Source organism: Rutidosis leptorrhynchoides, chromosome 7, assembly GCF_046630445.1.
Source record: "Rutidosis leptorrhynchoides isolate AG116_Rl617_1_P2 chromosome 7, CSIRO_AGI_Rlap_v1, whole genome shotgun sequence".
Classification (NCBI taxonomy): domain Eukaryota; kingdom Viridiplantae; phylum Streptophyta; class Magnoliopsida; order Asterales; family Asteraceae; genus Rutidosis; species Rutidosis leptorrhynchoides.
Window position 1 is genome coordinate 363,965,250 of NC_092339.1, and position 72,089 is coordinate 364,037,338.

The following is a 72,089-nucleotide window of genomic DNA, read 5'->3' on the forward strand; positions in this document are numbered from 1 at the left end:
TAAAGTGGACTTTTTAGGTATATAATTCATGAACTTGATTAAATTGATGTAAATGTCATTTGAAACTTGTTTAATTGATAGTAATGGTTATTTTAACATGTTATTTGAGTTGAATGCTTATGAACTTTGTAAACATTTTCACATATGCTTATTTGAAAAAGTGTAGAATTGTAAAAATTGTGAAAATGTGTATAAGTTTAATTTTGATTGAACATGTTATTGTAATTGTTTCAAGTTGTTATTTTGCTAACACTAATGCATATTTGGATGCACAAAATTTGTGTTTAATGTGTTTTGCCGAGATTTACTAATACTGATGGTGCATCATCATCATCTAGACAACCTGCTCCAGAACCTGAACCAGAAATGCAATATGAACCTGAACAGGAGCAACAACAGGAACAACAACAACAACCTGATCAACACGTACCTTATTATGATCCGCAACAAGAATATGTTGATGCCTACATAGTATTTCCGATGCATCCGATAGTGCAACACCCAACGATTCATGAAGAACAGTTGCATCCCAATTTGAGGTTTGATCGAAGTTGGAGAGATTACCTAACATATCAAAGTAACAAATTCAAACTGGTACCGAAAAATGTAGAAGTACCGAGGGTAATCGATTGGGAGCCTTTGGAAAGGGTCCAACTTGCTAACTCAGTTAGACAGCATCTGATCCAAAGGTATGGCAGCTCTTCTTTTCCCGATTGGGAACGTTTATTCACCATTCGTAGACCTGTATATAAGGAATGGTGCGTTGAGCTTATGAGTACTATAGCGTTAAATGCGGATGTAGATAGATTCGATGATAGAAGTTTTCTTAGATTTATACTTGGCCGTAGGATGTACAGGATGTCCATGCTGGACATGGTCAGGGCTTTACAGATATATACGCCCGTTGAATTGCTATTACCCGGTTGTACAAATTTGATTTATCATGGTGAAAGGGTAGATAGGAATTTTGATGCTAACACCGTCTGGAGGCGTATGTCAGATTTTAATGTTTTTGGGCTGGCAGGAACACATACCTACTTACATATTAACAAAGCCGAACTTCGTATAATTCATAGATTTCTGGCTAACTCGATTACACAGAGAGGTCACAACAAGGAGAAAATGACCTTACATGATTTATTTTACCTAAAGTGTATTCGAGACCCAAGAGGCTTTGTTAATATCCGTTACTGTGTTGGTTTTTATTTGTCTAAGATGGTGGAAGGAATACAGGAACGGGGAGTAATAGGAGGAGGTATTTTTGTTACTCTCATTGGAGAGTATTTGGGTGTAGATAGGGATCAAGGGGGTCCACTTTTGGTATGTAGGGAACAGGTTGAGCCTTTAGGATTGAGGGTTTATCAGGGTGCTAAGGTATTAAAGAGCAGACGCAATCAGGCAGTACCCTATGATGGTAATCATCCACAGGTAGAGAGAGGTTCAGATGAGGAAATGGAGGAAGCGGATGACATTAGGGATGTCATTAGGGAGGCTATGACTGACGTCTACCAGCGTGTAGACGAGGTAGAAATGACAAACGAGGAGAGACATAGACGGTACGAGCAGTGGCAAGCCCGGAATGAGTACGAGCATTCCAGGCAACGACAGCATGATAGATGGCACTATCATCAGCATCAGATCATGAGCAGGCTATCACCTCAGGATCACTACGTACTGACCCGACATGCTTACTATCCTCCACACCAGCCCGATATGAGACCACCATATACTCTCTACGACCCTAACCAGGCCTACCAGTACACCTATCACCAACCATGGAACCCGACCGACGACATGAACTGGAACCCCTATCCAGATTGATATAGTTCCCGTTGGTGATTTCTATGATTTTTATTTTTATTTCTATTTATTTATGTTTAAACATATAATATTATGATACTTTTATTGTAATGTTTAATATTTTTATTATGTTGTACTAATATTTCATATTTGATTTGAAAGTGGGATGTTAAAGTCCCATTTCATATTACCATGCATGTTATTATTTGTATTGTATGAATATTGTCCATTGTACACAACAGGGTAAAACAGCGCATTTTCAAAGACTGTCATTAAGTTCAGCAAAAGCTACTAATTTTGACGACAAAACGAAAAACAAATGTGATGTAACATCAAGACGGAATGAACAAATGATGTGCACTATTTATCATTCAACAAACAAACGCCAATATGTTTGGAAACTTTGGTAAAATTTAATCATTTTTCTACGCTAATCACCCTCAATAATTTAAATTGAACCGATTTCTTGCAAATGAGGGCATTGCAAGTTCTTAAGTGTGAGAAGGGGTTAAATTCTTTCGGATTTTTAAAATTTTAATTTAAACACTTGGTTACCATTAAAAATACTAGTAACGCAGTAGTTGTATTAGAATCTAGTGCTCTCTGATAATAAAGAACAGCCCTAGTCTTATATATTGACTACCCAATTCTAGTAAAAATTTTCAAAATTTTCAAATAAATGAATTCAAAATCATGTTTATACATATTTATGAACGATAAAACTAGGTGTTAACACCGAAATTATTGTTACCTCGGAAAGGACATAAATTGAAAAACAAACCAAAATGTTAGAATTCATTTAAAATGGAAGAAAGGAAAAAAAAATCCAAGTGTGGGAAAAATTTACCAAGTTATTTAAAACATATATCACATATTTTTGTACAAATAATTGAAGATACTTTTGTTTTGGACAAAATTAACCGTTTTACCCGGTAAATTGTAATATATTTGAAAGAAAGATGGATCTACACGATGAATCAATTCCATCATTAAAAGAAAGTAAAGTCTTCCGAAAAAGACACGCGCTTCTTGATTTAGGTCAGGAAGTTGTCGTCCAGACCAGTTGTAGAGTCTACGAAAAACCTTGAAAAGTTTTCTCGAAAATCAGCTGGAAATCCACGGACCTCAGCATCAAACAGGGTCGCCAAGTGGTCAGACTAATCCTAACCATGAGAGGATCTGTCTCGTAAAATGGGGAGGGCGCCATGCAAATTAGCTTGATAAGACTAATGAATCAGATCCCCAGAAAGGATAATCTCCTTAAATATTAAAAATCAGCTTTTAAGACTGATATTACTCAATCCTTGAGATTGACCTTAAAGATTGAGAATTCAAATTCATGGAATTCGATGATATCTAAACTCGAGCTTGAACGAGAAAATATTTTGATCAAAACTACAAATCGATTTGTTTTCTGAAAACCCATTTTTAATGCATTCATTACCATTGAACGTAAAATCCTAGGAATTCACCTGGAATTCATTAGGTCGCCTGAACCAAATCGGGTGTCAACCGTAAGAACGGTGGTTGCATAGCATGGTCAAAGACAGGACCTTGTGCCAGACCGAAAAACTATAGGGTGATCTTTACTATTGCTCCTACCAAGGATAGTAATTACATCCGATACGTTATAGACCATAATTAAAAGCATGTCACGGGACATTGCCTTAACAGTTGCTTGTTCAACGCTTTCCTTTACAACTGGACGGTAGTTTACTGAAAGGTAATATACAGAGCAAGTATACTGGACGTGTTGCTTTCCCAATACAAGGTTAGCAAGTGGGTGACACAAAACCGCAAGTTTTGAGCTAAAATTTTCAAATCTAAAACCCACCAAACCCACAAAAACATTTTGCAAACACCGGTGAAAGGTTATTCCGAAAAACTTATCTAGGTAAAAGCTAGATTGAATTTTTAAAAGATCAAATGTTTTCATAAAGATCCAATTTCCTTAAGTATCTAAATTTTCATAGTCATGTGGGACTGTAAACCACAACGTTACTATCATTGTTTATACCGCCGTATAGAAATCACTGATGTACAAAGTGTGAAGAATAAAGAAGTGATTCTAGTATTTTTATTTCAAGACTATATTGCTTGAGGACAAGCAACGCTCAAGTGTGGGAATATTTGATAATGCTAAAAACGAACATATATTTCATAGCATTATCCCTCAAGAAAGACAAGCTTTTAGTTGCAATTGTTCTATTTACAAGTGATATACGTTTGTATAATAAAAAGTGAAGACAAAAGACAGATTCGACGAATTGAAGACGCAAACGACCAAAAAGCTCAAAAGTAAAAAGTACAATCAAAGTGGTTCAAATTATTGATGAGAAACGTCTCAAAATTACAAGAGTACAAGATGCGAAACGCAAAATACAAGATATTAAATTGTACGCAAGGACGTTCGGAAATCCGGAACCGGGACCAGAGTCAGCTCTCAACGCTCGACGCAAGGGAACTAAAATTACAAGTTAACAATGCACATAAATATAATATAATATATAAATAATTCTTAAAAATTATATATATATTATATATATTTATAAAACCGTCGGCAAGAAGCAAACAACAAATGTGAGCTGGAAAAGCAGGCCATGCGATCGCATGGCCTGGAGGCTATATTTCCATGCGATCGCGTGGGTCACTTTTTCTGGCCACATCCCTATAAAAAGCAGTTTGGTGATCGAACAATAACACATCTTTTTCTTTCTTCATTCTCTCAACGTATATATATATATATATATATATATATATATATATATATATATATATATATATATATATATATATATATATATATTAATTTTAATTTTAATTTTAATTTTAATAATAATAAGGGTATGTTAGCGAATGTTGTAAGGGTGTAAGTCGAAATTCTGTCCGTGTAACGCTACACTATTTTTAATCATTGTAAGTTATGTTCAACTTTTTTAAATTAATGTCTCATAGCTAAGTTATTATTATGCTTATTTAAGCCGAAGTAATCGTGATGTTGGGCTAAAATATTAAAGATGGGGTAATTGGGCTTTGTACCATAATTGGGGTTTGGACAAAAGAACGACACTTGTGAAAATTAGACTATGGACTATTAATGGGCTTTATATTTGTTTAATTAAATGATAGTTTGTTAATTTAATATAAAGATTTACAATTGGACGTACCTATAAATAACCACATACACTCGATCGGACACAATGGGCGGGATATTTATAAATACTAATAATCGTTCATTTAACCGAACACGGGAATGGATTAATAGTTAATGGACTTATTAAAACAAGGGTGAATTATGTACAAGGACACTTGGCGTAATTATTAACAAAGTATTAAAATCTTGGGTTACACGCAGTCGATATCCTGGTGTAATTTTTAAACAAAATATTAAAACCTTGTTACAGTTTAAGTCCCCAATTAGTTGGAATATTTGACTTCGGATATAAGGATAATTTGACGAGGACACTCGCACTTTATATTTATGACTGATGGACTGTTATGGACAAAAACCAGACGGACATATTGAATAATTCAGGACAAAGGACAATTAACCCGTGGGAATAAACTAAAATCAACACGTCAAACATCATGATTACGGAAGTTTAAATAAGCATAATTCCTTTATTTCATATTTAATTGCACTTTTAATTATCTCACTTTAATTTATTGTCATTTTAATTATCGTACTTTTATTTTTATCGCAATTTTATTTATTGTCATTTTATTTATCGCACTTTTATTTATCGCAATTTCATTATCGTTATTTACTTTACGCTTAAAATTAAGTTATATTTATTTTTAATATTTTACATTAGGTTTTAACTGCGACTTAAGTTTTAAAATCGACAAACCGGTCATTAAACGGTAAAAACCCCCCTTTTATAATAATAATACTACTTATATTTATATTTATATTTTTACAAATATAGTTTTTAAAAATATAGCGTTAAACTTGGCGAGTTCCCTGTGGATGAACCGGACTTACTAAAAACTACACTACTGTACGATTAGGTACACTGCCTATAAGTGTTGTAGCAAGGTTTAGGTATATCCATTCTATAAATAAATAAATAACTTGTGTAAAATTGTATCATATTTAATAGTATTTTGTAGCAAATATATAACTATTTCGTATACGCCTCGCATAACATCACGCATCCACACGAGACTACTACCTCAATAAGATGACCGAACTACACGCGTCATCGTAAATCCGAACCACACGTGATTCACTTCCCACATTAAAACTCACTCCATCGGGATTATACAAATCCACGTCATCGGGATTACTCAACCGCATCTCAAATACCAATCCCACGCCATCGGGATTATCCACATCACAAGACCATGTGATATCGTACCCACAAAATGTGCACCTCGCCAAAGGTGGTCAACCAAAATGCACAACCGTGCCAATTGGACCTATACACAAGTCCATCAAATCCACCTATATGTGAAGTGAGCTCTATAGACGAGGTTCACTTCACCCAACCTGCACCCATCCTACACATACATATGCACATAGGATATTAACACTCACCTTTTCGCCTTGATGAATGCTACAGAATAATCCGCAACTCGCCGATGGAACGTACATATTCCATTATCACAAATACAACAACACAATTAGGGTGGATTTACAAATCGTGCCCAAACTAACCAATAATCACTAACACAAGTGAAAATGGTCCTAACACACCAATTGAACCCGAACACAAGTGTTAAACACTTGACTTACCCAATTTGACACATAAACCCTAATTTTGACCCATTTTAAAATTAGTCAACCAAACACACTCAAAAGTGTTCCAACACTTCCATAATCACTAAACCTAGTGATTAAACCCATTATCAAAGCCTAATCATGGCCAAAATCGTCAACCAACCCAAAACCCGCCAAGATCACAGTAATTAGTCACCATAAACCTACTTCATCATCTAAAAGGGTTTCACAACTAATCAAGCTCAAACCCTATCTTGAATATCAAATCTAATAAATGAAATTCAGAGTTTGAACTTACCAATACTAGCACAACGTAGCCGTTAACGAGATGAACAACTTTAAAACCCAAGCTTTGGTGAGAATCCGACTGCTTCTTCTCCAATTCAAGCTCTCTGTCTCTCTAAAAGTGAGTTTCTCTCACTAGGGTTTAAAGAGAGTGTTTGTGTGGTGAGGATAAGGTTGAATGAGCTCAACCTTGCCCATTTGTGGCTTAAGACCGGCCACCTAGTGAAAAGACCAACATACCCCTTTTAAAATCTAAAAAAATTACACAGCTGGCCCGTCAGACCATTTTGACGGCGTCCAAACAATCTGGATGGCGTCCAGTACTTCATTAGTGGACGATGTCCAAGGCAATTGGACGACGTCCAACCTTACTGGAAACAGGGTCTTACAACTCTCCCCCACTTGAACATGATCGCGTCCTCGCGATCTACACCACATAACCGATCGAACCCACACTCTACGGTCCTCAAACATACGTTCCAATCCGACTTCCACCACATGTATCATTAACTCGAAGATTATTCCATTTACCAAATACACACGTGCACGCATTTCGAGACATGCAATGCACAAAACATCCGAAAACTACTACAATCGCTTAGCATACGCGGAATCATCACGTTTTCTTCAAACTTCTATAGGCGATTCTTCTCAATGAATCGCCCTCGACACTAAATCGTCACCCGTGATTGATCAAATCCACAAATCCGAGCACTAAAACTTGCTCAATCCCTCACATCGGGAAAACTCAACCAATATCTTACCGCGATATCAACCCTTTAGCGTACCCCTAACAAGTACAATGCTAAAGTAACCACATACCAAAATAAGGTCAACAATCAAACCGAATGAAGACCAAACAAAAGCGAATCCTTACGGATAACATTTACCACTTAACATCCCTTGTAGTGCGCAACACGACCAATACACAACTATCATAAAATCGTAAGCAAACGACTAAAATCCGCTAGCATTCCAAATGACTATGGCAACGCTAAACTCAAGGTGTACAAAATCGACTATTGTCACACCCTTAACAACATGTGAGCGAAACACGGCTATCGCACCACTAATCACACAACATGGTCCTCACGACCCCACCATCGGCGTATAAAACAACCAATAGTTCTCAACACTAACCACATGAAGGCTGGCCGAAACTACACGCGCCTTAGTGAATCCGCACCACACGCGACTCACTACCTCCACCGCAACAACAATCGGAATTGGCAGAACTACACGCGCCCTAGTGAATTCGAACTACACGAGAGTCACTATCCCAATAGAATGACCGCATCCACACGTGTCATTTTGAATCCGAACTACACGAGACTCACTTCCCAAAATCACAACACAAGAATGATACTCCCATTACCCATCGGTACTCGCATTTCCCGATAACGTTATACCATACCGATACAACACTACTCCCATGGTGAAGTTAGCGGATCGAGTCAACGGCCATAACCCACCAATCACGCACGCTCTTTTGACCTCAATCGACGAGTAGTGTAACATCGAGCCCTGCTACACCATAGTGAATCCTAACGAAATACACTAACCATCCGCACACGCTCTTTTGGCCTCGATCACAATGAGTAGTGTAACATCGCGCCCTGCTACACCATAGTGAATCCTAACGGAATACACTAACCATCCACACACGCTCTTTTGGCCTCGATCACAACGAGTAGTGTAACATCGCGCCCTGCTACACCATAATGAATCCTAACGGAATACACTAACCATCCACACCAAACAACAAGTATATACTCATGCTTAGAAACGTTCCACTCACTTGAAATCTTTGCACACGCATCAAACGTACGCATACATCACGCCATCATAATCGAGCAAGAACCACCTATATCGCACATAGGCACAAAACAATAGTTCTCTAGAAGAGAATCCGATACGCACATCCCTTAACCGAGGGACTTCACCTTGCTCGTCAAACACGTCCATTATCTCTCAATGAGATTCACCACATTACCACCCCGGTGATAATTTAAATTCAAAACCATAAGTACAATTTAACCGAAATTGTACCCTACCACAAATCGACCAATCTAGGTCCCGACACTAATTTCGGATCTACTATGAGGATTATCCAAAATTTCACACTAAAATCTCCTAGTGTGGGAGTGTAACTCCCCCACTTGGAACTACGTTCCATAACCGCATCATCGTGGTAACATCATCCGCGATAATTACCACTCTCCGATATACGTGACCAATCTCTCCATCGGTCATAACACTCGAATTCTCAAGAATTAATTTTACCCACTAGAAATTTACGCTCACCGTCACCCGTTGGCTTTATTTAAACAACGACACAAAACCAACACAACATGCACCTTGTACCACCATACAATGCTACTGAAAGGTAGACTTTTCTAACAATTGGGTTCACACGACCCATCACCAAATCTTGCTCCAACCTTGAGCATACGAAGGATTTTAACCTATCGTTAATCACTTCGAACGAAGAGTTTACCACAAATTACACAAACTTTATTCTTGCAATCCTTCGATTACCATAGCTTGTCACATTTCTACCTAGTCACTTATGTACCTAAGGGTTTCTATAGGGTACCCTAAGTACAATGTAACCGCAACACCATCGGAGTTAAACACCACGCTAGTAGGTATGAAAGAGGCACCTATCTTTCATCACGTAGACTTCATTACCACATTCATCGAGGTCCAAAACACTCGATCTCAAGGGTTCTATCCACCCGACGAACCTCATGGTTTATCAACTTCAACACGAAAGCGAAAACGCGCTATCATCCAAACACCAAAGCCCATTTTCATGGCTTGGTAGAAACAATTCCCAAACACTAAGAAATGCTTGGTTGTACCAAGTCTTACGCCCTTCGTCCGTCAATCCAATCGCCACCGTAGGGTAATTCCATTAGGAACGTCAACCATAGTAATAACATGCACAACACAATGCATTTAACAAACCTGAACTCGTCGGCACATAATAAATAATCAAAGGACATATTTATTAAAACGAAAAGTAACTTAACGTCTTCTCGCCACACCCGTCCCCGCTAACTCGGGACACTCCGACTTGCGATGTCCTTCTTCTTGGAAATTGAAGCACACCGTGCCATCACCCTTTGGCACCGAACATTCCTAAAACTTGTGACCCCTCACGCCAAAATTGTAACACCTAGACGCACTAGAATCCGATATACTCGTCCGTATACCACCCGTTCTCACACTTGCACCCTTAGTTCTCTTACTTGGAGCACCATACGAAACAACCCTTCTCTTACTTGAAGGTTCACCAACTATCGATTGCGAATGCATTTCGAAACCCCTAGCCACGGCGAATAACTCCGCGAACGAGTTCACTTGACTAAGGCTAATTTGGCTCCGCAAGTCATCATTCAAAGTTCGATAGAAATCTCCCATCAACATACTATCTCTTTCGTTATACTCCGGACAAAAACGAGCCTTCGCCATAAAGGTCGTCTTGAGAGTATTCAAAACCATAGAACCTTGTTGCAAATTTCGCAACTCATCATGCAAATCCGACAAATCGGCTTGCGTCAGGAACTCCTCGAAGAATTCCTTCTTAAAATCGTCCCATGGTAACCCCATAAACGATTAACCACCAACAATATCAATCTTACCATCTAACCAATCCTTCGCCCTACCCCGCAACAAACTAGTAGCGAGTCTTGTCCTCTTCTCGGGAGGGCATTCAATTGTTCGAAAACACCCTTCGACATCCGAGATCCATGTTGTGCTTACCAAAGGATCCGGTTTCCCGTCATACATCGGGGGTTTAGTCCTCATGAAGCTCTTATGACAACGCTCCATTTCACCACTACTTCGACATTCAGAATACTTCATATCCATTTCTTCTCGTAATGCACTCATTTGCTCTGCAACGGCGGCCGCAACTCTAGCGTTAAACTCATCGTCACTCGTCTCAATCCCGTTTCTCGTCGTCATTCTAAAGAATGCAAAACGATTAGACCACGAACGTATAAAATCACACACGCAACGTCGCCCCATCTTGCTCAATAATCGTCTTACATCACTTGTTAGACACGATTTGTACCCGTATTAATGGTAGCTAGTCATTAATACGCGAACACATCACATCCACTCGTTAGTACCACGACCATCTTGCTTGATGATATTCGCAAACACACACATAAACACAAACACAACGCAATAGTATATTAATAATATCCGCATATTAATATAAGCGTTAGTCCACCTACCAATTAAGGCACTAACCAAATTCCCATTCCGACCCGTACTCCTACAAGTCTCGCAACAAATAAGCACACACAAAGGTCTAAGTCTAGGCACCTATCTCAAGTCACCTAAATCCCTTAGACCATGTTCTGATACCACTTGTAACGACCCAACCCGTTATTCAACCAAAAACACGCCTTAAAAAAAATTTGTAACTCAGTTCATCTGGATGGCGTTCAGTTATCTGGACGGCGTCCAGTTGTGAAGGGCAGGACGGTGTCCAAGAAATTGGGACGGCGTCCAAATGAACTGCCAGGGGCTGTCCCCGAAGTCCAACTTAAGCGAACGGAAAACCCGCTTCCCGACACTTCTAAACGAAACGACTTTCACAACAAGTTATAATAATTAAAACGAAGAGTTTTCCACAATAAAATCGAGTTTTACAACTCCGGGCCCACATCGACCCAAATTACTACGAAGTGACCATTTTGACCCATTTTAGTTTAATTCAAAACATAGACCGAGCATGGTGATTGGGGATACGCTACCCAATCCTAATCAAATCCAAAAGCACGTCTTCTAAAGCAAACTACGCAAGTCCGCTAGTCCCCACGCTTACCCGAGCCACCGTCTCCATGCAATCTATAAAAATGTAAACAACGAGAGGATAAGCTAATGCTTAGTGAGGGAGAATATACTACATACATATATATGCATAAAATGGACACGCCACACGAATAATCAAATAGCACATACCGGAGCATCCAAGCATAAAGGCAAGCTAATCTTAGCATACCGTACAATCGCTATACAACAAGCTAACAATATCAACAATGTAAGTTCACCAACAACGATATGAACAACACTATCAAGCTACACCCGGAGGGCTAGCTACATCACAACAATACGACGATATATATATATATATATATATATATATATATATATATATATATATATATATATATATATATATATATATATATATATAACAATAAAGCGTAAAACGCCCAAGGTTAACCCCTTAACCCAATACCAAAAGAAGATTGGCCAAACTACACGAGCCTTAGTAAATCCGCATCCACACGAGACTACTACCTCAATAAGATGACCGAACTACACGCGTCATCGTAAATCCGAACCACACGTGATTCACATCCCACATCAAAACCCACGCCATTGGGATTATACAAATCCACATCATCGGGGTTACTCAACCGCATCTCAAATACCAATCCCACGCCATCGGGATTATCCACATCACAAGACCATGTGATATCGTACCCACAAAATGTGCACCTCGCCAAAGGTGGTCAACCAAAATGCACAACTGTGCTAATTGGACCTATACACAAGTCCATCAAATCCACCTATATGTGAAGTGAGCTCTATAACCGAGGTTCACTTCACCCAACCCGCACCCATCCTACACATACATATGCACACAGGATATTAACACTCACCTTGTCGCCTTGATGAATGCTACCGAATAATCCGCAACTCGCCGATGGAACGTACCTATCCCATTATCACAAATACAACAACACAATTAGGGTGGATTTACAAACCAACCCATATTGATAACTAGTGCAATTTCGACCTAAATGCACTTCCAAGCACAAACCCCGCAAAAACTAACCAATAATCACTAACACAAGTGAAAATGGTCCTAACACACCAATTGAACCCGAACAACAACAACAACAACATCAACAACAACATTACCCAATCCAACGAAAGTGGGGTATGGGGGAGGTGAGTGTAGACAATCATTCCTCGTACCCTAGATTAGAAGGAAGTCACTACTCCACCCTTCGGGTATAGAATCCGCGCCTAGATAAGGTCGTCCCTCCCTCTACTCTAGCGCAAAAGAGATTGCTTCCTAAAGGACCTCCGGCCCGAAGAGCTCATAAGAACGAAATAGACAGGGCAAATGATACGTACCGGTACTTGAACCCGAACACAAGTGTTAAACACTTGTCTTACTAAATTTGACACATAAACCCTAATTTTGACCCATTTCAAAATTAGTCAACCAAACACACTCAAAAGTGTTCCAACACTTCCATAATCACTAAACCTAGTGATTAAACCCATTATCAAAGCCTAATCATGGCCAAAATCGTCAACCAACCCAAAACCCGCCAAGTATCACAATAATTAGTCACCATTAAACCCACTTCATCATCTAAAAGGGTTTCACAACTAATCAAGCTCAAACCCTAACTTGAATATCAAATCTAACAAATGAAATCCAGAGTTTGAACTTACCAATACTACCACAACGTAGCCGTTAACGAGATGAACAACTTTAAAACCCGAGCTTTGGTGAGAATCCGACTCCCTCTTCTCCAATTCAAGCTCTCTCTCTCTCTCTCTCTCTAAAAGTGAGTTTCTCTCACTAGGGTTTGAAGAGAGTGCTTGTGTGGTGAGGATAAGGTTGAATGAGCTCAACCTTGCCCATTTGTGGCTTAAAACCGGCCACCTAGTGAAAAGACCAATATACCCCTTTTAAAATCTAAAAAAAATTACACAGCTGGCCCGTCAGACCATTTGGACGGCGTCCAAACAATCTGGACGGCGTCCAGTACTTCATTAGTGAACGGCGTCCAAGGCAATTGGACGGCGTCCAACCTAACTGGAAACAGGGTCTTACATAAAACATACTAATATTTTACCAATTGCGACATCGTCATCTTTCAGTATATCAATTACTTCATCTTAAAATATAGGAATACTTGATTGTTTTATCTAATCTTGGGTGAAAATCAAGGTTTTCACTATTTGGGTTGGCAACCCTGTTCTATACGGGGCAAGTACATGATCAACCGTACTTAATGCCGACTCGGATGCCGCGGTGGAAATTTTTATTGCCAATATATCTAACACAATTAAAAGTTCAAATACAATGAATATAACAATCTTGAAGGAAGAAGTTCCTTGTTTGCGGCACAAATTTTTGTAGCTTTATGATTGCAGAAAAGTCGACACCGTAGGTATGTAGGAAACTAGAGATTTTTTTGAATATTTTTGCTATTTATCTCATTCTAATATTCTATTTGTGTATAATTTCGGTATTTGGTACCGTAATCCCGGATATTTACCGAAACCGGAACCGTAAAATATCGGTACCGAAAACGTTGATTTCTTAAAACCGAAACCGATACTGTTTACCGTTCGGTATGGTTTTTGGTGCCGGTACCGGTACCGGTTTGGTACGAGATCGATTTCAGTTTTTCGGTGCATTTGCTTATGCCTAGCTTTGAATTGATAATTCTTATACAGATAATGTTTGAAAATTTAGAAACTTTAATTTTAAAAGTTATGAATTTATATCCTTGTACGGGTCACGTGTACTATAAATTTTTGAGTTAAAACTGCTAACATAGACCATATTTTTAATTTTGTCTTATTATAGGTTATATATCCCAAATAATATAAACGATTAAACTTTTTAAATTGGAACAAAAACACGTGATGACGTGTCATCATATTTGACGATGAGTTGTCATTCCACATAGGATTGTGATTGGTATTTAAAACCGCTACATTGGGATAAAATAGAAACTATATAGGCTACACCGGGACAAAAGAGAAACTATATAACCTATATATAACTTAAACCCTTAATTATATCCGTTGCATGTCATCTTTAAAAGAAAAGAAAAAATGTCACGTAATTAAATTACCGGTACCACTAGTAGTAGGTAATGTTTTTTTTTACATTAATATACTTTTTGAAAGACTATAAGTTATTAAAGTAAGATTATTTGAAGTATATAGCCTACAATGAGATAAAAGTGAAAGTATATAACTTATTTATAACTTCACCTATAAATGTTTAGAGAAAGTATGAGAATGACATTTTGGATTTACGCTTATTTGTCGAACTAAGAAGCATCTTAAATAAGGCTAAATTATTATTCTTTTAGTTATACATGTAAATATTATATTATAAATCATATATAATTTATATATACTTATTATTATATAGATAATAATTTATAATCAATGTTTATAAAAAGGTATTTTTAGACTCGCTAGCTTGTTCGAGCTCGATAGCTCAATATAAAAGCTCGGGCTCGTTTAGTAAACGATCTTCTATTCAAGCTCGGGCTCATGCTCAATTCAAATCATGTCTTTAACGAATTAAACTCGAGCTTGTGGGTAGTATAGTTCATTTACAACTCTATTCAAAAAGTATCCACACTAATCTTGATAGGAGAAGTATGGAAATTGTGAATTGTACAAGTACTATATTTGTAACTTAACTAAATGTCAACATTGGTACTACACAAAACACAACGATAAGATAAAACACACACACACACACACACACAGTAGAGAAAACAAACATGGAAGGTGCAAAGAGATGGGAGATATATGAAACTGGATCATTTGAAGATTCATATCAAATGGGTTGCTCCATTGGCAACCATTTCTCCACTCTCATAAAAAGCAGACTATCTACCGACTCCATTTTTAACAACCAACTTCTTCCTTTTGCTCAAACCACACAAGCACAATCTCTTATCAATTCTTTAACACACAACAACTCAACCAAGTTCCCAGATCACTGGAACGAATTACGAGGAATCGCTCACGGGTCTGGCGTCCCTTTTCTTCACGTACGAAACTCCACTAACTTTAGTCGTTTTCCGTTTAACTGGTTAATAGGAAAACTTTATCCGTTTACCTGTTTTTTTATGTTATTGTGACAGATTATGATTTTGAATTTTCGAAAAGAGATACTCCCATTCATACCAAAGTCGGAAATAGTTGAAGATAAAGAAACGATTGATGATTGTTCCGATATTCTTGTTGTTAGTGATACAATGGCTGTTGCAGCTCATAATGAGGATGCTAATGTTGCTCTTGTAGGACATACGTAAGCTCCGAATCCCCTATTACCTCTATTAATTCTGCTAAATCGTTAATACTTTATGATTTTCGGACACATTATGAACATTGCAGATATTTGATTAAAGCAAAACTGTCAAATGAACTATCTTACACAGCTTACACTTATGCGGGTGAGCTCCCGAGCTGCGCATTTGGTTTCAATAATCACGGTCTGGTATTGATGCTAGAACATACATCCTACTATATAATAGAAATAAAAACAAACATAAAAACAGACATGTTTTAACAACTGTTACCTGTTCTGTATAGGCTTTTACACTGAACTCGGTCCCACCTACAGAATTAGAGATTGTAAAAGGCGGGATTGGCCGAAATTTTGTTTCTAGAGACTTACTTGAAGCAACAAGTATAGACAATGCAGTTAATGTAAGACTCGGGTTTTAATCTTGATCATTTTCGTCAGGTTTAAGCTGTTGGATCGAAGGTTTTACTTATGTTTTGACTTTATTATGACTTCTTTAGAGAATTCGGTCATCACAAGTATCAGTTGGGCATAGCTATAACTTAATTGACATAAACTTACGGAGGATTTTGAACGTTGAGACTGCATCAAGTCAAAGACTTTCAGTTCATGAAGTCGGGTCAACCCCTTTCTTTCATGCCAATATGTATCTTCATCTTAAAGTTGACCAGGTACATGATCAGAACTTTAAGAACAAAAAGAAAAATGTTACGTAGTATCACTTATTACATTTCGTACAATCTGTAATGAAGGTACATGATCAAAACTCAGTAAGTAGACAAAATCGAGCAGCTTTATTGGCTAAAGAGTCGAAGGATGACCTTGTTTCACTACTCGGAGACACTAGTGATAAGAAGTATCCTATCTTTATGCAAGGTATAATAATCAAACCATTTTAATGTACTTTATCCTATGTAGATGTGGTAAGATGGGCGGATTATGCAGCAGATCAAAATGGGTTTGGGTTGAGCTTGAATAGGGTATACTGTTATAGGCTTTGATGGGTTGCATTTAGACATTTAGTTATAAAAAACATTGCTTTAACCATACAAACTTTTGACCACTTTTAACCCATTCGACCCATTAAATTCTTTCCTTTAACTAAAAGAAACTAAAGTAAATAGATTGAGAATGCAGAATCAGTCTTATGTATTAATTCAAATTACAGGTCCGGTACTTTACACGCTATGTACAGCTGTAATTGATTTGGATGAGAGAACGCTAACCATAACCGAAAGTAATCCAAGAGAAGGCAAAGTTTCTCATGTATTAACGATGGCTTAAGAACTCGATAGTCATAATCCTTCTTCCATTGAATTATTTCACAAATTTTGTAAGGGAATTTAAGCATATTTGGCTTTCAAAAGCCTCTCCTTCAACTATAAAAACAGTGTCTAGCATATTTGACTTTCATTCGCTATACTTATAGTAAAGTAATATACTACTGTATGTTCATTTAATATACTACTGTTGAGTTGGACATATTGGTACCTATGAGCCACAATCTGTGCTATGGTTCAAACATTTGGTAGAGCCGAAAAAGGCACAGGTCAACAGCTCATGGCCCAACCCATCTACTCCAACTAGGTTCAAAACTCGATACAGGGTAAACCCATCACAATTTGAATGTTTGCCAAACAAGTTCACAGAAAACGAGTGTCGAAAAGAACAAGAAGACAGATGTTTCATAGCATCCAAACCAACAAAAACACATTTGTTTTCCAAGATAACAGAACATAAGATCATGTATACATTTATACGGACGCAAAATTTAAGATTTCATGAAGAAAAAAAAAACGAACCTAAACAACAACAAAAACCATTTCTAAAACAAACCTCGATTACTACATGAACTGGAGTCGAGGCTCAAAGCAAAATCCCGAAAAGATTTCGAGCGGAAACTTCTTATGCATCAGGCATTTTTGTGACCAAAACCACTGTCTTTTATCCATATCGTAAACAAGCAACGCTGTTCCTCCATAACTCTGTATGTATATCAAATCGCCACCCCCACTGCTCGCAAAAACATCATCCAATTCGCCAAAACCCTGCACAAACTTGTGGGGCATTCTAGTAATTTCAGTCCACAAATTTCCATCAAGCACCCATATGCCAATTCCCTTAATTACCCCTGGTCTATCGGGTCTCCCTATACCCCCAACAAGCACAACCTTTCTTTGAACATTCATCAACCGACCACAAGTAAGTGCACAAGGTGCTAAAATTACCGATTCGTCCCTCAACATTCCAATTGAAGATTTTGTACTAGCAAGATCGTAAGTAACCAACCCATGTAAATTTTGAAACTCGTTTGGCCTTGTACAAAAGACCAAAACGTACAACACGTTGTTGCATATTACACTTACGTCCCCTGGTCTCCACCCTCGCATAGCTCCCATCACAGGGGGTAACCATGTCTTTTCGTTTGAGTTGTAAACATGAACGGAAAAGTTCCATAGAAAGAAATCGTCAGAAGCTTGCATTGACCGTATGACCGAAATGGTGTACTCGGAGTTTGACTGGCCAACAGAAAAAGCTAACGCATTGTAAACAGGAAAACACGGGCTCGATGGGCTCTTAAGACATTCGTATTCTTTAGTTATGGGATTACAAATGTACATATCTTTGCTGGTTTCATCATCCATGAAACAAACGAGACCGCAAGATTGGGAAATTTTCCAAGTGTGATGAACCATAAACGGTAGCTCAAAGTTGTACCATTTTCGCATACCCGGGTCGTAAAGATAACCCACGGGTTCAGCTGAGCTCGTGAACATGAAGTACCATGTTTTATCAGATAAGATACTTGCATCACTTAAAGTGAATTTCTTTGAGTGGATAATTTCGTTCCACTTTTTACACACACAAGACGCTTTGAATATTACTGATAAAGGGAGACGAGACAAAATTTTCTCGTGCATATCGTCTGGAAGTATATCGATTGAGATCGAGTTTTCTTCTTGATTGCCATCATTATCGATTAATCCCAAATTTGGAATGAATACACCAGTTCCCTTTTGGCTAATATCAGACTCATCATCTGACCATGAATTTCCTCCTTCCATGGACAGATTATAAAAGTCCTGAAAATTTCATATTATAAGAAATAAAAGTTAATACTCACCATTGTTTCTTTCTTTAACAAAGGGTTTGATTAGTGAACATTGAGTTTGTAGCAGTATTAACAGCAATTTACATCCTTAACACTCAATAATCCTATAAAGTAAACCCTAGATTTACTATTACATTGAACACACAACTGACATCATCAAATCAAAACTTACGAAATAATAACCCTAACTATTATCAATACACAATAGATCCATTAATTAACCATGCTAACATCAAATTAAACCAAAACAATACTCTAATTGCACATTATACAGACCTATAATTACATACATACACAAATACCTAAAATACAGGAGCTAAAAAAGGGGGGAAACGTTGATACCATGGTCGGAACGGTGAGATCAACCGGAACAGCAGCTGCTTCGCGTTGTACTGGTCTCCAAACTAGCTTACGTCCACGTTGATTTCTCTGTGTTCATCACAAAATTTCAGATGAATTTATAGGGAAAATGTATAGATCCCCAAAATTGTTTCGAGTGTTTTGGTCGATTCGATAGAACAATTTATAAAATGCTAATTTTCGGTTTTAATTAATTGAATATAAGTTGAATCTTGTAGTGCTTTATTTACTATTTGGGGCGAGTGGAAAATGGGGTTTGTTATTTGTGAGTGCGTTTCAATGAGAAAAAGCTGTACGATGAGATGGCAATTTCTTATTGGTTGAATGTGTCCACGTGGATAAAGGTGGCAAAAAGACAGAAATTGTGGTTGTTTAAACGTTTAAGTGAATTTTTTTTTACTGTAATTAATTAATTATTAATTATTAAATTATTAATTAATTAAATTCTAACAGGATCAACGGTCTACAACGAGTTCAGAAAGGGTGTGGCTCGAAATGGTTACTCCTTGGCATGGGTTTTTATTGGTCGATGTAATGTAAAAATAGGTTTTCAAAATCATTACCATTACCATTATTACCGTTACCATTACCATTACCATTACCATTACCATTACCTTACCACTATATGCTAATCACCACCAAATTTTTTGTAGTTTCAATTGTTTTGGGATGTAGTTTTGCGTTTGTGTTTACACTGCATTCGGCCCCTCATCTTTGCCTCAATTTACACAATGACCCCTCAAATTCACATTTTTTAGGGGTAAAAAGTGTAAATATATACAATTTTATTAAAATAAAAAAAATTAATCCCATTCGAAATTTTAGCGGGCCCTATCTTCTCGCTCGGTGCGAGTTAAATTTTTCCGAGCTCACTGTTCAACTCAAAAAAATCTTACGAACATAACGGGACTAACTATACGCAAAACGGACACTTAAAAAAACGCTCAATACCTCGGACTATATTCAATACATATACACACCTATAACACGCTCCGTTAACTATGAATACGCAACCCAAAGGCCCCGCGGCATCGCGCGGGCTCCTTTTTCTAGTTTTTTAGAATACAAAACGGATTATGTCCTCTCAATTAAGGCAATTTTTATGTTTATTATTATTATTATTATTTTTTTTTTTTGGAAAAGTAAAATAATTTTTATGTTTTTATTTACATTGATCGATACTCGTATAATATTAGAGTTTCAAAACCATTTTAAAATGTTGAAATGGTGGGTCTTTTAAGATTTCATTGTGTTGATATTAAGATAGGGTTTCACATCGACAAATTAGTATTGGAATGTTTTACAAGTTTTGATTCATGTCAACTTGAAAACGGTGTACATTTTAAGTATTTTGGAAATTTTATATCAAATTCTCTATCTATGAAATTGTTAAATGAGCATTAAGAAATATAAACATACGAACAGGTTGCAATAAGGATATGTGACACGCATGAGAACAACAAAAATGTACATACCTTATATTTGGATCTCCTTGAACAATTCATGATGAAATCGGTGTATATTAAATATATTCAAATTGACATGAAAACTAATGACGATTTACAACAATCTAGGCATTTATATGTAGAAAAAGCCTATATAATGGTATTTAAAGGCGCGATGGATTTATTAAATCCAGAAATCTCGTATTAATTTGAGGGACTTTGTATTTAACATGACAGTTGTATATGAAATAAAAATGTACGTGTGAAAAGTAAGTATTCTCACATAGTATCTTGTATTAGTATTATTATATTGTCTCATAATTCTTTATTTACTTTGAATTTAAATAATTTTATTTTTGTTACAAAATAATTGATGAAAGTTATATATAACAAAGAAAAACGCATTTAAATCTCATTACATTCATATAATTTTCATTAAGTATTATATAATATAAAAAACTAATTTAAATTAAACGTTAATAAATAAAAAAATTTAAAAATCAAAGTGGACACTTATTATAGAATAAACGAAATAATAGAATATATAGATATGTATATATAGACGTATCCAACTATCACAGAAGGTTATGCATGAACCACACTGCTGTAATTCTGTTATTAGTTTTTAATAATATGTTTTTCTTGGCTTTAAAAAAATATAATAAATAAATATCACAGAAGGAATCATATGTAAAACATGAATCTACTTATTATTAAAACATGAACATGAATCGCCTTGAATTTAGTTTCAAAAATATCATTGTTTAAAGTTATAAAATAGTCTAAATAAATTTTAACTTACTATAAATATAAAATAAATGTTATTTTAAGTATTTGTCATATAGAGTTATATGTTTAACAAGACCATATTCAATTATATAGTTTAGTTAACAAGTTAATATATAAATTTGTCATTGATATTAGTTTAATTAATAACATATTTTATCTATTAATTGTTTTGCCTTTTCACTTAGTTCTAACTAGTAGTGGAGCTCTCGCTTCGCGCCGGGGGCTCCGTTTTGAATGCGAGTTAAAAAAAAAGTCTTGATCTATTTTGTAAAAAAGAATTTTTTTCAACATAACATTGAAGGGTTATTACTTTTGTGAAAGTTGCTTCTTTTAGCGTTCGGGTTTTATTTTAAAAAAAAAAGTTAGTAAAGAGGGGGTTCGATTTGTATTTTAATAAAAGTTAGTGGGTTAAGTTTGTGAAATTTGAAAAAAATTTACGTATAAAGTGGGGGTTCGATTTGTATTTTAATAAAAGTTAGGGGGTTAATTTTGTGAAAATTGAATATTAGTTATAAAAAAAAAAGTTAGTAAAGTGGGGGTTCGATTTGTATTTTAATAAAAGTTAGGGGGTTAAGCTTGTAAAATTTGGGAAAAAATATACGTATAAAGTGGGGGTTCGATTTGTATTTTAATGAAAGTTAGGGGGTTAAGTTTGTGAAAATTGAAAAGGAATAGTACTATTCATTTATCCTTTACCTTTTAGATATAGGTACGTATAAAGTGGGGGTTCGATTTGTATTTTAATGAAAGTTAGGGGGTTAAGTTTGTGAAAATTGAAAAAGAATAGTACTATTCATTTATCCTTTACCTTTTAGATATAGGTATATAATATTTAAAAATAAAAGAAAATTTGTGAGTAACTAACTGAAGCACCAGGCCCTACTTTTTTCAGCAGTGTCAATGATCACTTGAAACTGACTTGACAACCAAGTCATCATTCCTTTTGCTCTTAGAGTTCGTAGAACTCCAGTAGAAACCCCGAGCCAACCAAATATACCATTAATCAAAACCCCATGTATGACAACTATCATCAACTTCTTGACCTTCCAGCACTATACGAGTGTTAGTGAAATGTCCCGTTCATAGCGATTATAAACGTTTCATATTAATTGATTTCTTTGCGAGGATTTGACCTCTATATGAGACGTTTTTCAAAGACTGCATTCGATTTTAAAAACAAACCATAACCTTTATTTTATCGATAAAGGTTTTTAAAGCATGACGTAGATTATCAAGTAATGATAATCTAGAATATAACGCTTTACACACGACCATTACATAATGGTTTACAATAATATTACACATCGATTAAATTCTACGAATGCAGTTTTTAAATAATATTATACAAGCATGCAGACTCCAATTCATGTCTTTATATAGCATGCAACAGCAGAAGCTTCTTAATAATCACCTGAGAATAAACATGCTTAAAACGTCAACAAAAATGTTGGTGAGTTATAGGTTTAACCTATATGTTATCAATTTATAATAATAGACCACAAGATTTCATTTTTCATAAGTAACATACAGGCATATAGCTATCTGTATAAAAATCATTCATATGGTGAACACCTGGTAACCGACATTAACAAGATGCGTATAGAATATCCCCATCATTCCGGGACACCCATCGGACATGATAAACTCGAAGTACTAAAGCATTCCAAATTCCAGATGGGGGTTGTTAGTTCCCGTAGATCTACCTTTAGGATTCGCGTCAATTAGGGGTCAGTTCTCTAATTCTTAGGATACCAAGCTAAAAGGGGCATATTGGATTTCGATCATTCAACCATAAAATGTAGTTTCACGTACTTGTGTCTATTTTGTAAAATATTTATAAAACTGCATGTATTCTCATCCCAAAAATATTAGATTTTAAAAGTGGGACTATAACTCACTTTCACAGATTTTTATTCGTCGGAATTTAAGACTTGGCCACGGATCGATTCACGAACCTATAACAAATATATACATATATATCAAAGTATGATCGAAATATATTCACAACATTTTTTATTACGTTTTAATGATTTAAGTTTATTAAATTAGCGGTCCAACGTTAGTAATCTACAACTAGTTGTCCATAGTTAGATGTACAAAAATAAATCAATATATATTATCTCGAATCAATCCACGACCCAGTTTCTACAAGTCTCAGACTCGATCACAACTCAAAGTATATATATTATTTTGGAATCAACCTCAACCCTGTATAGCTAACTCAAGCATTACTGCATATAGAGTGTCTATGGTTGTTCCAAATAATATATATATATGGGTCGATATGATATGTCAAAACATTGTATACATGTCTATGGTCTATCAAGGTTACATAATATTTTAGAGTACATGTATAATACAATATAAGTTAGTTAAGTTATGGTTAGAATAGATTTGTTACAAATTTCATGTAGCTACAACAAGCAAAAATATCCAATTTTGTTTTACCCATAACTTCTTCGTTTTAAATCCGTTTTGAGTGATTCAAGTTGCTATGGTTTCATAATGAACTTAAATTCATGAAACTAAACAGAAAAAGTATAAGTTTATAGTCAGAAATACAGGTTACGAGTCATTTTTGTAAGAGGTAGTCATTTCAGTCGAAAGAACGACGTCTTGATGACCATTTTGAAAAGCATACTTCCACTTTGAGTTTAACCATGATTTTTGGATATAGTTTCATGTTCATAAGAAAAATCATTTTCCCAGAATGACAACTTTTAAATCAAAGTTTATCATAGTTTTTAATTATCTAACCCAAAACAGCCCGCGGTGTTACTACGACGGCGTATGTCCGGTTTTACGGTGTTCTTCGTGTTTCGAGGTTTTAAATCATTAAGTTAGCATATCATATAGATATAGAATATGTGTTTAGTTGATTTTAAAAGTTAAGTTAGAAGGATTAACTTTGTTTGCGAACAAGTTTATAGTTAACTAAACTATGTTCTAGTGATTACATGTTATAATCTTCGAATAAAATAGTTTTATATATATGAATCGAATGATGTTATGAACATCATTACTACCTAAAGTTTAGTAGGTAAATCTATTGGAAGTGACAAAAATTAATCTAGCTTCAAAGGATTCTTGGATGGCTTGAAAGTTCTTGAAGTAGAATCATGACACGAAAACAAGTTCAAGTAAGATTATCACTCGAATTAAGATAGTTTATAGTTATAGAAATCGAATCAAAGTTTGGATATGAATATTACATTGAAAAAGAAAGATAACCTACTGTAATTAATAAAGGTTTCTTGATCTTAAATGATTACTTGGAATGGATTTGCAAAATTGAAAGTAAACTAGCAAACTTGAAAGCATATTCGAAGTGTTCTTCCTATGATGATTATAGCTTGATTCTTGAAGTAAATTTTGATGAAGATGATGATTAGTTTACTGGAAATTTTGTTCCTAAGAGTGTGTGTGTGTGTATGTTTAGAGAGGATTAGAAAAAGAATTGGAAGTGAAATGGATTGATTGGTGAGTGGTAAATGGTAAGTGGCGAGTGGGGTTAAAAGGAGTTCTAGTTAGATGACTAGTTCATGGTAGAAGTTAAATTTGATTAGTCATGCATGACATAATCAAGAGTGGAATCTCATGCTAGTTCCTATTGGTATATATATATATATATATATATATATATATATATATATATATATATATATATATATATATATATATATATATATATATATATATACACACACCAAGTAAGTACGTCTAGAAGCTGTGTATAATACGGGTACGAATACTGAATGACTACGAGTAGAATTATTGATGAAAATGAATGGAAATGTAATTGTAAGCATTTTTGCTAAGTAGAAGTACTTTGATATGTGTCTTGAAGTCTTTCAAAAGGGTACTAATACATCTTAATACACTACATGTATATTCATTTTAACTGAGTCGTTAAGTCATCGTTAGTCGTAACATGTAAGTGTTGTTTTTGAAAGCTTTAAGTTAACGATCTCATTTAATGTTGTTGAAAGCTTTAAATCAAATTTTTGCACATTTTTAATAAAGCGATATTAACCCAAACAAAAAATTTCCAAGCTGACCTGGCAGCTCGACCCTAGCCAGGGGCTCTGCCCCTTGGACCCCGCCATCGGGGGCGCTGCCCCTGAACCCCCATCATAATTACGATAAGTTCAAACAAGTGTGCACTCCACACTTTCCCAAACTTGTTCGATATTTAACAAGGTTATTTTGGTTAACAAATTAATCCCATTACACTTAAATCATATTGGTGACACATATCACCAACAATGAATATATCTTAATATGATATATATATATATATATATATATATATATATATATATATATATATATATATACATTAAAATGTCGTTACAACGATAATCGTTACATATATGTCTCGTTTCGAAATTCTTAAGTTAGTAATCTTGTTTTTACATATGTAGTTCATTGTTAACATACTTAATGATATATATAATTATCATTTTATCATTTTAAATATAGTGTAACAATATCTTAATATGATACATATGTATTTAGTAAGGCGTTGCTATAACGATAATCGTTATATATATCGTTTCGAGTTTCATAATTCAATAGTCTCATTTTAGGTATATAACTCATTGTTAATATACCTAGTGAGATACTTACATTTCATAATATCCTGTTAGCTATATATATATATATATATATATATATATATATATATATATATATATATATATATATATATATATATATATATATATATCATAATATAGTTTTTACAAGTTTTAACGTTCGTGAATCGCCGGTCAACTTGGGTGGTCAATTGTCTACATGAAACTCATTTCAAATAATCAAGTCTTAACATGTTTGATTGCTTAACATGTTGGAAATATTTAATCATGTAAATATGGTTCTCATTAGATATATAATCATGGAAAAGTTCGGGTCACTACAGTACCTACCCGTTAAATAAATTTCGTCCCGAAATTTTTAAGCAGTTGGAGGTGTTGACGCATCATTTGGAAATAAGTGCGGGTATTTCTTTTTCATCTGATCTTCACGCTCCCAGGTGAACTCGGGTCCTCTACGGGCATTCCATCGAACCTTAACGATTGGTATTTTATTTTGCTTAAGTCTTTTAACCTCACGATCCATTATTTCGACGAGTTCTTCAATGAATTGGAGTTTTTCATTAATTGTAATCTCGTTTAATGGAATGGTGAGATTTTCTTTAGCAAAGCATTTCTTCAAATTCGAGATGTGGAAAGTATTATGTACGCCGATGAGTTGTTGAGGTAACTCAAGTCGGTAAGCTACTGGTCCGACACGATCAATAATCTTGAATGGCCCAATGTACCTTGGATTTAGTTTCCCCTGTTTACCAAATCGAACAACGGCTTTCCAAGGTGAAACCTTAAGCATGACCATCTCTCCAATTTCAAATTCTATATCTTTTCTTTTAATGTCTGCGTAGCTCTTTTGTCAACTTTGGGCGATTTTCAACCGTTGTTGAATTCGAATGATTTTCTCGGTAGTTTCTTGGATTATCTCTGGACCCGTAATTTGTCTATCCCCCCACCTCGCTCCAACAAATCGGAGACCTAAATTTTCTACCATAAAGTGCCTCAAACGGTGCCATCTCAATACTCGAGTGGTAACTGTTGTTGTAGGAAAATTCTGCTAATGGTAGGTGTCGATCCCAACTGTTTCCAAAATCAATAACACATGCTCGTAGCATGTCTTCAAGTGTCTGTATCGTCATTTCACTCTGCCCATTAGTTTGTAGATGATAGGCAGCACTCATGTCTAGACGAGTCCCCAATGCTTGTTGTAACGTCTGCCAAAACCTTGAAACAAATCTGCCATCCCTATCAGAGATAATAGAGACTGGTATTCCGTGTCTGGATACGACTTCCTTCAAGTATAGTCTGTCATACCCCGTCCTAATCCATCTGGACGAAGTCATCAACATTTGGTCCCATTGCGATGATCGACTCCAAGTAATGTCTTTAAAATGAGCAAATGCACAACGGAAGATTTCTTTCATACTTGAGAATAAACATGCTTTCAAGTGTCAACCAAAAGGTTGGTGAGTTCATAGGTTTAACTTAAACAATAAAATTCATCATTTTGATAGACCACAAGATTTAAATGCTGCATGGTACAAATGGGCCCGAATCCTATACCCACCTGTAATGTACATGCAATATCTTTTAAATACAGTACACCTTTCTTGTGTACGAAACCATTTTTCATAAATCTTAGTAACCGTACACATATCTCGTGCACAAAAATAACATACACATAACCTGTGATACATAACATTCACTTTGCATTGCTTTCATAGCTTGGCTTGGTAACCGACCTTAACATATAATGCGCATCTATAATATCCCCAAAACAGGACATCTCGTCTGTATAATAATCATATAAACTTCGAAGTACTAAACACCACGCCCACTAGCTCTTCCGTCTAGTGAACATTCTGGGTGGGGGTGTTAAACTCGGTCGCTACCTTTAGGATTCGCGTCAATTAGGCGTGCACTAATTCTCAAAATTAGTGATGTTCCCTAATTCTTAGGTTACCAAGCAATAATAATCAGGGAAAAAATATTCATATCAATTGTGGCAATTATTACATCCACATAATTCAATGGTGGCAATTATCACATCCACATAATTCATTCGAGGAATGTTTTGCTTGTGTCTATCTCGTCAAACATTTATAAAAGTAGTTCATGTATTCGCAGTTCAAAATGTATTTCAAAAGCATTTAAATAAGCATTTGTAAAAGTAGCGCATGTATTCTCAGTCCCAAAAATGTAAAGAGTAAAAGGGAATCAAATGAACTCACTTATTGTATTTTGTAGTAAAAATACATATGACGACATTGAATAATGCAGGGTTGACCTAGATTCACGAACCTATATCATTTATATATATATATATATATATATATATATATATATATATATATATATATATATATATATATATATATATATATATATATATATATATATTAATACACGTAATCGTAATCGAATAAGCTTATATATATAACCTATTAATGATAATATCAATGATATCAATAATAATACTTGTAAAGATATTAATTTTACTGTTAATGGTATTTATGATACTAATTTTAGTAATTACATAATAATAATACTCGTGATAATATAATTAATAATACTTATATTAATATTAACAATTCTATTATTTATAAAAAAAATATTAATGAAAATAATAATAATTTGTATTATTTTCATAATGGTAATAATACTAAACTTTTTCATCATTATGATAATAATATCAAAAATAATATTCCTATTGATAATACTTATAATAATAAAAATGATGATTTTGATAAAAATACTTTTATTAATAATAATAATACTAATTTATATATGATAATTTTTAATGATAATTCTAATAATAATATTAATAATAATGTTAATAATAGTAATAATAATAATAATAATATTAATTAATAATAATAATAATAATGATACTTTTAATAGTAATAAAAATAATTCTATTTAATCGTGACCTAATCATATTTATATGCCTCTTACTCATAAACGTACTTATAATTATACTTCTCGATTATAATTAATTTAGTTATATTCATGATCATAATCGTAATCATTTTTAATAATACCAAAAGGATAACATTCATAATAATAATAATACTAATACTTATAATAATAATAATAATAATAATAATAATAATAATAATAATAATAATAATAATAATAATAATAATAATAATAATAATAATAATAAATATAATAATTATGAAAACTACCTTTAAAGGCTTAAAATTAATAAACCGCCCGAGTCGGGACTCGAACCCGCGACCTCTGACTCCCTGACCAAGCGCCCAACCATCCACTCTGCTTAACATTTTTGATTTTTGATAGTGTTCCAAATGAACATATATTTAGTAGCAATATCGTTCCAATATGTAAAGTTTTTAAATGTAATTTCCTTATTTTTAGTTGTAATAGTTAAATAAATAAGTGCGAAGACGAAAGACGCAAATCGCTCGAAAATGAAGATTTAAAGACAAAAACGAAGATTTGAAAGACCAAAAGGTCCAAAAAGCTCAAATGTACAAGATACAATTAAAAAGGTTCAAATTATTGATGAAGAACGTCTAAAAATGACAAGAGTACAAGTTACAAAACGCAAAGTACACGATATAAAATTGTACGAAAGGACGTTCGAAAATCCGGAACCGGGGCATGAACCAACTTTCAGCGCTCGACGCAACGGTGTAAAAATTACGAGTCAACTATGCACAAGAATAAAATATAATATTTAAATAATTCATAATAAGAATAATATTAAATAATAAAAAGTTGTTAATTGAGCATAGTTCAGGGGTCGTAAATGAAAATTTAATTTCTAATTTCGCCTATAAAAGGCTATGTAGCGATCTATGTAACGAGGAAGGAAAGAAGAACTTTTTCGATCTTTTTTTTTATATATCGATCAAATATCTATATCAATTATCAATATCTATATTCTATATCTCTATCATAATGTTAACTTAATAAGATATAACAATAATCTTAATTTTAATTTTAAATTATGATAATAATAAGATTTATGATAGAGATCGTTTGAGTGTGTAAGTCGAAATTCTGTCCGTGTAACGCTACGCTATTTTTAATCATTGTAAGTTATGTTCAACCTTTTTACATTAATGTCTCGTAGCTAAGTTATTATTATGCTTATTTGAGCCGAAGTAATCGTGATGTTGGGCTAAAATATTAAGACGGGGTTATTGAACTTTGTACCATAATTAAGGTTTGGGCAAAAGACCGACACTTGTGGAAATTGGACTATTGACTATTAATAGATGGGGGGTATTGTCTAATTGAGTGACAACTCATTGGAGTCTGTCGAACCTATCTTCAAATTAATTAACCTAATAATTAATAATGATTATGGTTGTCCTATTTAGTGACGTTCATATGGAATCTGTTATAATCATTTAATTAATCAATTGGGTTGGGTAATTGATTATTCATTCTGATCAAGTGGATGAATTAATATTCATAAACTAATTAAAACAGGGGTGGATTACATACAGTGATAACTGGTGTAATTGTTGACAGAAGTGATAACTGCGTCACAGTTTAAATCCTTAATCAGTTGGAATATTTGACTTCGGGTATAAGGGTAATTTGACGAGGATACTCGCACTTTATATTTATGACCGATGGACTATTATGGACAAAAACCAGATAGATGTATCAAATAAACCAGGACAAAGGACAATTAACCCATGGTAATAAATTAAAATCAACACGTCAAACATCATGATTACGGAAGTTTAAATAAGCATAATTCTTTTATTGTATTTCTCATCGTATCTTTATTTACTGTCATTTTATTACTCGCAATTTTATTTACTGTCATGTTATTTATTGTCATTATTTTACGCACTTTAATTATCGTCATTTATCTTTGCGCTTAAAATATAGAATCGACAAACCGGTCATTAAACGGTAAAACCCCCCTTTTATAATAATATTACTACTTATATAATTATATATATTTTGTATAAATATAGTTGTTAAAAATATAGTAAGTATCACCAGCTCCCTGTGGAACGAACCGGACTTACTAAAAACTACACTACTCTACGATTAGGTACACTGCCTATAGTGTTGTAGCAAGGTTTAGGTATATCCCATCCGTAAATTAATAAAACTTGTGTCATATTTTGTAGTATTTTGTATTAAAAATTCAATAGTATTTTATACCCCTCCGCTACCACATCAAGTTTTTGGCGCCGCTGCCGGGGAACGCCGAAGCGAAACGCCATATTTTTTTTTTAGTTATAATTAGTTTTTGTAAAATTTATATTTTTGTTTAAAAATTAAAAATATAATAAAAAAAAAATCTTTTAAAATCGAAAAAAATATATATATTTTAAAGTGTATTTTAAGTTTTTCTTTATTATTTACAAAATATTAAAGTATTTGTATTTTATTTTAGTATTTTATTAAGTTTTTATTTAAATTATATATTTATATCTTATATTATATATAAAACAGAAATTAAAAATAAATATTAAATAATTACGTGACCTGTCATTTGAACCAGTCCAATTGAACCAGTTCAGAATGGCCATGCGACTCGCATGACCCACCCCCTTATTCCATGCGACTCGCATGAAGGGGTTGACCAGGCCACATACGAACCCTAATCTAGCATTAATTACGGGTATTAAATAATTAATATTCTCTAAACCCTAAATTATTATTATTATTATATTTAGTTTTTAATTTAGTTTTTATATTTACTTTTATATTTAGTTTTTAAAATATATAAACTTAATACTTTTATATAAAATATAAAAATAATATTTTTTATAAAATCTAATATTTTTATAACTTTTTAGTAACTTTTATATTTTGTATCTTTTTGTTGTTTTAGCGTAATTTTAGCATTTTTCTTCGTTCGTAGTTAGTTTTTAAGTCTAGTTTTTTGCCGTAGTTTTTATTTTTATTTCTAGAATTTTTAGGATTGCCGTAAAATCCCTTAAGTGCCTATTCCTTAGACTAAGTTTTAGGTGCTTTAGAATTTTGCGACGCCATTTTTCGTGCTATTTTCTTATTTTTCGACGCTTTTACCTATGTATCAATTACAATTCCAAGTAGTGATCTCCATTTGCAATTTTAATTTTAAGATAATAGTCGTTATAAGGATCGATTAGTTGTGTGTCTTAAGCCGCTCTTCGCCTTTTTCATTTTTCGACACTTTTCGACGCGCAATCTATTTCTTCCTTATTTCTCGACATTCTAGTTATAGGACATAGAATTTTATCTACTTCTTATCTAATATTTCTTAAACGGAAAGAAAAATTATCTAAGTGGTTAAATTAATAGACGTTGACATTTTTCTGGTTCGTAGTAATAGTTGGATTTGTACGTGGAACGGGTTGTTGGAGCCAAACAGTCCTCAATTATATTGAGACCAAACGAATCCTGCCCCTCTGCTGCATCTTTTGGCTATTCGAAACGTGGGCAAAAATCAGAAAAGTCTATTAATTGGATAGCTTATATAAGTTTTTCTTATTATTTTTATAACTAATAGGATATTCTGTGAATGCACCGAGCAAGACGTTCACCGCCGGTCATACGTTCACCACCTGTAACTCGATCAAGACATCGTTTAACAAATATCACCGTCGTTGATTTTTCTTTAGAATCGCCATCTAGTCAACCAAGTACTTCAACTCAAATTTCCGATAATCCAGTTTTTGAAACAAACATCACAATTGAGAATCCGGAGAATACTCAGGGACAATTCCAAGACCCTGATCCACTAATTATTCCTCCGGAACCTCCAATCATTCAAACAGAGATTGTTGAGGAAGAAACCATTAAATCAGAAACCTCTAGTGATTCGGATACAACACTTCCAATCATGGAAAATCTAGAACCTTTAAGTATGGAAGACCGAATGAGAGCCAAACGCACTGGCCAAGGTCATGCAATTACTCAACCAAACGTTAATGCGCCAGATTATGAAATCAAAGGACAAATTCTACACATGGTGACTAACCAATGCCAATTTAGTGGTGCGCCGAATGAAGATCCGAACGAACATCTTCGTACCTTTAATAGAATTTGTACACTATTCAAAATCCGAGAAGTGGAAGACGAACAAATCTATCTCATGTTATTTCCCTGGACTTTAAAGGGAGAAGCCAAAGATTGGTTGGAATCGTTACCTGAAGGGGCGATTGATACATGGGATGTTTTAGTTGAAAAATTTCTTAAACAATTCTTTCCGGCATCCAAAGCCGTGAGACTTCAAGGAGAAATTGTTACGTTCGCGCAAAAGCCAAATGAAACATTATATGAGGCGTGGACAAGATTCGGAAGGATGTTGAGAGGATGTCCTCAACACGGTTTAGACACTTACCAAATAGTACAAATATTCTACCAAGGTGTCAATGTTGCTACACGAAAAGACATCGACATAACAGCTGGTGGTTCCATTATGAAGAAAACCGCAACTGAAGCTTACAAAATTATTGATAACACAGCCTCCCACTCGCATGAGTGGCACCAAGAAAAAGATATTGTTCGTTCATCAAAAGCGGCTAGAGCCGATTCTAGCCATGACTTTGATTCCGTTTCAGCAAAAATAGATGCTTTCGAAAGACGAATGGAAAAGATGAATAAAGATATTCACGCAATACGAATCAGTTGTGAGCTATGCGGTGGACCACACTTATTGAAAGATTGTCACATTGAACCAACCATGGAACAACGAGAGAATGTTTTCTATATGAACCAAAGGCCGGGAAATAATTATCAAAATAATTATCAACCGCCAAAGCTAAACTTCAATCGAAATCAAAACATTCTTTACAATCCAAAAGGACCCGAAAATAACTGGTATAACCAACAAGGTCCGAATAACCAACCAACTCAAAACAACACTTTCAATCAACAAAGACCTGGTTTATATAAACCACAACAACAAACTGAAGAGAAAAAGTCAAATATGGAAGACGTGGTATTCAAGCTAGTTGAATCTCAAACACAATTTATTGAAACTCAAACCCAAACGAACGAGAGGTTTGATCAGTCATTAAGAACTCAACAAGCTTCCATTTTGAATCTAGAAAAACACGTAGGTACTCTTGCTAGCATGATGAGTGAGAGGGAACAAGGAAAGCTACCAAGTAATACTGAAGTAAATCCTCGGAAAGAGAATGTTAACATGGTGTCAACAAATTCTGAAAAACCAGCTCCAGAAGATGGGAAGGTTTTAGATGTGAGTAACAATGAAGAAGTTACACTACCACCACCAGAGTATGTAAAGCCAGTGGTGGCACCATATAAACCACCCATCCCGTTTCCAAGAAAAGGAGTTGAGTATGAGCAAGTAATAGGCAATAAAGTTGGTGATACCATTGGAAAGAAGAAGAAGAAGAAGTATAAGAAAGTACAAGAAACAAAAGCCGTAGAAGTAAACCCGGTGAAGACAGTTCCACCAAAACCTCCTCCTAGGATAGGTGATCCGGGTGAATTTATTGTTCCTTGTCTACTTAGTGATTGTGTCATGTATGATGCACTAGCAGATTTAGGTGCAAGTGTAAGTGTTATGCCTCTTTCATTATATAAGAGATTAGGAGTAGGTAAGTTAAGTCCAACGGATATGAGTGTTCGACTCTTTGATCAAACCATTAAACACCCAGTTGGAATTGTTGACAACCTACCCGTTCAAGTAGGAAATTTAACCTTTCTAGTCGAATTCATTGTCATTGACATAGAAGAGGACCCAAACATTCCTCTAATTTTAGGTCGACCATTCTTTGCGTCCACCGGGGCGTTATTTGATGTAGGAAATGGAAGAATGACACTTAAAAGTGGTGACAAATCGATCACCTTTATGATTCGAAAATCTAAACCTCCACCAACCAAAACCGTTGAACCAATAAAAACGATTGGTAATAACCATGTTGTTTTACCAACTCCAACGGCAGTGCTTAGCAATAATGAAACGCCTAAGTGTGGGAAAAATGAAGTAACACCTAATGATAACCCAATAACAAAGGACCCCGTTGTTGATACGAAATTAGATGACCCCGTTATTAACAGTTCAATGAAGAAACTTTTTAAACGGGCTATTGATGCTAGAAGTAAGGGGAACTTTAAGTTATGTAACCGGTTAGTATCCAATCTGTCGCCTAAAGAAAGGGCGAAGCTAGTTGAAGGATATTACGGAAGAAGCCGGGCACTGGCTTAAAGAAAAAGTCACAGATAGGCAAGTTGATTATGGACCAAGAGAAATTGACGATAAAGTTAATCACAATTTCGACACCACAGCTACCTAAGTGTGGGGAGATTCAAATGTTCTAAAAAGAAAATGCTATCTAGAGTTAGTTGTTCTGTTCTTGTGTAGTTCCGAGAATGGAATCCGATTGGTCTTTTCCGCTAGCAGACACTAAAGAACTAGTTTTCTCCCTCCATTCTAAATCTTTTTATTTAGTAGGTTTTATATAAAATTAATATGCTTTTTAAATTTATGTTTTGAATGATTTTAAAAACAAAAATTTACTTTATTTCATTAAGTTTAAAAAATGATTTCTAAAATTCGTCGTGAGTTAAAGACTAGGTCGTTGAGCCGAAATTGCTTTACCCGAGGGCGGGGCGACAAATTTTGTTATCATTTAATTTTATTGATCTAAAGTATGCAAAAAAAATATTATATTAATTTTTGAACGTGGGGTTATATACCAAACTTCAAAAATATGTATATGTATGTTTGTATTTTATTATGTACAAAACAGGGTAAAACAGCGCACTTTCAAAGACTAACATTAAGTTCAGCAAAAGGTACTAATTTTGACGATAAGACGCAAAATATCAAATGTGAAATAACAACAATATGTTTGCAAACTCGGTATTTTTAATCACTTTTCTACACTAATCACCCTCATGAATTTAAATTTAGTCTGATTTCATGCAAATGAGGGCATTGCATGATCTCAAGTGTGGGGAAGGGTTATAAATTCTCTCGGGTTTATACTTGGCTTATTTTCTAAATATTATGAAAATTTTAAAATTTTTTAACTAAATGAATTCAAAATCATGTTTATACATATTTATGAACGATAAAACTAGGTGTTAATGCCGAAATTATCGTTACCTCGGAAAGGACATAAATTGAGAAACACCCTAAAACGATTGAATTCATTTAAAATGGAATAAAGGAGAATAAAAAGGCAAAGAAAGAAACTAAGTGTGGGGAGAATGTACCAAGTTATTCAATTAAAAACTATCTATCACATATCTTTGTACAAGATTATTGCAGGTACTTTTGCTTTGGACGATACTAATCAGTTTTACCCGGTTTACTGTAATACTTTTGAAAGAAAGATGGATCTACACGATGAATCAATGTCATCATTAAAAGGAAGTAAAGTCTTCCGAAAAAGACACGCGCTTCTTGATTTAGGTCAAGAAGTTGTCGTCCAGACCAGCTGTAGGTTGACGAAAAATCTAGAAAAGTCATCTCTAAAATCAGCAGGAAATCCACGGACCTCAGCATCAAACAGGGTCGCCAAGTGGTCAGATTTATCCTAACCATGAGAAGGATTTATCTCGTACAATGGGGAGGCACCGTGCAAATTAGCTTGATAAGACTAATGAATCAGATCCCCAGAAAGGATAATCTCCTTAAAGATTAAAAATCAGCTTTTAAGACTGATATTACTCAATCCTTGAGAATTGACCTTAAAGATTGAGAATTCAAACTCATGGAATTCAATGATATCTAAACTCGAGCTTGAACGAGAAAATATTTTGATCAAAAATACAAACCGATTTGTTTTCTGAAAACCCATTTTCAATGCGTTCATTACCATTGAACGTAAAATCCTAGGAATTCACCTGGAATTCATTAGGTCACCTGAACCAAATCGGGTGTCAACCGTAAGAACGGTGGTTGCATAGCATGGTCGGAGACAGGACCTTGTGCCAGACCGAAAAATCATAGGATGATCTTTACTATCGCTCCTACCAAGGATAGTTTTAGCATCCGACACGTTAAAAGACCATAATCATCTGCATGTCACGGGACATTGCCCTAACAGTTTCTTGTTCATCGCTTTCCTTTACAACCGGACGGTAGTTTACCGAAAGGTAATATACGGAACAAGTAAATTGGATGTGTGCTTTCCGATACCGGGATAGCAGTGGATTACACGAACCTAAATGTTTTTAGCCAAAATATTGATCCACAAATATATTTTGCAACACCGATGGTGGGTCAAATCAGAAAACTTGTCTAGGGTAAAATCTAGCTTGAATTTTTAAAAGATCAAATGTTTTCATAAAGATCCAATTTCCTAAAGAATCTACATTTTTATAGTCATGTGGGACTGTAAACCGCCTTTCAAATGTGCACTTTGCTTTGGAAACCGAAAGTAAATCGGCTATTTGATTGCAAGTGTCGTTGACCTAAACCCGAGGTAACTATAAAAGACACACCCACCTTTAACCATCATTACTGTCATTGTTTATACCGCTATATCAAAATCACTGATGTACACAATGTGATGAATAAAAAAGTGATTCATGTATGTTTTTATTTCAAGTTCTGTATTGCTTGAGGACAAGCAACGCTCAAGTGTGGGGATATTTGATAGTGTTCCAAATGAACATATATTTAGTAGCAATATCGTTCCAATATGTAAAGTTTTTAAATGTAATTTCCTTATTTTTAGTTGTAATAGTTAAATAAATAAGTGCGAAGACGAAAGATGCAAATCGCTCGAAAATGAAGATTTAAAGACAAAAACGAAGATTTGAAAGACCAAAAGGTCCAAAAAGCTCAAATGTACAAGATACAATTAAAAAGGTTCAAATTATTGATGAAGAACGTCTAAAAATGACAAGAGTACAAGTTACAAAACGCAAAGTACACGATATAAAATTGTACGAAAGGACGTTCGAAAATCCGGAACCGGGGCATGAACCAACTTTCAGCGCTCGACGCAACGGTGTAAAAATTACGAGTCAACTATGCACAAGAATAAAATATAATATTTAAATAATTCATAATAAGAATAATATTAAATAATAAAAAGTTGTTAATTGAGCATAGTTCAGGGGTCATAAATGAAAATTCAATTTCTAATTTCGCCTATAAAAGGCTATGTAACGATCTATGTAACGAGGAAGGAAAGAAGAACTTTTTCGATCTTTTTTTTTTATATATCGATCAAATATCTATATCAATTATCAATATCTATATTCTATATCTCTATCATAATGTTAACTTAATAAGATATAACAATAATCTTAATTTTAATTTTAAATTATGATAATAATAAGATTTATGATAGAGATCGTTTGAGTGTGTAAGTCGAAATTCTGTCCGTGTAACGCTACGCTATTTTTAATCATTGTAAGTTATGTTCAACCTTTTTACATTAATGTCTCGTAGCTAAGTTATTATTATGCTTATTTGAGCCGAAGTAATCGTGATGTTGGGCTAAAATATTAAGACGGGGTTATTGAACTTTGTACCATAATTAAGGTTTGGGCAAAAGACCGACACTTGTGGAAATTGGACTATTGACTATTAATAGATGGGGGGTATTGTCTAATTGAGTGACAACTCATTGGAGTCTGTCGAACCTATCTTCAAATTAATTAACCTAATAATTAATAATGATTATGGTTGTCCTATTTAGTGACGTTCATATGGAATCTGTTATAATCATTTAATTAATCAATTGGGTTGGGTAATTGATTATTCATTCTGATCAAGTGGATGAATTAATATTCATAAACTAATTAAAACAGGGGTGGATTACATACAGTGATAACTGGTGTAATTGTTGACAGAAGTGATAACTGCGTCACAGTTTAAATCCTTAATCAGTTGGAATATTTGACTTCGGGTATAAGGGTAATTTGACGAGGATACTCGCACTTTATATTTATCACCGATGCACTATTATGGACAAAAACCAGATAGATGTATCAAATAAACCAGGACAAAGGACAATTAACCCATGGTAATAAATTAAAATCAACACGTCAAACATCATGATTACGGAAGTTTAAATAAGCATAATTCTTTTATTGTATTTCTCATCGTATCTTTATTTACTGTCATTTTATTACTCGCAATTTTATTTACTGTCATGTTATTTATTGTCATTATTTTACGCACTTTAATTATCGTCATTTATCTTTGCGCTTAAAATATAGAATCGACAAACCGGTCATTAAACGGTAAAACCCCCCTTTTATAATAATATTACTACTTATATAATTATATATATTTTGTATAAATATAGTTGTTAAAAATATAGTAAGTATCACCAGCTCCCTGTGGAACGAACCGGACTTACTAAAAACTACACTACTCTACGATTAGGTACACTGCCTATAGTGTTGTAGCAAGGTTTAGGTATATCCCATCCGTAAATTAATAAAACTTGTGTCATATTTTGTAGTATTTTGTATTAAAAATTCAATAGTATTTTATACCCCTCCGCTACCACATCAATTTTTATCCCCATCTCTATCTTATTTAACCCGGTCTTCTGTCTCGACCCAAAAATACCAAAAAGAATTCGGCCCAATAACAGAAACATGGAAGCCCAATCAAGCGGTCCATTAAGCCGTTGGACTCAAGGGACTGAATTTTAACCGGACACAATAGCAAGGATCGAGTAAGAATGACAAATAGGGTTTCGTTGATGTAAAAAAAAATATGATGAAAACAGTCGCCGGTTATCAATTCTCATCATCATCGTGATCCTTCAGCATTCTATAACACGTTCATCATCTCGATCGTTATTCTAACTGCATCATAATTCCCCCATTAAATAAATAGGAGAATGCAATAGTAATATAAAGGGGTGGTCGTGATATTTTCCGGCTGAACCGACAGAAATATTAAAACGGCAGCAACAGTAATGGTGATTGATAATGGTTGTTCCCGGTGGTCGATTGATCTAGGTGATGGCTTGAACATGATGGTAATCAGGTGTGGTGATTGAGGGTGGTGGATCTCGTGGTGGTTTTTGCAAGGGTACACAGAAAAACGTTTGCAGTGGTTTAAAGCAGAAAATCTATAATATTATCAAATCACTATCATCATCTTACCATAACCATCTTGTTAATCATAACATAATCATCTATCATTATCTACTAATTAAACTATCATCTTCATCTATCTATCTCACTTAATCATGTATACCCATCGTGAATCATCTTCATCTTTACACAGACTCCTTGCTAATTAATCAAAGTCTTTTGTTATCACCATACAACATAATTGTTGTTGCTGTAACAGAAACATAAAAAAAATGGAGAGCAGCAGCCTGTGAAGATCGAACCAAACAACAGCAAACTGGTGCACTATAGTATCATCTTCTTCTTTTACTTACTGTAGCAAAATGTGGGTTTTGATAACAAGGCAGAAGCATAAACTAACGATTACTTTTAATGTTGGTTGATGGATTTTAGGTGGTTCCTGGCTGCATACGAACACGAATAGTAACAAAGAGCAGAGGTAGCTGTAAATGTTCAGGAAACATGGCAGCTATTTTTAGATGGTTGTGATGATGGTGGTTACGGTGTTGATGGTCACAGTAAACAGGAACCATAAGTGCAGCAGCAGTTTAAACTGGGTTCGAGTTGTGGATGGTGATGGGCTGCAGTTTTTGGGGTGTCCAAAAGATGGTGTTCGTTCACGATATAACCAGAACAAGAAACAGAAATAGATGTGAGATATAGATAGGATGAGAGAGAGAAGGTGGCCGGAGTTGGTTCTTTTGGTGGTGGTGTAAGGAATGGTGATGGTAGCCGGAGATGGTGGCTAGTGAGAGTGAAGGTTGGGTGATCGAGCAATGTGGTGCAGGGATATATATATATATATATATATATATATATATATATATATATATATATATATATATATATATATATATATATATATATATATATATCTTATGCATATCACATAAATACATATACATATAATTACAATTACAATGACATATAATAATAATATAATAATAATAAAAAAATATTATAAAAAAATATGCACTAGAAAAGAAACATGAAGACATAGTAAGCCGCCTAATTATTCTACCGACAGTTTAAAGCGGATATTATTTCGGGTCCATTGCTAAACAGTTAAAATATAAATTTGTTCATAAAAATCCCAAATTTTTAAATTAAGATCATTTATTTATTCTGGTTATTAACTGTTTGAAACCTGATCAAAAAAGTTCGATAATTGTTTATTTTCTGTTCCAATTTATGTGTACGGAGTACTAATATTTAAACTTAAAAATGTAAAAATATTTTAAACAAATCTAAAATCTTCGTAATCAATTTACAGTCCAACTTTTATCTTAATCATTCATGAACATGTATTATATCTATATTAAAACTAACGAAACTTCAACCGAGTGTCATTGACGTTTACTAATTAGGCTCGAAATCAATTATTTTTAATATATTTTCTTTCTACATACAAATAGTTTTAAATAGCAAGTTTTAACTACTAAAATAAATATATTATATATTTTTAAACAATTAGATTTAATATAATTTTATATATTTACAAGAAATATTTATATATACATATATATATACATATTTATATATTTATAATAGTAGTTTTCATTACATCGCATATTATTTTATATATTTATTTCCTAAAATTAAATCATATATTATATCAAATAATATTTCAAATTATTATATATATATATATATATATATATATATATATATATATATATATATATTTAAATATATATGTAACTATTTATAACTAGTTGTTCGTGAATCGTCTAGAACAGTCGAAGGTCAATTGAATATATGAAACAGTTCAAAATTTTTGAGACTCAACTTAACAGACTTTTCTTATCGTGTCAGAATCAAGTAAAGATTAAGTTTAAATTTGGTTGAAAATTTCCGGGTCGTCACATAGTCGTGCTAACTTTTCCATTTTATCATCTTCTCGCATTGGTAGAAAGTGTGCTGACTTGGTAAGACGGTCAACTATTACCAAGATTGTATCATAACCACTTGCAGTCCTTAGCAATTTTGTAATGAAATCCATGGTGATGTTTTTCCATTTCCATTCTGGGATTTCAGGTTGTTGAAGTAGACCTGATGGTTTCTGATGTTCAGCTCTGACCTTAGAACACGTCAAACATGAACACGTCAAACATTCTCCTATGTATCTAGCAATATCAGCTTTCATACCCAGCCACCAAAAATGTTTCGTGAGATCTTTGTACATCTTCCCCGCTCCGGGATGTATTGAATATCTGGTTTTATGTGCTTCCTTAAGTACCATTTCTCTCACATCTCCAAACTTTGGTACCCAAATTCTTTCAGCCCTATACCGGGTTCCGTCTTCCCGAATATCAAGATGTTTCTCCAATCCTTTGGATATTTCATTCTTCAACTTTCCTTCTTTTACAACTCCTTGCTGCGCCTCCTTTATTTGAGTAGTAAGGTTAGTACGAATAATTATATTCATAGCTTTTACCCGTATAGGTTCTCTGTCCTTTCTACTCAAAGCGTCGGCTACCACATTTGCCTTCCCCGGGTGGTAACGAATCTCAAAGTCGTAATCATTCAATAATTCAATCCACTTACGCTGCCTCATGTTCAGTTGTTTCTAATCAAATATATGTTGGAGACTTTTGTGGTCGGTATATATGATACTTTTGACTCCATATAAGTAGTGCCTCCAAGTCTTTAATGCAAAAACAACAGCGCCCAATTCTAAATCGTGAGTCGTATAATTTTGCTCGTGAATCTTCAATTATCTGGATGCATAAGCAATTACCTTCGTTCGTTGCATTAATACACAACCGAGGCATTGCTTCGAGGCGTCACAATATATCACAAAATCATCATTCCCTTCAGGCAATGACAATATAGGTGCCGTAGTTAACTTTTTCTTCAACAATTGAAACGCTTCCTCCTGCTCATCCTTCCATTCAAATTTCTTCCCTTTATGCGTTAATGCAGTCAAGGGTTTTGCTATTTTGGAAAAATCTTGGATGAACCTTCTGTAGTAACTAGCCAGTCCTAAAAATTGGCGTATATGCTTCGGAGTTTTCGGGGTTTCCCAGTTTACAACGGTTTTAATCTTTGCCGGATCAACCTGAATACCTTCTTTGTTCACTACATGTCCGAGGAATTGAACTTCTTTCAACCAAAATGCACACTTTGAAAACTTTTCATACAGTTGTTCCTTCCTCAATAATTCTAGCACTTTTCTCAATTGTTCTTCGTGCTCTTGATCATTCTTTGAGTAAATAAGTATGTCATCGATGAAAACAATGACAAACTTGTCAAGATATGGTCCACACACTCGGTTCATAAGGTCCATGAACACAGCTGGTGCGTTAGTTAAACCAAATGGCATAACCATAAACTCATAATGACCGTATCGCGTCCTAAAAGCAGTCTTCGGAATATCATCCTCCTTCACCCGCATTTGGTGATATCCCGAACGTAAATCAATCTTCGAGTAAACTGACGAACCTTGCAGCTGATCAAATAACTCATCGATTCTTGGTAGTGGATAACGGTTCTTGATGGTAAGTTTGTTCAACTCCCGGTAGTCGATACACAACCTGAATGTACCATCCTTCTTTTTGACAAACAAAACAGGAGCTCCCCATGGTGATGTGCTTGGTCGTATGAAACCACGCTCTAAAAGTTCTTGTAATTGACTTTGAAGTTCCTTCATTTCGCTGGGTGCGAGTCTGTATGGAGCACGAGCTATTGGTGCAGCTCCTGGTACGAGATCTATTTGAAATTCAACGGATCGGTGTGGAGGTAGTCCCGATAATTCTTTCGGAAATACATCGGGAAATTCTTTTGCGACAGAAACATCATTGATGTTCTTTTCTTCGGGTTTGACTTCATCGATGTGTACTAGAACGGCATAGCAACCTTTTCGTATTATTTTTTGCACCTTCAAATTACTAATAAGATTTAGCTTCGCGTTGCTCTTTTCTCCGTACACCATTAAGGGTTTTCCTTTTTCGCGCATGATGCAAATCACATTTTTGTAACAAACGATCTCTGTTTTCACTTCTTTCAACAAGTCCATGCCGATTATCACATCAAAACTCCCTAACTCTACTGGTATCAAATCAATCTTAAATGTTTCGCTAACCAGTTTAATTTCTCGATTCCGACATATATTATCTGCTGAAATTAATTTAACGTTTGCTAATTCGAGTAAAAATTTACTATCCAAAGGCATCAATGGACAACTTAATTTAGCACAAAAATCTCTACTCATATAGCTTCTATCCGCACCCGAATCAAATAAAACATAAGCAGATTTATTGTCAATGAGAAACGTACCCGTAACAAGCTCCGGGTCTTCCTGCGCTTCTGCCGCATTAATATTGAAAACTCTTCCACGACCTTGACCATTATTTTTCCCTGGGTTCGGGCAATTACTCCTAATGTGGTCCGGTTTTCCACATCCATAACAAACAAAGGCGGCATTACTTGTTCCGACATTATCTATTCTTTTATTTCTGTTATTCATTGGGCCGTAGACCTCACACTTTCTCGCACCATGGCCAGTTCTTTTACATTTGGTGCAAAATGTCATGCAGAACTCATTCTGGTGGTACTCTTAACACCTTTGGCATGGCTGTTTCTGATTATTGTTGTTGTTGTGGTTGTTATTGTTGTTGGGACGATTGTTGTAGTTGTTGTTGTTGGGACGTTTGTTGTAGTTGTTGTTGTTGGGATTGCGATTGTTGTTGTTGCGATTGATGTTGCGGTTGTTGGGATAGTTGTTGCGATTGTGGTTGTAATTGTTGTTGTTGTTGTACTGGTGACTCTTGTAACCGTTTTCCTCCCACTTCCTCTTGAGTTGTTTCGTGTTAGCTTCTTCGGCCGCCTGCTCTTTAATTCTTCCCTCAATTTGATTTATGAGTTTATCAGCCATTCGAATTGCCTTTTGTATGGAGGCGGGCTCGTGTGAATTCACATCTTCTTGAATCCTTTCTGGTAACCCTTTTACAAATGCGTCGATCTTCTCTTCTTCATCTTCGAACGCTCCCGGACACAATTGGCACAATTCTGTGAATCGTCGTTCGTACGTGGTAATGTCAAATCCTTGTGTTTGTAACCCTCTAAGCTCTACCTTGAGCTTATTAACCTCATTTCTGGGACGGTACTGCTCGTTCATCAGGTGTTTGAATGCTGACCACGGTAGTGTGTAAGTAGCATCTTGTCCCACCTGCTCGAGATAGGTGTTCCACTAGGTTAACGTAGTACCTGTGAAGGTATACGTAGCGTACTTTACTTTGTCTTCTTCAGTACACTTACTTATGGCAAACACCGATTCGACCTTTTCGGTCCACCGTTTCAATCCGATCAGTCCTTCGGTTCCATCAAATTCCAAAGGTTTGCAGGCAATGAATTCTTTGTAGGAGCATCCTACACGATTTCTTGCGCCGTTAGCTGCATTGCTCGATTCAGAGTTATTGTTGGTATGTAGTGCAGCCTGTACTGCGGCTATGTTTGCAGCAAGAAAGGTACGAAATTCCTCTTCGCTCATATTCATGGTGTGTCGAGTAGTTGGTGCCATTTCCTTCAAAATAGCCAAATGAATCAAGTTAATCATATAGAATATTAAGAGTAGTCGATAGTATCTCGTAGCATAATATGAACTCATTTATAAAAGCTTTTTCTTCATATTAGCATTTTATAAGTTTTAATTCGGGTACTACCTACCCGTTAAGTTCATACTTAGTAGCTAATATACAATTCAACCACTACAATTCTATATGAAGAACTGATCATAATTTTTTGCGTTCAACCTTTTATACAAAATTTTACAAACTTACAATACTGCTATTTCAAATATATCATGAAATATAGAACATAATAACTTTGATACAAGACAGTTTTGAAGATAATTCTAGTTAATATGCAAGTCATTCAGCAAAGGCAATAAAGACACGTAATTCATACGTCCAGAAACAAGTCATGCATTGTGGTTTTATTAATACAATCTCCCATCCTTGGTCTTGTGGAACGTAACCGTTATGGCTGTTGATAAGACAACATGTAGTAATGTTTTCAAAAGGACGGGGGTTACGTAATGCCCAACAGCCCCATAATAATCTAAAAACCTTGTTTCTCACCCCAACTACCGAATCCATCACTTGTGGGAAGGTTTTATTTAAAACTTGTAATCCGATGTTATTTTTCTCACTTTGGTGAGAAGCGAACATCACTAACCCGTAAGCATAACATGCTTCTTTATGTTGCATGTTAGAAGCTCTTTCTAAAGCACGAAGTCCTATGTTGGGATATGTTGAGTCAAAATAGGTTCTTAACCCGTAGCGTAAAATTGCACTTGGGTTCCCCGCATTTAACGCTTTAAAGAAAACACGGCTTAACTTAAGGTCTCCCCAATGTGATATACCCCATCTTTCAAAAGAAAGTCTTTTATAAACTAAGGCATGCCTGGAACGTTCTTCAAATGTTCTACAAACTAATTTTGCCGTAAATAATTGTGCCGACGAATTATGACCGACTTTAGACAAGATTTCATCAATCATGTCCCCGGGTAGGTCTTCTAAAATTTTCGGTTGTCTATCCTTAACATCCATTTTGTGTTTTTATACTGTAAAAATAGACGAGAGTTAGATTCATAAAAGATATTTAACAAACAATACAAGCAATTTTTACATATATCTTAAAATCACAAGCACACTATATTACATATATTACATCGCATGATTACAACTCTTTATTCCGACTCACTTGTTTCTTCTTCTTCGGACTTGGTTTGTTTCGCTAATTTCCGAGGGATATATGGTGCTCCCCTAATACGAGCCGTTCTTTTCACAAATAGTCTAGAAAAACCTGGTGTCTTAGATGTTCCCAGGTTATAGCTAAAACTTAAGAAATACGGATGTTGACGGTATTTCCCATCGGGACATTTCATGTTAACATAGAGGTCATCGGAGTTGGAATTAGGTTTCTCTATTTTGATGCCTTTTCCCTTATTATTTTCTTTTGCCTTTTCAAATTGGGTCGGAGTAATTTCTATAACATCATCGGAATCCTCGTCGGGATCCGATTCATCAGAAAATTGGTAATCTTCCCAATATTTTGCTTCCTCGGCGGAAACAGCATTGATCATTATTAATTTTGGTCCATTGGTTGAGGGTTTTCTTTTATTTGTCTGTTTTTCCAGTGGTTTCTAATATTTCCTCCTCCGAAACCTCTTCTTCTTCCGGTTCCTCTTCTTCCGGTTCCTCTTCTTCCGGAACCTCTTCTTCTTCCGATTCCTCTTCGAGAATTTGTAAGTCTTCCCAATATATATTCGACTCTTCATTATTATTAGGTGAGTCGATGGGATTTGTACTAGAGGTAGATATCTATCACACAATATGAAACACGTTAAGAGATTAATATATCACATAATATTTACATGTTAAAGAAAACACGGTCAAAGTCCAGACTCACTAATGCATCCTAACCAACTCGATAAGACACACTAATGCAATTTTTTGGTTCTCTAAGACCAACGCTTGGATACCAACTGAAATGTCCCGTTCATAGCAATTATAAACGTATCATATTAATTGATTTCTTTGCGAGGTTTTGACCTCTATATGAGACGTTTTTCAAAGACTGCATTCGATTTTAAAACAAACCATAACCTTTATTTTATCGATAAAGGTTTTTAAAGCATGACGTAGATTATCAAGTAATGATAATCTAGAATATAACGCTTTACACACGACCATTACATAATGGTTTACAATAATATTAGACATCGATTAAATTCTACGAATGCAGTTTTTAAACAATATTATACAAGCATGCAGACTCTAATTCCTACCTTATATAGCATGCAATAGCGAAAGCTTCTTAATAATCACCTGAGAATAAACATGCTTAAAATGTCAACAAAAATGTTGGTGAGTTATAGGTTTAACCTATATGTTATCAATTTATAATAATAGACCACAAGATTTCATTTTTCATAAGTAACATACAAGCATATAGCTATCTGTGTAAAAATCATTCATATGGTGGACGCCTGGTAACCGACATTAACAAGATGCATATAGAATATCCCCATTATTCTAGGACACCCATCGGACATGATAAACTCGAAGTACTAAAGCATTCCAAATTCCAGAATTGGGGTTGTTAGTTCCCGTAGATCTACCTTTAGGATTCGCGTCAATTAGGGGCCAGTTCCCTAATTCTTAGGCTACCAAGCTAAAAGGGGCATATTCAATTTCGATCATTCAATCATAAAATGTAGTTTTAGTTACTTGTGTCTATTTTGTAAAACATTTATAAAACTGCATATATTCTCATCCCAAAAATATTAGATTTTAAAAGTGGAACTATAACTCACTTTAACAGATTTTTACTTCATCGGAATTTAAGACTTGGCCACGGATCGATTCACGAACCTATAACAAATATATACATATATATCAAAGTATGATCGAAATATATTCACAACATTTTTTTATTATGTTTTAATGATTTAAGTTTATTAAATTAGCGGTCCAACATTAGTAATCTACAACTAGTTGTCCATAGTTAGATGTACAGAAATAAATCAATATATATTATCTCGAATCAATCCACGACCCAGTGTCTACAAGTCTCAGACTCAATCACAACTCAAAGTATATATATTATTTTGAAATCAACCACAACCCTGTATAGCTAACTCAAGCATTACTGCATATAGAGTGTCTATGGTTGTTCCAAATAATATATATAGATGGGTCGATATGATATGTCAAAACATTGTATATGTGTCTATGGTCTATCAAGGTTACATAATATGTTAGATTACATGTATAATACAATATAATTTGGTTAAGTTATGGTTAGAATAGATTTGTTACAAATTTCACGTAGCTACAACAAGCAAAAATATCCAATTTTGTTTTACCCATAACTTCTTCGTTTTAAATCCGTTTTGAGTGATCTGAGTTGCTATGGTTTCATAATGAACTGAAATTCATGAAACTAAACAGAAAAAGTATAAGTTTATTGTCAAAAATATAGGTTACAAGTTATTTTTGTAAGAGGTAGTCATTTCAGTCGAAAGAACGACGTCTTGATGACCATTTTGAAAAGCGTACTTCTACTTTGAGTTTAACCATGATTTTTGGATATAGTTTCATGTTCATAAGAAAAATAATTTTCCCAGAAGGAAAACTTTTAAATCAAAGTTTATCATAGTTTTTAATTATCTAACCCAAAACAGCCCGCGGTGTTACTACGACAGCGTATGTCCGGTTTTACGGTGTTCTTCGTGTTTCCAGGTTTTAAATCATTAAGTTAGCATATCATATAGATATAGAACATGTGTTTAGCTGATTTTTAAAGTTAAGCTTGAAGGATTAACTTTGTTTGCGAACAAGTTTAGAGTTAACTAAACTATGTTCTAGTAATTTCATGTTATAATCTTCGAATAAAATAGTTTTAGATATATGAATCGAATGATGTTATGAACATCATTACTACCTTAAGTTTAGTAGGTAAACCTATTGGAAGTGACAAAAATTGATCTAGCTTTAAAGGATTCTTGGATAGCTTGAAAGTTCTTGAAGTAGAATCATGACACGAAAACAAGTTCAAGTAAGATTATCACTCGAATTAAGATAGTTTATAGTTATAGAAATCGAATCAAAATTTAGATATGAATATTACCTTGAATAAGAAAGATAACCTACTATAATTAATAAAGGTTTCTTGATCTTAGATGATTACTTGGAATGGATTTGCAAGATTGAAAGTAAACTAGCAAACTTGAAAGCATATTCGAAGTGTTCTTCCTATGATGATTATAGCTTAATTCTTGAAGTAATTTTTGATGAAGATGATGATTAGTTTACTGGAAATTTCATTCCTAAGAGTGTGTGTGTGTGTATGTTTAGAGAGGATTAGAAAGAGAATTGGAAGTGAAATGGATTGATTGGTGAGTGGTGAATGGTGAGTGGGGTTAAAAGGAGTTCCAGTTAGTTGACTAGTTCATGGTAGAAGTTAAATTTGATTAGTCATACATGAAATAATCCAGAGTGGAATCCTATGCTAGTTTCTATTAATATATACCCATAGTAAGTACGTCTAGAATCTGTGTATAATACGGGTACGAATACTGAATGACTACGAGTAGAATTGTTGATGAAAATGAATGGAAATGTAATTGTAAGCATTTTTGCTAAGTAGAAGTACTTTGATATGTGTCTTGAAGTCTTTCAAAAGGGTACTAATACATCTTAATACACTACATGTATATTCATTTTAATTGAGTCGTTAAGTCATCGTTAGTCGTTACATGTAAGTGTTGTTTTTGAAAACTTTTAGTTAACGATCTCATTTAATGTTGTTGAAAGCTTTAAATCAAATTTTAACACAAGCGATATTAACCCAAACAAAAAATTTCCAAGCTGACCTGGCAGCTCAACCCCAGCCAGGGGCTCTGCCCCTTGGACCCTGCCATCGGGGGCGCTGTCCCTGAATCCCCCATCATAATTACGATAAGTTCAAACAAGTGTGCACTCCACACTTTCCCAAACTTGTTCGATATTTAACAAGGTTATTTTGGTTAACAAATTAATCCCATTACACTTAAATCATATTGGTGACACATATCACCAACAATGAATATATCCTAATATGATATATATATATATATATATATATATATATATATATATATATATATATATATATATATATACATTAAGATGTCGTTACAACGATAATCGTTACATATATGTCTCGTTTCAAAATTCTTAAGTTAGTAATCTTGTTTTTACATATGTAGTTCATTGTTAACACACTTAATGATATATATAATTATCATTTTATCATTTTAAATATAGTGTAACAATATCTTAATATGATACATATGTATTTAGTAAGGCATTTCTATAACGATAATCGTTATATATATCGTTTCGAGTTTCATAATTCAATAGTCTCATTTTAGGTATATAACTCATTGTTAATATACCTAGTGAGATACTTACATTTCATAATATCCTATTAAATATATACATATCCATATATATATATATATATATATATATATATATATATATATATATATATATATATATATATATATATATATATATATATATATATATATATATATATATATCGTCATATAGTTTTTACAAGTTTTAACGTTCGTGAATCGCCAGTCAACTTGGGTGGTCAATTGTTTACATGAAACTCATTTCAAATAATCAAGTCTTAACACGTTTGATTGCTTAACATGTTGGAAACATTTAATCATGTAAATATGGTTCTCATTAGATATATAATCATGGAAAAGTTCGGGTCACTACAGTTAGCCCCATACACGATGTAACACCGGCCATTTTTTTTAACACAGCGGAAGTCTTATATAGTAAAATCATAACCTTAATTACATTAGTACAAAAACCACTTAATTAAGTTTACTTTTACAAACAGTGTTACGTTATTACAAACACGGTTACAAATGTCCACATCAGAGTTGCAAGTCAAACATATCTTCTACATCATGTTTCGATCCCATTAGCAGTAGCTAAACCTACAGGGGGAGGAATGTGAAAGGACCCGTTCATATACATTATAAACGATTCACAATAGTTGATTACATCGTGGGTATTTGACCTCTATATGATACATTTTACAAACATTGCATTCGTTTTTAAAAGACAAACTTTCTTTACATCGAAAGTTGACGGCATGCATACCATTTCATAATATATCCAATTATAATTGACTTAATAATAATCTTGATGAACTCAATGACTCGAATGCAACGTCTTTCGAAATATGACATGAATGATTCCAAGTATTATCCTTAAAATGAGTTAATGCACAGCGGAAGATTTCCTTAATACCTGAGAATAAACATGCTTTAAAGTGTCAACCAAAAGGTTGGTGAGTTCATTAGTTTATCATAAATAATCCTTTCCTATATTTTAATAGACCACAAGATACTCATATTTAGAAAACAATCTGTGCAGGTCTGCTCACTGCTGTAAAAATCATTCATATGAAGAACACCGGAACCTTTCAAACAACTCACCAATGGTAGCTAATGCGTACTGCAATGACAAAATCATCTCACCGTGGTAGTTAATACAATATAATTTTTACAACGGTAGCTAGTGTGTAGTGCAATGCAAAATCATCTCACCGAGGGTAGTTAAAACGGTAGCTAGTGCGTAGTGCAATGCAAAATCATCTCATCTGTTACTAACTACAAAATCGAACACAATATAATACAACGGTAGCTAACGCGTAGTGCAATGCGAAATCATCTCACTGAGGGTAGCTAAAACGGTAGCTAGTGCGTAGTGCAATGCAAAATCATCTCATCCGTTACTAACTACAAAATCGAATCATATCGGTAGCTAACGCGTAGTGCAATGACGAAATCATCTCACCGATGGTCGATAATACAATCTTTATAGAAATCGAACTTCTGAATCCAAATAATTCTATCATAGAATGTAGTTTTGAATATTTGTGTCTATTTTGTCAAACGTTTATAGAAGCAGTTCATGTATTCTCAGTTCAAAAATATGTATCTCAAAAGCATTTAGTAAAACAGTTATAAAACAATGCATGTATTCTCAGTCCCAAAAATGTAAAGAGTAAAAGGGAATCAATGAACTCACAATAATGTATTTTATAGTAAAAATACATATGACGATATTGAACAATGCAGGGTTGGCCTCAGATTCACGAACCTATATCATTTGTATATATATCAACACACGTAATTGTAATCGAACATATATATATATATATATATATATATATATTATTAGTGATGTAGTTTATATATATATGTATATATATTAATAAATTAATAAGTTTCAATATATATGTATTTTCATTTTATATAGAAAAATATTAATATAGTTAGGTTATGTGTAGTAAATATATGTTTATATATATAAAATCTTTATTTTTATGCTTATAACTTTAATATCATCATTTAAAACTTTTATTTTTATAATCGTAATTATTTTGATAATAATAATATAGATAATTGATAATGCTAAAAACGGACATATATTTCATAGCATTATCCTTCAAGAAAGACAAGCTTTTGGTTGCAATTGTTCTATTTACAAGTGATATTCGTTTAAATAATAAAAGGTGAAGACAAAAGACAGATTCGACGATTTGAAGACGCAAACGACCAAAAAGCTCAAAAGTACAAAGTACAATCCAAGAGGTTCAAATTATTGATAAGAAACGTCTCAAAAGTTACAAAAGTACAAGACATAAAACGCAAAGTACAAGATATTAAATCGTACGAAAGGACGTTCGAAAATCCAAAACCGGGACCTGGACCAACTATCAACGCGCGACGCAACGGAGCTAAAAGTACAAGTCAACTATGTATATAAATATAGTATAATATATATATAATTATATAAAATTATATATATTATATATATATATATATATTTAATAAATGTCGGCAAGCTTGCAAACAAAAGTACCTGATCAGTGAAAGGTGTGACGACCCGGAGATTTCCGACCAAATTTAAACTTAATCATAATATGTTTTCAACACAATAAGCAAAGTCTGTAATGTGAGTCTCAGAATTTATGAACTGTTTACATGGATAACATTTACCCTTCGACTATGTTCGATGATTTACGAACGATTGTGTGTAAATAAATATGTAAATATATATATAATATGAGTTATATTAGTAAGTAATTGTAATTGTATATGTATATATAAAACATATAAATATTAAATAAATGTCATTATATAATATCATATATATTAATTGTAAAATTAATATATTAATTGTAATTACAAGTTTATTTATAGTTGTTACATTTATTATTACATGAAATATTATTATTAGTTCTATTATTATTATTATTAGAATTTCCACTGTTATTAATAATACTAAAAGTTTATTAATTACTAATATAAATTACCTAAAATAAAAATACAATAATTACACAAATTCATTATAAATCAAATCTACTTTTTGATTTTATTCCTTCTTTATACCCGTGATATTTTGTCTCAACAACTACACTTCAATTGGATCATTGTTATGGAATGACAACTACAAAATCTAGATTATATATCCATATACATCATGTATGTTAGAAAAACAAAACCATCACCAATATCTCATTTTCTACTTCTTGTCCACTACCACTCTGCAGCCATCACCCTTGAAACACTACCATAGTATGACCACCACTAACAGATTTCTTGTATATATAAAATATATATATGTATACATATAGATGTGATTTATAATTAACAACAAAATTATGAAAGAAAATAGTTCAAGTACTATCATGGACTAAAGGAACTCGGTATTGATCAAAACCTTGAATTCCTTATTTTTTTTTTTTGTCTAATTACGTCAAACAAGATAAGCATCACATTCTTGTGAACCTTTCACTTTCCCTAAATTTTGGATGTAGATGTAAAAAGAAAACAAAGCAAACACATTCGTTGTCTCTTCTTGTTTGTTGGATTACTAGTTGTCCAAAGTAATTGTGGAATCCACACTGTCACAAAATAAGTCTTCTTTTTCTATCTTTTCACTTTTGGAATCACCTACACCACACAAATTGTAATCAGTGAACTGAATTAGGTATTGATTAAATATATGTTATTGTTTTGCTTTATCATAATATAATTTATATATATCTGTACCTAAAAGATACATAACTATAGCTAGAATTATCACCAACTCAAAAACAATTACCAACTATCATTTGTTAGCTATAAACCTACTCGTTATTATCCAGTTTTACTTCAACTATGACTTCTCCCATTAAAACAAACCTGCTATTATACCTGCTGCTGTATGTAGCCGTTCAATCAACAACATCTATCAAAAACCTGCAAGCCTCTTAGTCATGAACTGCCTGCTGCATATGTCTGTTTCGAATCCTATCATTTAACCAATTACTGTTATGAGTGCTGCTGCTATATTTGTTTTCTGTTTTAAACCACCCCTTAAACCACCCAAAACCATTGATTATGTTACTGATCCCCGTTCCATCATAATTTGAACAAAGTAAGCCTATTAACTATAATTGTTTCAACTGCTATTTTGTTCCTGGCAGAAGTATCACCCAAAAACATATACAAGATCAAGTTATATCTTACTGTTACTATATACTTCAGTACAAACCCATCATCACAGACCCATTAATTCACCAAGTTTTTTTTTGCTCTTTCGTTTTACTACTAGTGTTATTTGTGTTTCTGTTTCAACCAGTCATCATCATTAAACCATAATCATAACTGCAACTATCACTATTCCATTTATATTTCTATTACAAATAAATCACACAATCATTATAATCACATCATAATGGACTGTTTGTTTCTGTCATTCAAATTCTCAAACACAAGCACAAATCTGTTATATTTAAAGATTATTGCTATTTGTATCCGTTTCTACTTCTGTACAATTCAAACAAACCCTTCAATAAACCCAATTATTACTATTCGAGATTGAACCATTTCAAAGATACAGAACATATATAAAGGCATGATGAAATTTAAAGGAAATCAATGAACCGATTATCTAATTCACCAATTAATGAATCGATTACCTGATCGACTGAATAAGAATGATGATAAGCGATGATAACGAAGACTGATGAGGAGATGGAAGGAGGATGATGACGCATCGATTGACCTGTTATTCAATAATGATTGCTGTTCGATTTAATCTGTTGATGATGATAACGATTGTGGATTAATTATTCGGTGATGATGATTATCCTCTGCAATTGATTTTTTTCTTCCCTCGATCTGATTTTGGGAACAACCATAAAAACGCGTGTACATATATATGAGGTATAGTTTTAATTATTACTCCGTATAATAATTATTATTATTATTTTTATATGTATTATTATTATTATTATTAATAATATTATTATTATTATTATTATTATTATTATTATTAGAATTAGAATTATTATTATTATTATTATTATTATTAGAATTAGAATTATTATTATTATTATTATTATTAATATTATTATTATTATTAATATTATTACTATTATTATTAGTATTAGTATTAGTATAAGTATTATTATTACCGTTATTATTATTAAAATCAGTATTTTTTAAATTTTATTAATAGTATACATTATTATTAAAATTATTATTTTTATTAAAAGTATTATTTTTTATTAAGGTTATAATTTTATCATTTAAATTAAAAGTATCATTTTTAACCCTATCATCATTATTATTATTATCTTATCATTCCTAATATTATTTTAGTATTAATATAATTTTAACAAACAAAAGATATATATATATATATATATATATATATATATATATATATATATACAAAAATGTATTTAGTACATATAACATAACAAAATATAGGTTCGTGAATCCGAGGCCAACCCTACACTTGTTCATTGTTGTCATATGTATTTTTACTACAAAATACAATATGGTGAGTTTCATTAATCCCTTTTTATATGCTTTTGCAATATATATTTTTGGGACTGAGAATACATGCGCTGTTTTTATAACTGTTTTACGAAATAGACACAAGTAAATAAAACTACATTCTATGGCTGGATTATTAAATCGAATATGCCCCTTTTTATTAAGTCTGGTAATCTAAGAATTAGGGAACAGACACCCTAATTGACGCGAACTCTAAAGATAGATCTATCGGGCCCAACAAGCCCCATCCAAAGTACCAGATGCTTTAGTACTTCAAAATTTATATCATGTCCGAAGGAGGATCCCAGAATGATGGGGATATTCTTATATGCATATTGTGAATGTCGGTTACCATGTGTTCAATCCATATGAATGATATTTTTGTCTCTATGCATGGGACGTATATTTATGAGAAATGAAAATATAAAATCTTGTGGTCTATTAAAATTATGAAATGATTATTTATGTTAAACTAATGAACTCACCAACCTTTTGGTTGACACTTTAAAGCATGTTTATTCTCAGGTATGAAAGAAATCTTCCGCTGTGCATTTGCTCATTTTAGAGATATTACTTGGAGTCATTCATGACATATTTCAAAAGACGTTGCATTCAAGTCGTCGCGTTCATCAAGATTATTATTAAGTCAATTATAGTTATATATATATATATATATATATATATATATATATATATATATATATATATATTATAAAATGGTATGCCTGCCGTCAACTTTTGATGTAATGAAAGATTGTCTTTTCAAAAACGAATGCAATGTTTGTAAAATGTATCATATAGAGGTCAAGTACCTCGTGATGTAATCAACTGTTGTGAATCGTTTATAATCGATATGGACTTCGTCCGGATGGATTAGGAAGGGTCGCTTCAGTTGGTATCAGAGCGGTGGTCTTAGCGAATCAGGTCTTACATTAGTGTGTCTAACTGATAGTTGTTAGGATGCATTAGTGAGTCTGGACTTCGACTGTGTCTGCATGTCAAAAGTGTTGATTATCGTTTTTGTCGGAAATCATCTGCTTATCATCCTTAGGAAATTACCTGCTCATTATTCTTAATCTAGACACGTTTTACTGCATTGATTGCATGAATAGTGTATAGACAAAATTCATATCTTAGCATATCTACTAATCCATATCTTAGCGTATCTGCCAATTCATATCTTAGCATATCTGTTACTATAGACCTTGCCTGACAACTTTCGTAGATTCCTCCGTAATTTATGGGATTTTAGTATTATATATGCATATGTAAATTATGTATTGCAGGGTACTAATCTACATCCTATAATCTATTTCTTATCGAAAAGTCCTTCATCTGATCGTACAAGATGAATCCCTCAACCAGTTCGAATTCCTCGGATTCCGACAGCTATTCCGATATGGAGTTTCACCTATCAGCGTCACCGGAATGAATCAACCAATCAGTCATCCCTAATTTATTTGATGAGTTCGTAGTCGACTTAAACAATGGAGACGCGAAGAAGGCGATCCCTTCCACCAACCGAATTCACCTCTTGACAATGAACCTGAAGCGTTTACTGGCGAACCTGTTTGAGACACCATTTTCAGTCTCATTTCCAGGGTAACTCGACAAGATTATATTCTATCCACAATTCTGAACCTTATTCATCCGCTCGTTCCGACCGACAATCATCCTAGAGTAATAAGTCAACGAACTTCGCGATCGAAAAATCAATTCGGAGAATATGGTGCAAAATGTACCAGCTTCAGCAATATCACCGGCACCAATAGTACCATCAGTAACAGCACCAGTACCATCAACAATCCATGTCTCAACATCTCATTCTGTACCTCGAGTATAATCATCGTTCTACATATCGTTTTACATCAATTATCTTCGTTCTTCATGGAAATTATGTAATCTCTAAAGTTTTAGAGATTATGTACTCTAGTTCTAGCCGTAAATCTGATGAGTTTAATATCACATTGACTCATTAAATCCATGATTACATCTGAAGAAAATAATATATGTATATATATTTTTTTCATAAAGATTGTAATTTAAAATTCTTTCGTACAAACTGTTAATGGTGAAAATATTTTAACGGGTAGGTAATACCCGAGGAATATTTAGATTTCACATTAATAAGTACACTGTACATTCTTTCAAATCTGATACAACAGTCAATTACTATCCTACTTACATCTACCGATATACGAATCCGTTCACCACAGAATAACCATTTTCATTTAATTTCATATTTGGATTTTGATTTATCAGAATCCGACAAGTGGCATAATGAAGAACACATTTGACGAAATAAAAATTTGATAGAAACAAACAAATTAACTATAAAAAATTTTGTTAAGAATCCACGCTAACTGTTCCAGCTAACTGTTCCTAGCTAACTGGTTACATTTTATTTACCGCAATTTAATTATCGCAATTTATATTCTCGCAATTTTATTTATCGTCATTTAAATTCTGTTATTTATTTTACGCACTTTAAATATCGGGACACGTATACAAAGTTTTGACATATCATATCGACGCATGTATATATATTATTTGGAATAACCATAGACACTCTATATGCAGTAATGCGAGAGTTAGCTATACAGGATTGAGGTTGATTCTACAATAATATATATATACTTTGAGTTGTGATCGAGTCTGAGACATGTACACGGGTCATGATACGTATTAATTAATTCGAATATTATATATTAAACTATATATGAATTATTGCATTGCTAACTGTGGACTATCAACTGAGGACTACCAACATTGGACAATTAAAATGAATTAAAATACTGATTATAACATATGAAACTAAACAATTCTTCAAGCTTGCCACTTGATATCATCTTAAACCTCATTTGTATTTTGACGATTACAATCCGCGTTCAAACCTTTCATAATTCTTGAAAACATCTCAATCTAGAGGATGAACCAACCGCACTTCATCTACGGAAGAAAAGATCTATGCATATAGTTATGCACCTGAAAAACTCTCAGAAACTGAGTAAACATTTAACACGTAGCTGTGTTATTTCCTTTAGTGTTATTATTACCCAAAATAACTTTGCAGTTCTTTTTCAAAATAGCCAATTTTGTTACAGCTCCAGCAAGACAACTTCGACTTTTCATTCAAAACAATCTTATTATAACTTTAATATATATGCGTGCTCATTTATTGTTACCAGAAGACCTTTTATATTCCACCATACCACCATCAGCGTTTAATCATCTAAAAACACAATTATTCTGAAAACACCTCGGATAGATAACCGACGATTCAGATATGGCTGCATTAAATACAGAGGAAACAGAAAAATGGTAGATGGTCTAAACGGTCAAAAGTTTGATGATAAAGAAGGGGGTTTTAGGAACGCTCGATAGAAAATTTGGTACTGAAAAACGGATTGAGCTAACCCTGAAGGAGACCAAGAACAAATACAAGGACCAAACCCTATATTCATAGAACCCAGATAAATTTGGATCCAACGAAAGCTTAAAGAATATCTTGCTCCGAAGTCATGTTAAAAATCTTGCGAAAAATTTTTCTTCGTCAACCTTCGAACTTAGACATTCCAAAATATCATCATAAATATCTTCGATATTTCTGAGGATATTTTCATAAATATTCTTGTCCAAAATTATCTACCTCTTCGTATTTTTCTGAATTCCATTATATTGGAAACTTCTGTAAAATTTAAGTATAAATTATGAATGAATTGTGGAGAAGTGTTGGGAATTGAAGTATGGGGTAGTATAATATAAAGACGCCCGACCAACGTGATTATATTACAGTAAGTCATGTTGAGTTTCTAATGAAACGGGATGATGGTTCACAGTAGATCATACCATCATCATGTGTCATATTACATAACTCTTTCATTCTAATTAACCTCTGAACATATCAAGAAAATATATTCTTGATAGTTCTATTCTCAATGATTCTGGTAATTTGACAAATCAAATCGTGCTATTACGTTCTTTCTTGATTATAATATTAAATTCATTCGAAACTCCATACTTACAAATTCTGAACCATTACTCGTTTTACTAGAGATCGAGAAGAGATTAAAAAGACAAAGAGCTCCGAAACATAAGGGAATATATACAACTCGACAACAACACTGAAATTACAATAATTAAAATTAAAACATCACGACAATTAAAAATTAAAAGATTTCGACAATTAAACTAAAAAAACTAGAAATTAAAACTACTCGTCGTCGTCGTCGTTATCTGTGATGTAGCGTCACCAGTCATTTCACCAGCTGTGAGGTACTCTGGAGACATCGGCATTTCTCTTGCTGCTTCAGCTGATTCATCGAGATAACGATAACCCAACGTCTCTTCATCTTCAAGAACCACATACAGAGAAATGCGTCTACCACGATCTTCAATGGTATCTTTTATAAAGTACCATTGATCATCGGTACACAGAAAACTTGCCCTACAATCCACATCATAATCGTCTTTACAAAAGAACACATACGTGAATTCACACGGAACTTTTTCCTTCAGAAAGGATAGCAAGTCTTGTAAACCAACATCACGAATGTCGATATCTTCAAACGAAATACTGTCGCCCCACTTGTATTCCTTCATTTGATTACGAAAATCACCTCCTTAATGAACATCGAATGAAACAATCATTGGGGGAGATGTTAGCATTTTGCAGTTTGGGAGTGTTTGATTTTGATTTTGAGAGAGGTGGAAATATAAAAGAAATATATGTTTGAGTGTATAAAATGAAGTATATGGTTGGTGTTTATATAGTGTAAAAGTATCTGTTGGGATAGCCGTTCGAAATTTATTTTTATTTTTATTTTTTATTTTACTAACGGCTAAAAATTGAGCGAGTTTCTGGGCGGAGGTGGACGATGCCGTTGGGATCTTTCTTATGATAATTTCATTCATACTCTACGAATTATCAAATTGTTTTATCCATATTACTCAATGATGATAAAACTCAATTTATCAACTCATATTAGTCATGAAAACATTTTTAGTGTTAGCCATGACCACCACACTCAAATTTCAGGACGAAATTTTTTTTAACGGGTAGGTACTGTGACGACCCGGAGATTTCCGACCAAATTTAAACTTAATCATAATATGTTTTCAACACAATAAGCAAAGTCTGTAATGTGAGTCTCAGAATTTATGAACTGTTTACATGGATAACATTTACCCTTCGACTATGTTCGATGATTTACGAACGATTGTGTGTAAATAAATATGTAAATATATATATAATATGAGTTATATTAGTAAGTAATTGTAATTGTATATGTATATATAAAACATATAAATATTAAATAAATGTCATTATATAATATCATATATATTAATTGTAAAATTAATATATTAATTGTAATTACAAGTTTATTTATAGTTGTTACATTTATTATTACATGAAATATTATTATTAGTTCTATTATTATTATTATTATTAGTATTTCCACTGTTATTAATAATACTAAAAGTTTATTAATTACTAATATAAATTACCTAAAATAAAAAGACAATAATTACACAAATTCATTATAAATCAAATCTACTTTTTGATTTTATTCCTTCTTTATACCCGTGATATTTTGTCTCAACAACTACACTTCAATTGGATCATTGTTATGGAATGACAACTACAAAATCTAGATTATATATCCATATACATCATGTATGTTAGAAAAACAAAACCATCACCAATATCTCATTTTCTACTTCTTGTCCACTACCACTCTGCAGCCATCACCCTTGAAACACTACCATAGTATGACCACCACTAACAGATTTCTTGTATATATAAAATATATATATGTATACATATAGATGTGATTTATAATTAACAACAAAATTATGAAAGAAAATAGTTCAAGTACTATCATGGACTAAAGGAACTCGGTATTGATCAAAACCTTGAATTCCTTATTTTTTTTTTTGTCTAATTACGTCAAACAAGATAAGCATTACATTCTTGTGAACCTTTCACTTTCCCTAAATTTTGGATGTAGATGTAAAAAGAAAATAAAGCAAACACATTCGTTGTCTCTTCTTGTTTGTTGGATTACTAGTTGTCCAAAGTAATTGTGGAATCCACACTGTCACAAAATAAGTCTTCTTTTTCTATCTTTTCACTTTTGGAATCACCTACACCACACAAATTGTAATCAGTGAACTGAATTAGGTATTGATTAAATATATGTTATTGTTTTGCTTTATCATAATATAATTTATATATATCTGTACCTAAAAGATACATAACTATAGCTAGAATTATCACCAACTCAAAAACAATTACCAACTATCATTTGTTAGCTATAAACCTACTCGTTATTATCCAGTTTTACTTCAACTATGACTTCTCCCATTAAAACAAACCTGCTATTATACCTGCTGCTGTATGTAGCCGTTCAATCAACAACATCTATCAAAAACCTGCAAGCCTCGTAGTCATGAACTGCCTGCTGCATATGTCTGTTTCGAATCCTATCATTTAACCAATTACTGTTATGAGTGCTGCTGCTATATTTGTTTTATGTTTTAAACCACCCCTTAAACCACCCAAAACCATTGATTATGTTACTGATCCCCGTTCCATCATAATTTGAACAAAGTAAGCCTATTAACTATAATTGTTTCAACTGCTATTTTGTTCCTGGCAGAAGTATCACCCAAAAACATATACAAGATCAAGTTATATCTTACTGTTACTATATACTTCAGTCCAAACCCACCATCACAGACCCATTAATTCACCAAGTTTTTTTTTGCTCTTTCGTTTTACTACTAGTGTTATTTGTGTTTCTGTTTCAACCAGTCATCATCATTAAACCATAATCATAACTGCAACTATCACTATTCCATTTATATTTCTATTACAAATAAATCACACAATCATTATAATCACATCATAATGGACTGTTTGTTTTTGTCATTCAAATTCTCAAACACAAGCACAAATCTGTTATATTTAAAGATTATTGCTATTTGTATCCGTTTCTACTTCTGTACAATTCAAACAAACCCTTCAATAAACCCAATTATTACTATTTGAGATTGAACCATTTCAAAGATACAGAACATATATAAAGGCATGATGAAATTTAAAGGAAATCAATGAACCGATTATCTAATTCACCAATTAATGAATCGATTACCTGATCGACTGAATAAGAATGATGATAAGCGATGATAACGAAGACTGATGAGGAGATGGAACGAGGATGATGACGCATCGATTGACCTGTTATTCAATAATGATTGCTGTTCGATTTAATCTGTTGATGATGATAACGATTGTGGATTAATTATTCGGTGATGATGATTATCCTCTGCAATTGATTTTTTTCTTCCCTCGATCTGATTTTGGGAACAACCATAAAAACGCGTGTACATATATATGAGGTATAGTTTTAATTATTACTCCGTATAATAATTATTATTATTATTTTTATATGTATTATTATTAATAATAATAATAATAATATTATTATTATTATTATTATTATTATTATTATTATTAGAATTAGAATAGAATTAGAATTATTATTATTATTATTATTATTATTATTATTATTATTATTAATATTATTACTATTATTATTATTATTAGTATTAGTATAAGTATTATTATTATTACCGTTATTATTATTAAAATCAGTATTTTTTTAAATTTTATTAATAGTATACATTATTATTAAAATTATTATTTTTATTAAAAGTATTATTTTTTATTAAGGTTATAATTTTATCATTTAAATTAAAAGTATAATTTTTAACCCTATCATCATTATTATTATTATCTTATCATTCCTAATATTATTTTAGTATTAATATAATTTTAACAAACAAAAGATATATATATATATATATATATATATATATATATATATATATATATATATATATATATATATATATATATACAAAAATGTATTTAGTACATATAACATAACAAAATATAGGTTCGTGAATCCGAGGCCAACCCTACACTTGTTCATTGTTGTCATATGTATTTTTACTACAAAATACAATATGGTGAGTTTCATTAATCCCTTTTTATATGCTTTTGCAATATATATTTTTGGGACTGAGAATACATGCGCTGTTTTTATAACTGTTTTACGAAATAGACACAAGTAAATAAAACTACATTCTATGGCTGGATTATTAAATCGAATATGCCCCTTTTTATTAAGTCTGGTAATCTAAGAATTAGGGAACAGACACCCTAATTGACGCGAACTCTAAAGATAGATCTATCGGACCCAACAAGCCCCATCCAAAGTACCAGATGCTTTAGTACTTCGAAATTTATATCATGTCCGAAGGAGGATCCCAGAATGATGGGGATATTCTTATATGCATATTGTGAATGTCGGTTACCATGTGTTCAATCCATATGAATGATATTTTTGTCTCTATGCATGGGACGTATATTTATGAGAAATGAAAATATAAAATCTTGTGGTCTATTAAAATTATGAAATGATTATTTATGTTAAACTAATGAACTCACCAACCTTTTGGTTGACACTTTAAAGCATGTTTATTCTCAGGTATGAAAGAAATCTTCCGCTGTGCATTTGCTCATTTTAGAGATATTACTTGGAGTCATTCATGACATATTTCAAAAGACGTTGCATTCAAGTCGTCGCGTTCATCAAGATTATTATTAAGTCAATTATAGTTATATATATATATATATATATATATATATATATATATTATAAAATGGTATGCCTGCCGTCAACTTTTGATGTAATGAAAGATTGTCTTTTCAAAAACGAATGCAATGTTTGTAAAATGTATCATATAGAGGTCAAGTACCTCGCGATGTAATCAACTGTTGTGAATCGTTTATAATCGATATGGACTTCGTCCGGATGGATTAGGAAGGGTCGCTTCAAAAGGCGGCCATGCGACCGCATGGCCAGGAAGCACAAACTCCATGCGGTCGCATGGAGTACTGTAGCAGCTGACATCCTATAAATTGCACGAGTTTCAGCGAACAAAAACACATCTTTTTCTAATCTCTCTCTCAAATATATATATATATATATATATATATATATATATATATATATATATATATATATTTATATTTATAATTTTAATTTTAATTTTAATTTAAGATTAATAATAATAAGGTTATAGTGGCGAATGTTTTAAGTTTGTAAGTAAAAATTCTGTCCGTGTAACGCTACGCTATTATTAATCATTGTAAGTTATATTCAACCTTTTTAAATTAATGTCTCGTAGCTAATTTATTATTATGCTTATTTAAGCCGAAGTAATCATAATGTTGGGTTAAATATTAAAGACAGGGTTATTGGGCTTTGTACCATAATTGGGGTTTGGACAAAAGTATGACACTTGTGAAAATTAGACTATGGGCTATTAATGGGCTTTATATTAACTAAACGATACCTCGTTAATTTAATATAAATTTTACAATTTGACGTATCTATATATAACCACATACGCTTAATCGGGTACGGTGGGCGGGATATCTATAAATACGAATTATCGTTCATTTTACCGGACACGGGAATGGATTAATAGTCAATGGACTCATTAAAACAGGGGTGGATTACATTCAAGGGTAATTGGTGTAATTGTTAACAAAGTAGTAAAACCTTGGATTACACGCAGTCGATAACCTGGTGTATTCATTAAACAAAGTATTAAGACCTTGTTACAGTTCGAATACCCCATTAGTTGGAATATTTGACTTCGGATATAAGGATAATTTGACGAAGGCTCTCGCACTTTATAATTATGACCGATGGACTATTATGGACAAAACCGTATGGACATATCGAATAATCCAGAACAAAGGACAATTAACCCATGGTAATAAACTAAAATCAACACGTCGAACATCATGATTATCGTTATTTACTTTACGCTTTAAATTAAGTTATATTTATATTTAATATTTTCCATTAGGTTTTAATTGCGACTTAAGACATAAAATCGAAAAACCGGTCATTAAACGGTAAAATCCCCCTTTTATAATAATAATACTACTTTTATATATATATATATATATATATATATATATATATATATATATATATATATTTATTTATATTTTTACAATTATAGGTTAAAATAATTATAGCGTTAAACTTGTTTATTGTATCCCTGTGAAACGAACCGGACTTACTAAAAACTACACTACTGTACGATTAGGTACACTGCCTATAAGTGTTGTAGCAAGGTTTTGGTATATCCACTTTATAAATAAATAAATAACTTGTGTAAAATTGTATCGTATTTAATAGAATTTTGTAATAAAATTATAACTATTTCGTATACGCTGCTGCACACGTCAAGTATTTTTGGCGCCGCTGCCGGGGAACGCCGAAGTGAAACGCTATTAAAAAAGATTTTTATTAAGCTTTAATTCATTTTTTTAAAAATACGTTTTATATAATACAATCAAAAATATAAAAGAAAAAGAAAAATATATATCTATATTTTTAAGTTTAGTTAAATTTAAAAAGTTTATATTTCTATTTATTGTGAAAAGTTATAAAAACTAATAAGTAAATTTTTCTTATTTATAAGTTTTATATAAATATTTTACAAAAATATAAAAAAAAAGTAAAACGTAAAAGAAAAAAAATAAAATAGAAACTGAACCTGTCGATCTGAACCTGCATGTGAACTGAACCTGACCCTCATGCAATCGCATGAGGATTCAGTTACAAAGTCATGCGACCGCATGACCCTGTCTGACAGGTCTGATCCTAGTACGTACAATTAGGGTCTGTGTTTAATAATTATAATTATTATTAATTAATTATTAATTAGGGTTTTAGTTATTTAATCAATTTTTAATTCTAGTTTTAATATTTAATTTGTAATATTAAGTTTTAATTAGTTTTATTAAATATAAAAATTAATACTTTTATAAAAATAATATAAAAAAATATTTTAAAAAAAAAATATATGTAATCATTATTTGTCTTTTTTATAAATTGTATATTTTTATCGTTTATTCGTATATTGTATATTTATCATGCGTAATTAGTTTTAAACTTAGTTTTTACCGTAGCTATTTTATATTTCTAGATTTCTAGGCTTTGCCGTAAAATCCCTTAAGTGCTTTTTCTTTAGACTAAGATTTAGGTGCTTTAGAATTCTACGACGTCGCTTATCGCCTTAATATTTTATAGATTTTAGTGCCTTTTTAAAGTTATTGTCGTTTTGGATATAGAATTCCTTTTAAGCTTTAATTCCTTTAGACGCAATTTTTAATATTTAGTATTTAGTACCTTTTAAGTTTCGACGCGCTAATTTCTTTTTATTTTCAACCGTTATTTTTCGACCTTTTATTTTTCGACGTTTTTCGACGCACTCTTTTTCTTTCTTATTTCTCGACGCTCTAGTTTTTAGCACATAGAATTTTTTTTATCTTCTTTAAACTTCGACGAAAAATTATTTTAAGCGGTTAAATTTATAGACATCCAAAATTTTCTAGTTCATAGTAATAGTTGGATTTGTTAGTGGCAAGTTGTGGGCTTCCGATTTAAAGGGTCCTGGCTACCTGCTGCATCTATTGGCTATTTGAAACGTGGGCAAAATCAGAAAAGTCTATTAATTTGATAACTTATATAATTTTTATCTTTTATAACTAATAGGATATTCTGTGAATGTACCGAGCAAAACGTTCACCACCTTTCATACGTTCACCACCTGTAACTCGATCAAGACATCTAGCCAACATTGTCGCCGTTGATTTTTCTTTAGAATCGTCATCCAGTCGATCAAGTACTCCAATTCAAATTTCCGATAATCCATTTTTAAACCCGACCTCACAATTGAGAATTCGGAGGATATTTCAGGACAATTCAGAGATCCTGAACCACTAATCATTCCTCCTGAACCACAAATCACTCATCCAGAGATTGTCAAGGAAGAAACCATTAAGTCAGAATCCTCTAGTAATTCAGATTCAACAAATTCAATCATGGAAATTCTGGAACCTCTAAGTATGGAAGACCGAATGAGAGCTAAACGCACTGGCCAAGGTCATGCAATTACTCAACCAGACATTAATGAGCCAGATTATAAAATCAAAGGACAAATCCTACACATGGTAACTAATCAATGCCAATTTAGTGGTGCGCCGAAGGAAGATCCAAATGAACATCTTCGAACCTTTAATAGGATCTGTACTCTATTTAAAATCCGAGAAGTGGAGGATGAACAGATATATCTCATGTTATTTCCCTGGACTTTAAAGGGAGAAGCCAAAGATTGGTTAGAATCGTTACCTGAAGGGGCGATTGATACATGGGATGTCTTAGTTGAAAAATTTCTTAAACAATTCTTTCCGGCATCTAAAGCCGTAAGACTTCATGGAGAAATTGTTACGTTCGCGCAAAAGCCAAATGAAACTCTATATGAGGCATGGACAAGATTTGGAAAGTTGTTAAGAGGATGTCCGCAACATGGTTTAGACACTTATCAAATAGTACAAATATTCTACCAAGGATGCGACATCACTACACGAAAAGACATCGACATAGCAGCTGGTGGTTCCATTATGAAGAAAACCGCAACTGAAGCTTACAAAATTATTGATAACACTGCTTCCCACTCACATGAGTGGCACCAAGAAATAGATATCATTAGATCATCTAAAGCAGCTAGAGCCGATTCTAGCCATGACTTTGATTCCATGTCCGCAAAGATATATGCTTTCGAGAGATGAATGGAAAAGATGACTAAAGATATTCATGCAATACGAATTAGTTGTGAGCAGTGTGGAGGACCACATTTGACAAAAGATTGTCTCAGTATTGAACAAACAATGGAACAAAGAGAGAATGTTTCATACATGAACCAAAGGCCTGGAAATAATTATCAAAATAATTATCAACCGCCAAGACCAATCTACAATCAAAACCAGAATTATAACCGGAATGTTCCATACGACAACCAACAAGGTCCTAGCAATCAACAAGTATCTAATAATACTTACAATCAGCAAAGACCTATTTTTCAAAATAAACCACCACAAACCGATGATAAAAAGCCAAATTTAGAAGATATGATGTCGAAGCTAGTTGAATCTCAAACGCAGTTTTTCACATCTCAGAAACAAACTAATGAACAAAATGCTCAAGCATTTAGAAATCAACAAGCTTCTATCCAAAATCTGGAACAAGAAATAAGCAACCTAGCAAGGTTGATAGGTGAAAGAAAACCAGGAAGTCTACCTAGCGATACAAATGCTAACCCCCGGAATGAAACAGCTAAAGCCATTACCACGAGAAGTGGTATTACACTTAAACCACCTGAAATACCTGTAATTTCTGATGATTCTACTCCTACTACACAAGAACCACAATCTGAGCAAGAAAAGGAAAAAGAACCAGTAGTTGAAAAGGTTAATGAAGATAACACAGTTAAGGCTAAAACTTATGTTAAACCATACCAACCACCACTTCCTTACCCGAGTAAAATGAGAAAAGAAAGACTTGAAGCCGAGCAATCCAAATTCTTGGATATGTTTAAACAAATAAATGTCAATCTTCCTTTCATTGATGTGATTTCAGGAATGTCTAGATATGCTAAATTCTTGAAAGATCTAATCACAAATAGAAAGAAAATGGAAGAACTTTCGGCTGTTACTATGAATGCTAATTGTTCTGCAGTGTTGTTGAATAAGATACCAGAAAAACTCTCCGATCCAGGAAGTTTCACAATTCCATGCTTTCTGGGTAGTCTTATTCAATAGAAGCATTGGCAGACTTAGGTGCTAGTATAAATTTAATGCCGTATTCACTATACACTAAACTAGACCTTGGAGAATTGAAACCAACACGAATAAGTATACAACTAGCCGATCGATCAGTAAAATATCCTAGAGGGATAATGGAAAACATGCTAGTTAAAGTTGGTACTTTAGTATTTCCAGTAGATTTTGTTATTCTGGACATGGAAGAAGATTCTCGAGTTCCTCTTATATTAGGAAGACCATTCTTAAACACGGCTAAAGCAATAATAGGCGTGTTTGGTAAGAAACTGACCCTAAGTATAGAGGACGAGAGTGTTACATTTTCTGTTGATAGAGCCATGCAACAACCGCCATCTGCAGATGATACATGTTATTATATTCAAACTATAGATTCACATGCAGAATTGTTAGAAGAATTTTTAGAATTACAAGGAACAGGAGAATGTTCTTTAGGAGAAGGAACTGAACCAATTGATGAAGCTGAAATGTTAGCTGCACTTATGGCTAATGATTACGAACCAACAACATAAAAACTTCAAAGGCTAAAAGAGGAAGACAGATATCGATACAAATCATCGATAGAAGAGCCACCGACATTAGAGTTAAAACCACTTCCAAACCATTTGGAATACGTTTATTTACATGGTGAATCTGAATTACCTGTAATAATATCGTCTTCTCTTACTGAAAATGAAAAATCTCAACTCATTTCTGTGCTAAAAGCTCATAAACCAGCTATTGCATTGAAGATTCATGACATTAAAGGCATAAGTCCTTCGTATTGCACACATAAAATCCTTATGGAAGAAGGTCATAAAACGTATGTGCAATGCCAACGAAGACTAAATCCTAATATGCAAGATGTTGTTAAGAAAGAAATTATTAAACTGCTCGATGCAGGTTTAATTTATCCAATCTCTGATAGTCCATGGGTAAGCCCAGTTCAATGCGTACTTAAGAAGGGTGGCATGACTGTCATCACAAATGAAAAAAATGAGCTTATTCCTATTAGGACTGTAACAGGATGGTGTGTTTGTATTGATTATAGAAAATTAAATGACGCCACCAGAAAAGATCACTTTCCCTTACCTTTCATTGATCAAATGTTGGAAAGGTTAGCTGGAAACAGTTACTATTGTTTTTTTGACGGTTTTTCCGGATACTTTCAAATTCCAATAGCACCTGAGGACCAAGAGAAAACCACATTCACGTGCCCTTATGGTACTTTTGCTTACAAACGCATGCCATTTGGACTTTGCAACGCCCCTACAACCTTTCAAAGGTGCATGATGGCAATTTTTCACGACATGATAGAAGAATGCATGGAAGTTTTCATGGATGAATTTTCAGTCTTCGGTGATACATTTGAATCATGTCTAGTTAATCTTGAACGAATGCTTATTAGATGCGAGCAATCAAATCTAGTTCTTAATTGGGAGAAATGCCATTTCATGGTTAGAGAAGGCATCGTTCTTGGTCACAAAATTTCAAAGGAAGGAATTAAAGTACATGTAATTGCTAAACTTCCAAATCCCACCAATGTTAGAGGAGTTAGGAGTTTTCTAGGGCATGCCGGTTTTTACCGACGTTTCATAAAAGATTTTTCTAAAATTGCCACTCCTATGAATAAACTTCTAGAAAAGGATGCTCCATTCATCTTTTCGGATGAATGCATCAAATCTTTTAATATT

At 33.3% G+C, this 72,089-nt stretch overlaps 2 protein-coding genes across 2 annotated transcripts; one reads left to right on the top strand and one right to left on the bottom strand.

Annotated features, from left to right (window-relative positions):
• The first annotated feature begins 15,377 nt into the window (after positions 1 to 15,377).
• Positions 15,378 to 17,319, top strand: LOC139857465 (uncharacterized). The gene is made up of 7 exons (XM_071846218.1): positions 15,378 to 15,660; positions 15,754 to 15,920; positions 16,007 to 16,109; positions 16,205 to 16,321; positions 16,418 to 16,588; positions 16,670 to 16,793; positions 17,086 to 17,319. The coding sequence occupies exons 1-7, from the start codon at positions 15,388 to 15,390 to the stop codon at positions 17,199 to 17,201; spliced, it is 1,071 nt and encodes a 356-aa protein (XP_071702319.1). The 5' UTR covers positions 15,378 to 15,387; the 3' UTR covers positions 17,202 to 17,319.
• Positions 17,261 to 19,609, bottom strand: LOC139857464 (F-box/kelch-repeat protein At3g61590-like). The gene is made up of 2 exons (XM_071846216.1): positions 19,372 to 19,609; positions 17,261 to 19,000 (listed from the first exon to the last, which is right to left on the bottom strand). The coding sequence occupies exons 1-2, from the start codon at positions 19,372 to 19,374 to the stop codon at positions 17,762 to 17,764; spliced, it is 1,242 nt and encodes a 413-aa protein (XP_071702317.1). The 5' UTR covers positions 19,375 to 19,609; the 3' UTR covers positions 17,261 to 17,761.
• Positions 19,610 to 72,089: the final 52,480 nt, after the last annotated feature.

What these genes read in the sequence shown, in the direction of transcription:
- LOC139857465 (XM_071846218.1), top strand. Translation starts at nt 15,388, where the DNA reads ATGGAAGGTGCAAAGAGATGGGAGATATATGAAACTGGATCATTTGAA. An exon ending in TTCATCTTAAAGTTGACCAG is followed by an intron (nt 16,589 to 16,669) that starts GTACATGATCAG and finishes TCTGTAATGAAG; the next exon opens with GTACATGATCAAAACTCAGT. An exon ending in GTATCCTATCTTTATGCAAG is followed by an intron (nt 16,794 to 17,085) that starts GTATAATAATCA and finishes TTCAAATTACAG; the next exon opens with GTCCGGTACTTTACACGCTA.